Consider the following 60948-nt stretch of genomic DNA (forward strand, 5'->3'; position numbering starts at 1 on the left):
GAGGGACAACATCTAATGTATGATATGAAAGAAAATTGATGGTGTAAAATGTGCTTTACAGATGAGTAGAAACCCTATGAGTTTCCTGATCATCCTGACTGGAAGGAAAGTTCTGACTAGCGTGTACTCTACATTACTCCTTGTCTAGTTCCTTTAGAATATGGAACCCAAAATCATGTAAGATATTAAGGAAATATTCAATACGGTTAGTATTGAAAATAGAATTACTTGTTATGTTCTTAAGGCCTCAAACAGCATCTCAACTGATTGAACTGAAAGCAATGAATGAAGTAAACTATTACATCGTTAATGGTATCAACTTTTACGTGTTTATTTGTTTATCCTCTCTTTTTAAAGAAGAGATTCTTTTAAACCATAATGATAAATCATGTGGCACATTTTTGGAGTGAGAGTTTGAACTGTGACTAGATAAGTTGAGGAATGGACAAGAACCCAAGAGAGCAGGAATCTGTTCAAATCAGTGCTTGGGATAATTCAGATGGATTGCATCAAGGTTTCTAGTCCAACTGTTAAAAAAAAACGAAAACAAAAAACTACTCTCTCTTTTTCTTCTTTGAAATTTTACCAAACTTCCCGTAACAAAACAGGCAACATTTAGTGACCAGGAATATAATAGTTGCCACACAAGCTAGCAGGAAGCCAATCACATCCAAAGAGTGGTGCTGGTACCAGGTGAGGTCGTGGAAGGCTGGTCGAAGGTGTTTGGCTCCTTTGTGACGCATGACAAACTCAATCCAGAAGACTGCTCGTTTCAGGGGCTTCACCGGTGTATCATGGTGAATTCTTGATAACTCCATAGCATTCTTTTTATAGCTAAGGATTGAATATATAGACAGACACTTGAAAATTTTGTTAAGGACATGATATACCTAAAATTGTTATATACTACTAAAAGTATATTACATAATTATGAATATATTATGTCATAAATGATATCACCAAGAGCACAGAATATACATGAAAGATTTTTTCCCTCTTGAGATATTTCTAGATATGGTAGTTTATTAACTGAAATTTGTTGGCTATTTCACAGTCTCTATAATAGTTGGAGGTAGGGGAGAACTTCTAACTGGAAGTAGAATTTTAAAGATTCAGAAAGAAGAATGTAGAATATGTAACTTGAGAATACAGAATTTTGATCTCTTTTGCTGAATGTGGTGCTGGGAACATAATAGTGACAGAGCAGCATTTGAGAGGCAGAGCTATGAGAAAATAACTCTTCCTGTACTCTTCTTCCCTCTCCCTGGTTCAGTTTGGGTTATTAGTGCTAAAAGAAGCTAGTTTTCAACAGCAGCAGGAAGGATTTCAGTCTGAGATTTTCATGGCTCTGACATTCCAGATGAAAACAAGAAGCTTGATGTGATCCTCTGTGCAAGAAACAGGGGCTGACAGTAAGTCTCTGCTATGTCAAAGCTACTCTTCTCAGTTTGTCCCAACCTCTTCTTCCCCAGCTCTGTCCCCAATACCATCCTCTCTACATCTGTGTCTCTATTCCTCCCCTGTAAACAAGTTCATCAGTACCACTTTTCTAGATTCTGTGTATATGAGTTAATACATTTGTTTTTCTCTTTCTGAGTTCCTTCTCTCTGTAAAATAGGCTCAAGGTTAGGGTTTTTAATGGCTCACTTAGAGGAAGTATTCCTTTGGGTTTGTGAAGGAGATGGAGGAGGAAGGTTATTCTCCCATACTGAAGTACTATTATCATTGATAGAGAGTACAGAACATTGAATTGTAGAAAAATAATGAAATATATGTAGAAAGTTCTGAGAAACAGAATTGTGAGCCAAAGTAAAAAAAATATGCAAAACCCTGTCACCATTTGTTAAAAAAAAAAAGGTCTTTCTTAATATATAAGAATTTGATCAGCTTTCTTCACCGTCCAACTCTCACATCCATACATGACCACGGGAAAAACCATAGCCTTGACTAGACGGACCTTGGTTGGCAAAGTAATGTCTCTGCTTTTTAATATACTATCTAGGTTGGTCATAACTTTCCTTCCAAGGAGTAAGCGTCTTTTAATTTCCTGGCTGCAATCAGCATCTGCAGTGATTTTGGAGCCCAAAAAAATAAAGTCTGACACTGTTTCCACTGTTTTTCCATCTATTTCCCATGAAGTGATGGGACCAGATGCCATGATCTTTGTTTTCTGAATGTTGAGCCTCAAGCCAACCTTTTCATCTCCTCTTTCACTTTCATCAAGAGGCTTTTTAGTTCCTCTTCACTTTCTGCCATAAGGGTAGTGTCATCTGCATATCTGAGATTATTGATATTTATCCCAGCAATCTTGATTCCAGCTTGTGCTAGAATTGATGCTTTTGAACTGTGGTGTCGGAGAAGACTCGAGAATCCCTTGTACTGCAAGGAGATCCAACCAGTCCATTCTAAAGGAGATCAATCCTGGGTGTTCATTGGAAGGACTGATGCTGAAGCTGAAACTGCAATACTTTGGCCACCTCATGCGATGAGTTGACTCACTTGAAAAGACTCTGATTCTGGGAAAGGTTGGGGGTGGGAGGAGAAGGGGACGACAGAGAATGAGATGGCTGGATGGCATCACCGACTCTGTGGACATGAGTTTGAGTGAACTCCGGGAGTTGGTGATGGGCAGGGAGGCCTGACGTGCTGTAATTCATGGGGTCACAAAGAGTCGGACACGACTGAGCGACTGACCTGAACTGAACTGTACCTCTAGATATATCTCAGGAAAACAAGGGAAAAACAATAGCTCTGAGACACACACACAAAAAATTGTCAGATAAAAAATTAATAAAAACAAATCATTCAGGAATAGATATACCAAGCATGCTGTGCAAAGTCGCTTGTGTCTAACTCTTGCAACCCCATGGACTGTAGGTCTCCAGGCTCCTCTGTCCATGGAATTCTCTAGGTAAGAATACTGGAGTAGGTGACCATTTTCTTCTCCAGGAGATCTTCCTGACCTAGGGATCGAACCTCTCCTGTATTGCAGGCAGATTCTTTACCATCTGAGCCACCAGGAAAGTCCCAAAATGTAGCCTGGTCCCATTTTTATACATTTTTTTCTTTTCTATTTATAAATTAGCACAAAGAAATATCTGAAGTAATATTTTTATACTGGTAATAGGTTATAGATACCTGAAGAGAGCTAAGTGATTTTTTCAACTTTATTTCTCTGTATTTCTGTCACATTGCCTAAATTCTTTATAGTAGTAATAATAAATGGTTTCCCAGGTGGCTCAGTGGTAAAGAATCTGCCTGCCAATGCAGGAGATGTGGGTTGGATCCCTGGATCAGGAAGATCCCCTGGATTATATAGGTTTTTATATATAAAAAACTTGAATTTCCCCTGGAGAAGGAAATGGCAACTCACTCCAGTATTCTTGCCTGTAGAACCCACAGACAGAGGAGACTGGTGGACTAAAGTCAATGAGGTTACAAAAGAGTCTACATGACTTAGCACTGAGCATGCACATGAACAAAAAATAGTATTAGCAAAAATATGTGTGACTCTTTAAAAATAGTTTAGCTGATTTAATAAATTTAGCATTTCTTTGAGGATGAAATCTACTCTTCAGTAACAATAGGTAAATATTTTCATAGAATTTGAGAAGTATATGACAATAATTTGTTTGATGTTAGATATGTCTTGGTGATTATATTGAATTGAATTAAATTAATTGTATTGAATTAAACTGAATGAAACAATTACTCCTTTTAAAATACCAATGTTTCTCAGAAAACCGTATACTTTATACTCACATAGGGTTGTTAATAACTGCCTTCAAAGCGTTAAGCAGATCGGAACTCGTCATTCTCTGCAAGTCTAATTCAACAGCTGCTCCTTTGGCTTTAACACGAGCAATATTACCATATTGATCACCAAACAGGGGGATTCCCACCATAGGGACCCCATGGTAGATAGCTTCATAGATCCCATTGGTTCCACAGTGAGTGATAAAAGCTCTGGTTTGGGGATGACCTAAAAAAAAAATCAGTATTCTAAATTGAAAGAGTTTTAGAAACAGAAAGCCATAACATCTTTATAAACAATTAATTCAGTTAGGTAGCATCTTCTATATGATTGTGTGCAATGAAGCCATATATAGATTCCTATAGGTGCTAAAGAAAGTAACAATTGATTATTCCAGGCTAAGCAGCAATTAGTGATTCCAGCAAGTGAGTCATTCCATAAACCTCTGAAAAATGTGTGCAGAGTTAAATGATGGAGAGTACTTGCCATTGGACAAGTAATCAGGATGAGGATGCTTTAATAAACAGGGTCGAGGGATTTAAGAAAAAATGCTTCTGTGACTGGGACGTCGGAGGAGAGATATGTAGGGTTTCAATGTGAAAATGTTGGCAGCACAGGATAGAAAGATAGACCAAGGAAAGTTCATTAAGTGCCTGTTTAAGAAAACTGAATTGTGTGTGTAATTTTATAGTAATCTGGAGCCATTTGTAATATGCTAGATGATGAAATGGTTTACCAGATTTTTTTTTCCCCAAATAGTTACTGCAGGGAAAGTGCAGAGAGATGGATGGATACAGAGGAGAAAATGGATACAGAGAGTCAGGAAGGTGTTGCCACATTCTATACGAAAAGTAATGAGAGCCTTATCTAAAGGTACTTTCCTTTACCCTGATTCTGAAGAGGCAGAGATTATATCATAAGTGGAAGAATTATAAAATCCATTTTAACCTTAGAGCTTGAAAAAGATTCTATCCTTGACCAAAGTCTAGTCAGGCTCCTCTGAACTCTCTTCTCAACTAGGTACTGGTTTGGGGGTTTCTTTTTTATCTCTGCATTACCTAATTTTAGCAAGCATCCTATGAAGTCAGTTTCCCTAGACTCTTGAAACCTTGATATTTGATCACCTCTCTGATTGTTGATTCATCCTTTACCATCCCCCTATTTGATACCTGATCACTCTGGCCTGCCTTCAGCAAGAATCTGATTCAGTTGTTTTTGCCAGAATCCCCCCTTTGTCTGTGATTATTACTCTTATTAATTTTTCAACTAATGACCATCCACTCTGTACTTTATCTATAAATTTTCCACTTTTCCTTTTTGACTCAGAGTTGAGTCCAATCTCTGATTTGCTGTGAAAGTCTATTGCAGTAGTATTCATCCTGATGGTCTTGGATAAAGTGTTCTTTACAGTCTTTGGGGACTTTTTGATAGCTCAGGATTCTTGGTAAAGAATCTACCTACAATGTAGGAGACCCTAGTTCAATCCCTGGGTTGGGAAGATCCCCTGGAGAAGGGAAAGGCTACCCACTCCAGTATGCTGGCCTGGAGAATTCCATGAACTATATAGTCCATGGGGTAGTAAAGAGTTGGATACGACTGAGCAACTTTCACTGCACTTCACTTCACTTTACAGTCTTTAAGTGTCATGGATAATTTTTTCTTGAACAAACTCCAGAAGAAATGTGAAGAAGCCATCAAGGTTTTTATTTCTTATTTTGAATACAAATTTTTTGGATTTATTTGTTATTCAGATTATCCCTTATTTATTTTGTTTGATTTTCTTCTCTTTGGTCTTACCCAGAAGATCATTCTGTGGAATCCATTCATATATCCGGGTATTGGCTCCTAAATTTTCTGGTTTCTTTCCTTCATATTTCCACAGAACCTGTTAAGGGAAGTGTTTTTACTTCATTTGAAGATTTTTAGAACCATATCCTGTCAGAAGGAGGCAGTTAACTTAGAATTAATCAGGTTTAATGCCTCCAGGTATTACACAAGCAATGAGGCCCTAATGATTAAGTAATTAATATTTTTAAACCATTGACACTACAATCATATTTTCAAATGCTTACAATAATCCTAATCTATATACCAACAGGTTAATTCTCACTTAGAAGATGAAGAAAAAAAGGACAATCTTTACCTGAAACAATCATGTATTGGCATTACTAGGTTATTCTGGCAAAGGGGATTTACCAACAACATTTTCAGAGGTAAAGGGGATGGATGTTATTTATCTAAGAGCTTGTTAGCACTCTGACCTTTGTTATATACTTTGTAGTGATATAGAATCGAGTATTGTCTTTATTATAATAAAATATACATAATGATATTTATCATTTAAGGTATTGTATGATTAGAACTTACATTAGACATTACAATCCACAATGTTGTGAAACCATCAGCACTATCAATATCCCAAATGTCTTCATCATCCCTACATAACTCTGTATCATTCAGCAGTAACTCCCTATTCCCTTCACTTCATAACCCCTTGTGACCTCTATTCTATTTTCTGTCTCTACAGATATAATTACTCTGGTAATCTAAGTGGAATCATACAGTACTTTCTGACTGAACATTATTTCTCTTAATGTTATGTCTCAAAGTTCATGCATATTGTAACATATCAGGATTTCCTTCTTTTCAAAGGTAAATAATATTTCTTTGTGTGTATATGACACATTTTCTTTATCCAGTCATTTCATGATTGTGAATAATGTTTCTGTGACCACTGGTGTACAAGTATCTGTTTGAGCCCATGATTTCAATTCTTGTGGATATATAGCCAGAATTAGGATGACTGGTTCGTATGGCATATCCATGTTTAACTTTATGAGAAAACACAAAATGTTTTCCACAGCCCATGGGCTTCCCTGGTGGCTCAAATGGTAAAGAATTTGCCTGCAATGTGGGAAACCCAGGATAGATCCCTGGATTGGGAAGATCCCCTGGAGAAGGGAATGACAACTCACTCCAGGATTCTTGCCTGGAGAATTCCATGGAAAGAGGAGCCTGGTGGGTTACAGTCCCTGAGGCCACAAAGAGTCAAACAAGACACATTCCCTTTTGCATGCATCATTTTGGGCTTCTCCAGTGGCTCAACTGTTAAATAATCCACCTGCAGTGCAGGGATGCAGATTCGTTCCCTGGGTCAGGAAGATCCCCTGGAGGAGGAAATAGGAACCCATTCCAGTATTCTTCCGATATCAGTGGGCTTCCCTGATAGCTCAGCTGGTAAAAAATCCACCTGCAATGCGGGAGACCTGGGTTCGATACCTGGTTGGGAAGATCCTTGGAGAAGGGAAAGGCTACCCACACAAGTGTTCTGCCCTGGAGAATTCCATGGACTGATAGTCCATTTGGTCACAAAGAGTGGGGCACTACAGAGCAAGTCACTTTCTAGTATCCCTGCTTGAAAAATCCCATGGGCAGAGGAACCTGTGGGGCTACAGTCCCTGTGGTAGCAAAGAGTCAGACATGACTGAAGTGATTGAGCAGTACAGGATGCATCATTTTGCACTCCTACCACCTATGTAGGAGGTCATATTTCTCTATATTCTAACCAATAATTGTTATTTTGTTTCTTTTTTTTTTTGCAATAGTTATTCTCATATGTGAAGTGGTATGTTTTTGTGCTTTTCATTGTATTTTCCCAAAGATTGATGGTCTTGAATACTTTTTCATGTACTTATTGACCATTTTTATACCTTTGGATCAATGTCTGTGTATGTAATTTCCCATTTTTCAGTTGGGTTTTAGTTTTTCTTGAGTTGTAAGAGTTCTTTATGTATTGTGCACATTAATTCCTTGCCAGACACATGATTTTACATGTTACTTTATGATAGTATCTATGTTATACAAAATTTCTTTGATGAAGTCTGATTTTCTTTTCTTTTATTACTTATTCTTTTTGCCTCATACTGATGTGGCTTTTGTATCAGGGTGAATCTTGTCTCATATAATTATTTAGTGTTCCCTTAAAATTTTTTGAAAATTTGGAAATGATTAGTTTATTTTATTGTTTAAAAGTCTGGTAGACTTTACTAGTGATGTGATCTCTCCTGGATTTTTCCTCTAGGAGAGATTTTTTATTATAATTGATAATTCAATCTATTAATTTGTTATGTCTGTTGAAATAATTTATTTCCTTTCTTTGTTTTTTATCAGACTCACAGATATAGAGAAGAAACTAGTGGCTACCAGTGGGGAAGGGAGGAAGGGTAATATAAGCCTAGAGGAGTAGGAAGCACAAAATATTGAGTATTAGATAAGCTCAAGGATATATTGTACAACATGGGGAACACAGCCAACATTTTGTGATAACTATAAAAAGAAAGTAACCCTTAAAATCTGCATAATTTTTTAAAAATTAATTAATTTAGTGATTCTTGGGTCATAGACATGCAATTATAGATGACTGGAAATGTGTGATTTTTATACAACACATTTTTCAGAAAGTGCAAAAGAAAGTTAAAGAGTTAAATAACACTCAATAAGAATGGAAGAGATATTTTTTAATTCTTATAATAAAAATTTTGCTAAAGTCCTTTAAAAAAAGTGTATAATTTGACATTTATAGATTTTTATGGTGCAAATTTGCATAACACATCTCACTGGGAATATGTCAGGTGTATTTCAGGTGTAATTGTCACATTCTGATTCAACCATTTTGTCAGATTTCTACTAAGACAGTAAAAGCAGATGTGGTAATAATAAACAAAATATTGAGAGTTAGTACTATTATGTAAATGAATAATCAAAGAAATTCAATATTTGCTGTAAAAATAAATTATTAAAAATAAGAGGAAAAAATCACCTTAAGTAAATTGAGTTTTTCAAGATACTTATCCATGACCTCTAGTTTGTCTAATTTTGTTATGCAATTTTTATATCACTTTTTTCCTCAAGTTTTGTTGTGATATAATTGACATAACGGCACTGTGTAAGCTTAAGTTGTACAGCATAATGATTCAAGTTACATATATTAGGAAATGACTGTCACAATAAACTTAGTGAACATCTATCAGCTTATATATGTATAACATTAAATAGAAAAAAATCCTGAGATGAGAAATCAGGAAGTTACTCTCCTGACAATTTCTGTATATAACATACAGCAGCGTTAATTAAATTTATGATGTATATTGCATCCTGATATTTATCTTATAACTGGAAGTTTGAACCTACTAACTACCTTCCTCCTATTGCCCCTTCCCCAATCCCATGCCTCTGGTAACCAAAACTCTGATCTGTTTTTCTATGAATTTCTGTAATTTTTTTTGTTATGACATATAATTGACCTACAACACTATGCTAGTTTCTGTTAGACCACATAGTGATTTGATATTTCTATACATTTCAAAATGATCATCATGATAGATGTAGTTACAACATGTAAAGATTACATAGTCATTGCCTATATTCCCCACACTGTACTTGGTAAAATACATACACATATATGTAAAATATATGATTATCTTAAGTTGCTGATCTCTTAAGTGCAAATGCATTTTAAGAACCTTGCGATTTTACTCCTCCCACCACACTTAGTGTTTTTGATATCATATGTTAAGTCTTCTTGTTTTGTGTATCCCTTAACTACTTATTGTGAGTATACTTGATTGTACTACTTTTGTCTTTAACCTCCCTTCTAGCCTTATACCTTGCTGATTTACTCTTCACCGATGAAATTTTTCCTTTTGTAATTTTCATGTTTCCAGTTTTGACCTTTTCTTTTTCACTTAGAGAAGTTCCCTTAACATTTCTGTAAACCTGGTTTGGTGGCTCCAATCTCCCTTAGCTTCTGCTTGCTTGCAAAATTTTTAATCTCACCATCAAATTTGAATGAGAACCTTTCTATATGGAGTATTCTTGGTAGTACGTTTTTCCTTTCATCATTTTAAATATGTCAAGTTACTCCATTCTGGCCTTTATAGTTTCTTCTGAAAAATCAGCTGTTGTCTTAAGGGAGTTTCCTTGTACATAACTTGTTTCTTTTCCCTTGCTGCTTTAAAAAAAAATTCTTTATCTTTATTTTTTTCCATTTTAAATTGCATTGTGTCTTAATGTGGTCCTTTTTGAATTGGTCCTGTTTGAAATTGTCTCTGCCTCCTACAATTGGATGCTTGTTTCCTTTTGCAGGTTAGTTATTATATCTTCAAATATGTTATTTGCCCCTTTTTCCCTCTTTTTCTGGTCCCCTATAATACTAATGTACTGTGCTTGATGCTGTCATGCAGGTCTCTTAAGCTGCCCTCATTTCTTTTTATTCTTTTTTATTTCTTTTCAGCTTCAGTTTTTTCTAGTACTTTATCTTTTTGCTCACTGACCTGTTTCTCTCATTATCTGATATACTGTTTTTTCCTTCTACTGTATTTTTCATGTCAGTTTTTATATTCTTCATCTCTGTTTGGTGGTGATTCATATTTTCTCTTTGTTAAAAATGTCTAACTTCTCACTCTGTTCATCCAATCTTCCCCCAAGTTCTTTGAAAATCTTTACAGCCAGAATATTGTACTCTCCATCAGGTAGATTGCCTGCTTCCATTTCACTTAGTTTTTTTTTTCTGGAGTTTTATATTGTTGTTCCACTTGACCATATTCTTCTATCACGTTATGACACCTTACTTTCTGTTTTATTTTATGTATCTTATAGTTTGGTTACATTGATTGATCCTGGAGAAGAGACCTTTTGTGGGAGACATCCTATGCATCCAAGCAGTGTATCCTCCTCTGGTTACCTCTTCATTTTTACAAAGCAGACAAGCCAGGGTCTTGTCATTAGCTACTGGGATACCTCTATTTGGGCTGCATGCATCCTTCTGCTGTGGGTTTGAGGCAGCAGAGAGATGGGCCCTGGGCTGAGCAGTTGAAGTCTGTCCCCTGTGGACCCATAATCCAAGGTAAAGATGATACAGGGGCAGAGAGGAGCTGAGTTCTGCTCAGATAAAGAGACCACATATTTTTCGTTCTTGAGGTCAAGGAGACCTTTTCAATTACACATGTGCAGAAAGTCTTCTTAGGGGTCAAAAAGGGAGGGACTGCCACACCATAATAGGTAATATAAACCTTCCCACAGGCCCCTGAGATGGAATCCATCCTAGCTAAGTGATGCATGCATACACAGGGGAAGACTCTGAGTTATACCAATAAAGACTCAGAGCCAGGCAAAGCAATATCAACCAGACAAAATTTGGAAAGAAATGATCCACAGAGTGATTTAAGCTACCACGAATCACAACTCTCTCTGAACCTGCCCATGTGTGTCTGTTCACATGTACTCTTCTTTTTTCTCCCAATAAACACTTCACTTATTTCACTAATTTCTGTCTCTTTGTTGAAATTCATTTTTACAAAGCTAACAAGCCAGGGCCTTTTCACTTGCTACTGGCCCTCGCAGTCTAATGGCCTGAGATCAGATTGACTACTATGAGACATTGGCTCTTCTGAAAGTAAAACCTGCTGGCCTTCAAAGTCAGTGCTCTGAGGGATTGACTTCTGAGCACAGAATACCTGGGCTAGGTCCAGGATTGGCCTCAAACCTTTCAGTCTTTGGGAACCACCCCTGCTAATTAGCTTACTTGGGGATACGAGTCTTGACTGTATTCCTTTTCCATCCTTTCTATCTACCTAATTGTGGTTCCTTCTTTATATCTTTAGGTGTAGAAGATCTTTACAGGCTGTCTTCTGTTTGTTCTCATCAATAATTGCTCTGTAAATAGGATCTATTTTAGTGTGCTTAAGGATAAAGGTGAGCTAGGGGTCTTTCTACTCTTCCGTTTGAGCCACACTGCCATTATATTCTCTTATAATCTTTTTATCTCTATAAATCCATTGGTAATCCCCCTAGTATCATTTCTAATTTTAATTTTTTGCATCAATTCTCTTTTTTCTCTTTTCAAGTTTAGCTAAATGTTTGATTATTTTGCTGACTTTTTTTTTTTTTTAAAGAACTGGCTTTTTATTTTATTGATTTTCCCTGTTTTATTTTTAACCTATTTTTGTTTGTTTATCTCTGATCTAATAATCATGACTTCTTTGCTTTGGCTACATGTTGGTTCAGCTAGCCTTCTTTTTATAGTTCTTTAAAGTATAATCTCAGATTGCTTGTTTTAGATCTTTCCTCTGTTTCAGTGTAGTCACATAAAGCTATAAGGGCCTCCCTAATGGCTCAATGGTAAAGAATCTGCCTGTCAATGCAGTAGACATGGGTTTAATCCTTGGGTTCGGAAGATCCCCTGGAGTAGGAAACAACAACCCACTGCAATATTCTTGCCTGAAAAATCCCATGAACAGAGGAGCTTAGTGGGCTATAGTCCATGGGGTTGCGAGAGTCGGACACTATTTAACTACTAAACAAATTCAAATTCAATAATTAAAATTTTTTCTACAGCCCTGTTTTCTCACCATATATTTTTTGTCTCTTGTATTTTCATTCACTTAAAAAGATATTTTCTAATTACTTTCATGCCTATTCCTTAACCTATTGATCTAATAGCAGAAAATAACCTGGCTTCTTTATAGATTCATCCTCTTTCTTTTATTGTTGTCATAGTTTATATATTTATGCATTGTGTTCCTAATTACATAATTGTTCTTAAGCATTTATATACTAAATTTTTGAGATTTTTAAAAGTTAGATATACAGCAAAAACTACAAAAATACCAACTTTTATAATTGAATTGACTGCAGTTTCACATCACTGCAGATCTTTATTTCTTCATATAGTTTTGTATTACAGTTTAGCAGACTTTTATTACAACCAGAAAGTGTTCCTTTTGCATTTTTTAAAATCTAATGTTAACGATGTTTCTCAGCTTTTGCTTTTCTGGGAATGTCTTAATTTGTACTTCAGTTCTGAGAACATTTTCCTCATATAAAATTTTGTTAACAATTTTGTCTTTCAACACTTTGAATTTATCAACTTACTGTCTTTCCAAGGTTTCTGATGAGAAATTGACTGATCACTGTATTAAAGATACCATGTATGTAATGAATTCTTTCTTCCTAGCTACTTTCAATATTTACTCATTATCTTTGGCTTTCAAGAAGTTGATTATAATATGTCTTCATGTAGGTTGCTTTGAGTATATCCTACTGGAAATTCATTAAGCTTCTTGGCGGTATGGATTCATTCATGCTAAGCTGATTCAGTAATGTCCAAATCTTTGCTACCCAATAGACTATAGCCTGGTAAGCTCTTCTGTCCACGGGATTCTCTAGGCAAGAATACTGGACTGGGTTTTGCACCCTCTTCCAGCGGACCTTCCTGATCCAGGGATTGAGCTCACAACTCTTAAGTCTCCTACATTGGCAGGCAGGTTCTTTACCACTAGCGCCATTCATACCTTTATTCATACCTTTATTAAATTGGGGCTATGGGGTCGCGGAGAGTCGGACATGACTGAGCGACTGATCTGATCTGATCTGATTTTAAACCATTATTTATTTTAATATGCTATCGGCCAATTTCTCTCTTTCTGGGACTCCCACAGTATATATGCTAATTCCAGGATGGATCCCCACAACTTTTAGGCTTTGTTCATTTTCTTCTTTTTTTCTTTTTCTGTTCTTCAAACTTGATAGTTTCAATTATTCTTTATTAACATTTGTCACCTCTTCTTAACATCTTCTACTTCTGTTAGGTCCATACCATTTCTGTCCTTTATTGAGCCCATCTTTGCATGAAATGTTCCCTTGGTATCTCTAATTTTCTTGAAGAGATCTCTAGTCTTTCCCATTCTATTGTTTTCCTCTATTTCTTTGCATTGATCACTGAGAAAGGCTTTCTTACCTCTCCTTGTTATTCTTTGGAACTCTGCATTCAAATGGGTATATCTCTCCTTTTCTCAGCTTCTCTTCTTTTCACAGCTATTTATAAGGCCTCCTCAGACAGCCATTTTGCTTTTGTGCATTTCTTTCTCTTGGGGATGACCTTGCTCCCTGTCTCCTGTACAATGTCACGAACCTCCGTTCATTTTTCATCTGTCTATCAGACCTAGTCCCTTAAAACTATTTTGCACTTCCACTGTATAATCATCATGAATTTGATTTAGGTCATACTTGAATGGTGTACTGGTTTTCCCTACTTTCTTCAATTTAAGTCTGAATTTGGCAATAACGAGTTCATGATCTGAGCCACAGTTAGCTCCCAGGCTTGTTTTTGCTTACTGTATAGAGCTTCTCCATCTTTGGCTGCAAAGAATATAATCAATCTGATTTCAGTGTTGACCATCTGGTGATGTCCATGTGTAGAGTCTTCTCTTGTATTGTTGGACGAGGCTGTTTACTATGACCAGTGCATTCTCTTGGCAGATCTCTATTACTCTTTGCCCTGCTTCATTCTGTACTCCAAGGCCAAATTTGCCTGTTACTCCAGGTGTTTCTTGTCTTCCTACTTTTGTATTCCAGTCCCCAGTTAACATGTGCATTCCAGACATCCTGGAATGTGAAGTCAAGTGGGCCTTAGGAAGCATCACTATGAACAAAGCTAGTGGAGGTGATGAAATTCCAGTTGAGCTATTTCAAATCCTAAAAGATGATGCTGTGAAAATGCTGCACTCAATATGCCAGCAAATTTGGAAAACTCACCAGTGGCCACGGGACTGGTAAAAGACAGTTTTTGTTCCAATCCATAAGAAAGGTAATGCCAAAGAATGCTCAAACTACTGCACAATTGCACTCATCCCACACGCTAGTAAAGTAATGTTCAAAATTCTCCAAGCCATGTTTCAGCAATATGTGAACCGTGAACTTCCAGATGTTCAAGCTGGTTTTAGAAAAGGCAGAGGAACCAGAGGTCAAATTGCCAACATTCACTGGATCATGGAAAAAGCAAGAGAGTTCCAGAAAAACATCTATTTCTGCTTCATTGACTATGCAAAAGCCTCTGACTGTGTGGATTACAATAAACTGTGGAAAATTCTGAAAGAGATGGAATACCAGACCACTTGACCTGCCTCTTGAGAAATCTGTATGCACGTCAGGAAGCAACAGTTAGAACTGGACATGGAACAACAGACTGGTTCCAAATAGGAAAAGGAGCATATCAAGTCTGTATATTGTCACCCTGCTTATTTAACTTATACGCAGAGTACATCATGAGAAATGCTGGGCTGGATGAAGCACAAGCTGGAATCAAGATTTCTGGGAGAAATATAAATAACTTCAGATAGGCAGATGACACCACCCTTATGGCAAAAAATGAAGAAGAACTAAAGAGCTTGATGAAAGTGAAAAAGGAGAGTGAAAAAGTTGGCTTAAAGCTCAATATTCAGAAAACTAAGATCTTAGCATCCGGTCCCATCACTTCATGGGAAATAGATGGAGAAACAGTGGAAACAGTGTCAGACTTTATTTTGGGGGGCTCCAAAATCACTGCAGGTGGTGACTGCAGCCATGAAATTAAGATGCTTACTCCTTGGAACGAAAGTTATGACCAACCTTGATAGTATATTAAAAAGCAGAGACATTACTTTGCCAACAAAGGTCCGTCTAGTCAAGGCAATGGTTTTTCCCGTGGTCATGTATGGATACTAGAGTTGGACTATAAAGAAAGTTGAGTGCCAAAGAATTGATGTTTTTGAACTGTGGTTTTGGAGAAGACTCTTGAGTGTCCCTTGGACAGCAAGGAGTTCCAACCAGTTCATGCTAAAGGAGATCAGTCCTGGGTGTTCATTGGAAAGACTGATGCTGAAGCTGAAACTCCAATACTTTGGCCACCTCATGCGAAGAGTTGACTCAGTGGAAAAGACTCTGATGCTGGGAGGGATTGAGGGCAGGAGGAGAAGGGGATGACAGAAGATGAGATGTCTGGATGGCATCACCGACTTGATGGACATGAGTTTGAGTAAACTCCGGGAGTTGGTGATGAACAGGGAGACCTGGTGTGTGACAGTCCATGGGGTCATAAAGATTAGGACAGAACTGAGCAACTGAACTGAACTCAGTTGAACATTTGCTGATGCTTTTGCCTCATGTCTAATTTAGAACCCTTGCAGGGAATTTTTCACTTTAGTTATTGTAACTGTTAACTCTACAATTTCTTTTTGATTCTTTAAAAATTAATTTCTTTCTCATTGCCAGTATTTCCTTTTGTCCCTGTATCATTTTCTTCTCTTTATCATTGTCTTCCTTTGTTTCTTTGTCCATCTTTAAGACAGAGTTTTTAAAGGATTTGTTTCTAGTAATTCCAAAATCTAAGGTCCCTCAGAAATTGTTTTTCTTAATTTATTTTATTCCTTTTATTTCCCCCTTCATTCCTTTGATGGGCTATACTTTCATCTAACTTTCTATGTCTTATGATATTGGTTGAGATGTGTACATTGTATTTTTAAACAAGATTCTAACTCTGGAAATCTGATTTGCTTCTTTGATAGGGTTTGCTTTGTATATTTGTTTTTTGACTGTTCAAGCATTTTTCTTTGCCAGGAAACAGGCTGAGATTAAAGCTGTAGGCCTTCTAGATATTTTATGAACCATTGTCTTTTCATGGACCTGCACATAGCTTTCTAAATTCCACTGTGTGAGGTTGTTTTTTGATGGCCTAATTCAATTACTTGCTCCCAAGTGGACAAAAACAGGAAATTTAAAAAATAGGCTTGGGGTCTGAATGGCCCAAGGGCAATCTGAGGGTGCTAATGGGAGATAGTGAAGCAGACCGTGCAGCTAAAAGGCAAAAAGCCTGCGAAAAGGCAAAAAGCCCCAACCTAAGACTCTGCCAGCCCACAGAACAAAGGACTGAGCAGAACAAGCTGGCTGCGGTCAGCCCATCCCCCATCTCCCACCGGGACAAGCAGGGGAGGGCAGCCAGCGCCGGAAGGGGGAACCACGGACCCAGAGAGGTTTCCCATACCTAGCTGCAGGCAGGCTTCCTTGCTAACCAAGACTTCTTGGGATTGGGCTGGTCAACATTCTCCTGAGAAGGTGCAGAGGTTGTACGCACAGAAAACTGAGCGGCAGGGACCGGGGAGGTGATAAGTCGCAGTGACCACACTGGCCAAATGCCTGGTCACCTAAGCTGCTCAGACTGGGGAAGGCACAAAATGCAGGCCCAACCGAGTCTGTGCCTTTGTGAAGGACCCAAGGACCTGAACCTGAGCCGCTCAGACCTGGGAAGTGCATGCAACCCAGCGCCGGCTGTGGACAGTTCCCGACAGAGCAACCTAGAGCCTGAGCAGCATAAACAGGGGAAGCACACACGCTGCAAGCGGGGGCAATCCCAGTGTAGCCGAGACACTGCGCGCACTCCCCACAAACACCAGGGATATTTGCTAGCAGCGTCCCTCCCTCCCCACAGCACGTCTGAACAGGTGAATCTATAAAAATGTCCACCACTGCCCCCTTGTATCAGGGCGGGAATTAGACATGGAAGAGACCAGCAAACAGAAGAGCTTGAACAGAAAGAACTACCTTGGATGTGACAGATGGAGAAGTCTTGAGCCTACTGCAAGAATAAGACCAAAAACCAGAGGCAGAGGCATAACTCCAAATCCTGAGAAGACCAGGGATCTCCTGTTCCAGAGAACATTAACTGATAGGAGCTCATCAAATGCCTCCATACATACACTGAAACCAGGCACCACCCAAGGGTCAACAAGTTTCAGAGAAAGACATACCATGCAAATTCACCAGCAACACAGGAGAATAGCCCTGAACTTCAATATACACGCTGCCCAAAGCCACTCCAAACCCATTGACATCTCAAACCCATTACTGGATACTTTATTGCACTCTAGAGAGAAGAAATCCAGCTCCACCCACCAGAACATTGACACAAGCTTCCCTAGCCAGGGAACCTTGACAAGCCACCCATCCAACCCCACACACAGCGAGGAAACTACATAATTAAGAGAACTCCGCCAACTGTCAGAAGAAGGAAAGGCCATACCAAGCACAGCAATATAAGCAAGATGAAGAGGCAGAGAAATACCCAGCAAGTAAAGGAACAGGATAAATGCCCACCAACACAAACAAAAGAGGAAGATATACGGAATCTACCCGATAAAGAATTTCTAATTTTAATAGTGAAGATGATTCAAAATCTGGAAAGCAAAATGGAGTTGCAGATAAATAAAGTGGAGAAAAGAATTGAGAAGATGCAAGAAAGTTTTAATAAGGATCTATAGGAAATAAAAAAGAGTCAATATATAATGAATAATGCAATAGATGAGATCAGAAACACTCTGGAGGGAATAAACAGTAGAATAATGGAGGCAGAAGATAGGATAAGAGAGCTAGAAGATAGAATTGTAGAAATAAATAAACAGAGAAGGAAAAAGAAAAACTAATTAAAAGAAATGAGGACAATATTAGAGACCTCTGGGACAATGTTAAAAGCCACAACATTCGAATCATACGAATCCCAGAAGAAGAAGACAAAAAGAAAGACCATGAGAGAATACTTGAGGAGATAATAGTTGAAAACTTCCCTAAAATGGGGAAGGAAATAATCACCCAAGTCCAAGAAACCCAGAGAGTCCCTAACAGGATAAACCAAAGGCGAAATACTCCAAGACAAATATTAATCAAATTAACAAAGATCAAACACAAAGAACAAATATTAAAAGCAGCAAGGGAAAAGCAACAAATAACACACAAGGGGATTTCCATAAGGATAACAGCTGATCTTTCAACAGAAACTCTTCAAGCCAGGAGGGAATGGCAAGACATACTTAAAGTGATGAAAGAAAGTAACCTACATCCCAGACTACTAAACCCAACAAGGATCTCATTCAAATATGAAGGAGAAATCAAAAGCTTTACAGACAAGCAAAAGCTGAGAGAATTCAGCATCACCAAACCAGCTCTCCAACAAATACTAAAGGATCTTCTCTAGACAGGAAACACAGATAGGATGTATTAACTCGAACCCAAAGAAATAAAGAAAATGGCAACAGGATCATACTTATCAATAATCACCTTAAATGTAAATGGGTTGAATGCCCCAACCAAAAGACAAAGGCTGGCTCAATGGATACAAAAACAAGACCCCCATATGTGTTGTCTACAAGAGACCCACCTCAAAACGAGGGACACATACAGGCTGAAAGTGAAGGGCTGGAAAAAGATATCCCACGCAAACAGAGACCAAAAGAAAGCAGGAGTAGCAATACTCATATCAGATAAAATAGACTTTAAAACAAAGGCTGTGAAAAGAGACAAAGAAGGAAACTACATAATGATCAAAGGCTCAATCCAAGAAGAAGATATAACAATTATAAATATTTATGCACCCAACATAGGAGCACTGCAATATGTAAGATAATTACTAACAAGTATGAAAGGGGAAATTAGCAACAATACAATAATAGTGGGAGACTTTAATACCCCACTCACACCTATGGATAGATCAACTAAACAGAAAATTAACAAGGAAACACAAACTTTAAATGATACAATAGACCAGTTAGACCTAGTAGATCTCTGTAGGACCTGTCACCCCAAAACAATAAATTTCACCTTTTTCTCAAGCGCACACGGAACCTTTTCCAGGATAGATCACATCCTGGGCCATAAATCTAGTCTTGGTAAATTCAAAAAAATTGAAATCATTCCAAGTATCTTTTCTGACCACAATGCAGTAAGATTAGATCTCAATTACAGGAGAAAAACTATTAAAAATGCCAACATATGGAGGCTGAACAACACTCTGCTGAATAACGAACAAATCATAGAAGAAATCAAAAGAGAAATCAAATTATGCATAGAAATGAATGAAAATGAAAACACAACAACCCAAAACCTCTGGGACACTGTAAAAGCAGTGCTAAGGGGAAGGTTCATAGCAATACAGGCACACCTCAAGAAACAAGAAAAAAGTCAACTAAATAACCTAACTCTAAATCTGAAGAAACTAGAAAAGGAAGAAATGAAGAATCGCAGGGTAAGTAGAAAGAAAGAAATCGTAAAAATTAGGGCAGAGATAAATGCAAAAGAAACAAAAGAGACCATAGCAAAATCAACAAAGCCAAAAGCTGGTTCTTTGAGAAGGTAAATAAAATTGACAAACCACTAGCCAGACTCATCAAGAAACAAAGGGAGAAGAACCAAATCAATAAAATTAGAAATGAAAATGGAGAGATCACAACTGACAACACAGAAATATAGAGGATTATTAGAGAATACTATCAACAATTATATGGCAATAAAATGGATAACTTGGAAGAAACAGACATATTCTTAGAAAACTACAACTTGCCAAAACTGAACCAGGAAGAAATAGAAAATCTTAATAGACCCATCACAAGCACCGAAATAGAAGCTGTAATCAGAAATCTTCCAGCAAACAAAATCCCAGGTCCAGATGGCTTCACGGCTGAATTCTGCCAAAAATTTAGAGTAGAGCTAACATCTATTCTACTCAAACTCTTCCAGAAAATTGCAGAGGAAGGGAAACTTCCTAACTCATTCTATGAGGCCACCATCACCCTAATCCCCAAACCTGGTAAAGATCCCACAAAAAAAGAAAACTACAGGCCAATATCACGGATGAACATAGATGCAAAAATCCTTAACAAAATTCTAGCAATCAGAATCCAACAACACATTAAGAAGATCATACATCATGACCAAGTGGGCTTTATCCCAGGGATGCAAGGATTCTTCAATATCCGCAAATCAATCAATGTAATACACCACATTAACTGAAAAATAAAAATCATATGATTATCTCAATAGATGCAGAGAAAGCCTTCAACAACATTGAACATTCATTTATGATAAAAACCCTCCAGAAAGTGGGAATAGAAGGGACATATCTCAACATAATAAAAGCCATATATGACAAACCCACAGCAAACATTATCCTCAATGGTGAAAAACTGAAAGCATTTCCCCTAAAGTCAGGAACAAGACAAGGGTGTCCACTCTCACCACTATTGTTCAACATAGTTCTGGAATTTTGGCCACAGCAATCAGAGCAGAAAAAGACATAAAAGGAATCCAAATTGGAAAAGAAGAAGTAAAACTTTCACTGTTTGCTGATGCCATGATCCTCTACACAGAAAACCCTAAAGACTCTACCAGAAAACCACTAGAGCTAATCAATGAATACAGTAAAGTTGCAGGATATAAAATCAACACACAGAAATCCCTTGCATTCCTATACACTAATAATGAGAAAATAGAAAGAGAAATTAAGGAAACTATTCCATTCACTGTTGCAACGAAAAGAATTAAATACTTAGGAATATATCTACCTAAGGAAACAAAAGACTTGTACATAGAAAACCATAAAACACTAGTGAAAGTAATCAAAGAGGACATTAATAGATGGAGAATTATACCGTGTTCGTGGATTGGAAGAATAAATATTGTGAAAATGAGTATACTACCCAAAGTAATTTATACATTCAATGCAATCCCTATCAAGCTACCAACGATATTTTTCACAGAACTAGAACAAATAATCTCACAATTTGTATGGAAATACAAAAAACCTCGAATAGCCAAAGCAATCTTGAGGAAGAAGAATGGAACTGGGGGAATCAACCTTCCAGACTTCAGGCTCTACTACAAAGCCACAGTCATCAAGACAGTATGGTACTGGCATAAAGACAGAAATATAGATCAATGGAACAAAATAGAAAGCCCAGAGATAAACCTACGCACCTATGGACACCTTATCTTTGACAAAGGAGGCAAGAAGATAAAATGGAGAAAAGACAGTCTCTTTAACAAGTGGTGCTGGGAAAACTGGTTAGCCACTTGTAAAAGAATGAAACTAGAACAGTTCCTAACACCACACACAAACTCAAAATGTATTAAAGATCTAAATGTAAGACCAGAAACTATAAAACTCCTAGAGGAGAACATAGGCAAAACACTCTCTGACATAAATCACAGCAGGATCCTCCATGACTCACCTCCCAGAATATTGGAAATAGAAGCAAAAATAAACAAATGGGACCTAATTAAAATTAAAAACTTCTGCACAGCAAAGGAAACTATAAGCAAGGTGAAAAGACAGCCTTCAGAAAGGGAGAAAATAATAGCAAATGAAACAACTGACAAAGAATTAATCTCCAAAATATACAAGCAGCTCCTGCAGCTCAATTACAGAAAAATAAACGACCCAGTCAAAAAATGGGCCAAAGAATGACATTTCTCCAAAGAAGACATACAGATGGTTAACAAACACATGAAAAGATGCTCAACATCCCTCATAATCAGAGAAATGCAAATCAAAACCACAATGAGATACCATTTCACACCAGCCAGAACGGCTGCTATCCAAAAGTCTACATACAATAAATGCTGGAGAGGGTGTGGAGAAAAGGGAACCCTGTTACACTGTTGGTGGGAATGCAAACTAGTACAGCCACTGTGGAGAACAGTGTGGAGATTCCTTAAAAAACTGGGAATAGAACTGCCATATGATTCAGCAATCACACTCCTGGGCATACACACCGAGGAAACCAGAATTGAAAGAAGCACATGTACTCCAGTGTTCACTGTAGCACTGTTTATAATAGCCAGGACATGGAAGCAACCTAGACGTCCATCTGCAGACGAATGGATAAGAAAGCTTTGGTACATATACACAATGGAGTATTATTCAGCCATTAAAAAGAATACATTTGAATCAGTTATAATGAGGTGGATGAAACTGGAGCCCATTATACAGAGTGAAGTAAGCCAGAAAGAAAAACACCAATACAGCATACTAACGCATATATATGGAATGTAGAAAGATGATAATGATAACTCTGTGTACAAGACAGTAAAATAGACACAGATGTATAGAACAGTCTTTTGGACTCTGTGGGAGAGGGCGAGGGTGGGATGATTTGGGAGAAGGGCATTGAAACATGTATATTATCATATGTGAAACGAATCGCCAGTCCAGGTTCGATGCATGATACAGGATGCTTGGGGCTGGTGTACTGGGATGAACCTGAGGGATGGGATGGGGAGGGAGGTGGGAGGGGGGTTCAAGATGGGAAACATATCTACACCCGGGGAAGATTCATGTCAATGTACGGCAAAACCAACCAATATAATATTCTTAAATAATTAGCCTCCAATAAAAAGAAATATTTAAAAAGAATGTATATATGTATATATATATATATATATATATATAGTGAATCACTTTTCTGTACAACAGAAATTAACACTGCAAATCAACTAAATTTCAATAAAATAGTATTAAAACTGAAAAATAAAGTAAAATATATCCCAATTCTTTGATACTCCTTCCTTCAGAATGTGAATATGAAGCCTAGGACCCATTCCCCTTGTATAAAAAATAATAATAATAATAATAAATATCCTTATCCTTTAAAGTTCCTGGAAATTGCATCTTCTAATGAAGGTTAAAATGACTGTGGTCAACTTTTGTGCCTCACTTCAATTATCACAGGCAGTAGTCAGAAATTAGACACACAGTATTTGGAGGTTAAAGTCTCTATTGCCTCTCATGGTGCCACAAATCACATACAGGCATGTAGGCTACTGTGAGGCTGGAGACTTTCAAGTTGCTGATATTCTAAAGACCTGAAATTGACTGAAATAAACCACAATTTCCACCCAGCCTTTCCACTGTGAGTTGCAAGTATTCAGAGTCCAGAGATCAAATATCATTACTTCAGATAGCTTTTGCTGGAACAATTTTGTTTATGCAGAGACAGATGTCTTGGTGCTTCAGATTCTGCCCTGGTTTAACCCCTAAGCATTATATATTTTAATACAGTTTTATATTCTTAAGAAGATACTTTCTCACATTAAATATTTAAAAGGTACTGCTTCCACAAAACAAGTTTTGAAAGTAATTTGGCTATGAATACAATAATTATTGTGAACATTTGTAACTTAACATTACAGGTAATTCTCTGTTTTAACTAAAGTTAGGGGGAAAAATGTCTTCGGGAGTTTAAGAAGAATATTATTTATAACCTAGAATAGTATCAATAAAAATTATAATTTAGGGTAACATCAAGAGTGAACTACATACATCTTTATTGTATTAATATTATTAAAGTTTTCAATTATTTAAATAGAAGAATCATTGTTTAAGAGTATTCCAAGAATCTACGCTGTTACTTCAAGGCTCAACCTGGGCCTGATTGATCCAAATCCATTAATTATAAGGAAATATAGTCCCTAGGCATCCTGTGAATCAAGACTATAATTTAAAATATTATAGTCTTTAAAATATCTAAAATAAATATTCAAAAATATTTAAAATAAGTATTCTTTTATTCTCAATCATGGCAGTTGTAACTTGTGTATGTGCCTCATATTAAAACAAAACAACACAACCAACAAAACAATGTTAGATTACATGGAAGGTTTAAAATCTAGGCACAAAGCTTACTGATTAACAGTAGTGAATGATTCAGTATTAGCTCACTGTTTAAAGAAAAGTCTGCAATATGTGTTCCTGTTAGCAATGACAGGATATCAATTACATATGTTGTTTTCACAGTTAATACTTTTTTATATCTCGGTTAAGTAGACAATAACAGTACCAATAACTTCTATATTTTAAAGCACACTTTTTAATTAAAGAGTTTTTCCTAGATTCTAAAATAGCTGCCCCTCCCTCAAGAAAATATAAATATCTGACCTTCTGTGGAATCTGGGCAAGGGCTGAGGCAATCATTTTAGACTTTTCTTCTGTGAGGTTTTTGACCATTGATCCCAGAGTAAACACCACGACTCCATTTTTTCCAGAACTTTGAACAAACTCTTCAAACTCCTGTGAAGAAAACAATCTTTGTTATGTGAGAGTTTAGTTATGAGTCACACACTTTTCTCAATGTGCCTGAACTAAGAATGATTCTATTTTTTCACGCTAACCATTTCAGAGTACAGAATATGACCAGAAATCATTGGTTAATAGGTAAGTTAAAAATGATTTAAATTGGAGGCTCCCTTTTAGCACATTAGAGATGTGTGTGTGTATGTCTTTACAAATTATTGACTATATGTATCTTTTGCCATTGCTGAGGTCTTTACTTGTATCATTTGACTCTGATACATGGTAACTAAAGTAATATGTATATATTTGCAGTTGAGAAAGCTATCTCAGAAAGGTTAAGTAATTTTCCCAAGGCTATGGAGCTTCCCTGGTAGTTCAGCTGGTAAAGAATCCACCTCTATTGCAGGAGACCCCAATTCCACTCGTAGGTGGGAAGATATACTGGAGAAGGGATAGGCTACCCACTCCTGTATTCTTGGGCTTCCCTGGTGGCTCAGACTGTAAAGAATCTGCCTGCAATGAGGGAGGGCTGGGTTTGTTCCCTGGGTTGGTAAGATCCTCTGGAGAAGGTAACAGTTACTTACTACAGTATTCTGGCCTGGAGAATTCCATGGACAGAGGAGTTTGGCAGGCTACAGTCTGCGGGGTCCCAAAGAGACACAACTGAGTGACTTTCACTTTCACACAGCTGTAGGTGTTACAGCCAAATTTCTAAGTTACTTCAGCACGATTAAATTTGCCATTTTACTTTGAATATGATGCTATATGTGTCTATTATATTACTGTCATTCTCAGAGTATGCATTATAAGAACTTCTGCACTACTTGTCCAGTCAGGAAGTTATATAGCTACCTCATTTCTAAATGTGCTGTGGAACCTTCTGCCAAGAGAAAAAATAGGCAATATAAAACAAAACTGAAATTTAGAAAACAGAACAAAGTAACTGTACCAAAAGTATGTCATTATATTGACTGTGCTTCAGTAGAAAATGAAAGATAAATCTTATAACATCCATGGCTAAATATGAGGTGAAGCACCAGAACTACTTAAGAATCAAGTGTTATTCATTTGGAGCATTGTGGAGAGGGTGCTAAAAGGTAATAAAGAGAACTGAATATAGTCATTGGCCTACTCATCATTTACCACTGTACATGCACTAACTCTGAAACAGCCCACAAAAGTTGTTGCTGTTCATGAAAAGGTTCAAGTTTCACCAGCTTTTCCATCATATTCCTTTCTATTAGAGCCTCAAACCTCATGATTACTTTACTCTTCACCCTCTTTATGCCTTACTTTGCACATTTGCATAGACTCTTGTAGCTGTATATAACATCTTGATTTAGCATCTGTCGTTGTCTAATTTTTGTAATTAGGGATGTTACTGAACCAACATTCAGTTCAGTTCAGTCGCTCAGTTATGTCCGACTCTTTGCAACCCCATGAATCACAGCACGCCAGGCCTCCCTGTCCATCACCAACTCCCGGAGTTCACTCAAACTCATGTCCATCAAGTCGGTGATGCCATCCAGCCATCTCATTCTCGGTCGTCCCTGTCTCCTCCCACCCCCAATCTCTCCTAGCATCAGACTCTTTTCCAGTGAGTCAACTCGTCACATGAGGGAACCAACATTAGCAATACAAATTATTCAAATAATTCAATGTTATGAAAATGCTTGCTACATTGAAGAATCCTACTGACATCATAGGTTTAGGAATTTTTTTTTTTCATATGTGTGGAGAGTGTGTCATTATGTGACTGCAGAGACGTGATTGTGCTTTTGTAGTGTCCCCAGGGCCCTAGTGTTTGCTGGTGAGTGGAGATGGGGAGATAAGATTCACTGGAAAATCTACAAAGCTCTTACGCTTTCTGGACACCCAGCAAAAAATAACAGATTGATCCTTGATACCACATTGTTGATAAATAGTTAAATACACACGTTACACATACATATACATACACATTAAACATAACACATACATATAAGAACTGTACAAAAAAGATCTTCACGACCAAGATAGTCACGATAACGTGATCACTGACCTAGAGCCAGACATCTTGGAATGTGAAGTCAAGTGGGCCTTAGAAAGCATCACTACGAACAAAGCTAGTGGAGGTGATGGAATTCCAGTTGAGCTATTTCAAGTCTTGAAAGATGATGCTGTGAAAGTGCTGCACTCAATATGCCAGCAGATTTGGAAAACTCAGCAGTGGCCACAGGACTGGAAGAGGTCAGTCTTCATTCCAATCCCAAAGAAAGGCAATGCCAAAGAATGCTCAAACTACCGCACAATTGCACTCATCTCACACGCTAGTAAAGTCATGCTCAAAATTCTCCAAGCCAGGCTTCAGCAGTATGTAAACCGTGAACTCCCAGATGTTCAAGCAGGTTTTAGAAAAGGCAGAGGCACCAGAGATCAAATTGCCAACATCCGCTGGATCATGGAGAAAGCAAGAGAGTTTCAGAAAAACATCTATTTCTGCTTTATTGACTATGCCAAAGCCTTTGACTGTGTCGATCACAATAAACTGTGGAACATTCTGAAAGAGATGGGAATCCCAGACCACCTGACCTGCCTCTTGAGAAACCTGTATGCAGGTCAGGAAGCAACTGTTAGAACTGGACATGGAACAACGGACTGGTTCCAAATAGGAAAAGGTGTACGTCAAGGTTGTATATTGTCACCTTGCTTATTTAACTTATATGCAGAGTACATCATGAGGAACGCTGGGCTGGAAGAAGCACAAGCTGGAATCAAGATTGCCGGGAGAAATATCAATAACCTCAGATATGCAGATGACACTACCCTTATGGCAGAAAGTGAAGAGGAACTCAAAAGCCTCTTGATGAAAGTGAAAGAGGAGAGTGAAAAGGTTTGCTTGAAGCTCAACATTCAGAAAACTAAGATCATGGCATCTGGTCCCATCACTTCATGGGAAATAGATGGAAAAACAGTGGAAACAGTGTCAGACTTTGTTTTTTTGGGCTCCAAAATCACTGCAGATGTTGATTGCAGCCATGAAATTAAAAGACGCTTGCTCCTTGGAAGGAAAGTTATGACCAACCTTGATAGTATATTAAAAAGCAGAGACATTACTTTGCCAACCAAGGTCCGTCTAGTCAAGGCAATGGTTTTTCCCGTGGTCATGTATGGATGTGAGAGTTGGACTGTGAAGAAGGCTGACCGCCGAAGAATCGATGCTTTTGAACTGTGGTGTTGGAGAAGACTCTTGAGAGTCCCTTATACTGCAAGGAGATCCAACCAGTCCATTCTAGAGGAGATCAATCCTGGATGTTCATTGGAGGGACTGATGCTAAAGCTGAAACTGCAATACTTTGGCCACCTCATGCGAAGAGTTGACTCACTGGAAAAGACTCTGATGCTGGGAAAGGTTGGGGGCGGGAGGAGAAGGGGACGACGGAGAATGAGATGGCTGGATGGCATCACCGACTCTGTGGACATGAGTTTGAGTGAACTCCGGGAGTTGGTGATGGACAGGGAGGCCTGGCGTGCTGTGATTCATGGGGTCGCGGAGAGTCGGACACGACTGAGCGACTGAACTGAACTGAACTGAACTGAAGAGAAGACTTCATATTTTTGAGCTATTAAATATATCTAATATGTTTATAAGCAAGCCTCACACTATTCCAACATTTGATTTCTAGAATTTTAGAACTGAATATTTACAAGGCATAGATCTTTTATTAAAAATTATGGGAAGAAAAACAACTCAGAATACTTGAAGGATTACTTTCTGAGCTGGAAAAATGGCTTATGACAATGTAGAATGGATATCCAACATCATCTATCTTTTCAAAATATTGAACATTTTGCTTTAAGATTTTGCTGTGAATGTAAATGTCTCTAAAAATAGTTTATTAATGTAAAAAATTTCATAAATACTTGTCTCCTGTGATTAAAACAGTGTGTTTAATAGCTGCTTGCTAGATTCTGCATTGTACCTCATTCAGCATATACAAACATGAATTGACTGTTTTCCCTCAAAATTGCTCCTTTCTCCTTCAATTAATAAATGACAATATTCTTTACTAAATTTCCATACAAAATAGTAAATATAAAGGTATAACATATACAAGAAATAAAAACCTAAAGATTAATTCTGAAACTGTCACTCTTAACTGCCACCTCTAGCCTATCTGAAAATTTTACTGACTTTCTTTGTAAATATTCACCAGATCTTTCCACTTATGCTCAAAATTATTATCATATTGCAGTTTGGATTTCTATAAAGTCTTTCTGAAACTATTGTGCCTATTTCTTAGCCCATTCCATCTCAGCTCATTTAAATCATATCCATTCCAAATAATTCAATAACCAAAATATATGAAGTGGTAAGCTGTATGACATTATTCCTTAAAACTTATACATTGATCTGTCATTGATATTAAATTTGAGGTGAAGAGTACTTGTACTGTGCTTAGCTGCTAAGTCATGTCTGATTCTTTGCGACCCCATGAACTGTAGCCCACCAGGCTCCTCTAATCCATGGGGATTTTCCAGGCAAGAATACTGGGATGGGTTGCCATGCCCTCCTCCAGGGGATCTTCCCTACCCAGGGATCGAACCCAGGTCTCCTCCAATCCAGGTGGGTTCTTTACCTTCTGAGCCACCAGGGATGATGAAGACTGCTTTCCAAGGCAGGGGACACCTGTGCAATCTTTGTCAGAGAACTAAGATCCCACATGCTGCAGCAGCATGGCCAAAAATAAATATGTAAATAAAAGGCTCAAGAATCTTAGTGTTTTAAAGCAACAGCTTCTTTCTTTTGCCATATATCCATCTATTATTCCACGTATTTTTAATCAGGATTCAGATTGACACATGCCATTCACATCACAAAGGGAAAGAGAACTCTGGAGTAAGTGCATCTGACAATTCAGCTCATACTCATTGCCCGGAGAACACTGGACAATTTCACTAAATTCAGGGGCTGGGAATTTTATTTTAGCTAAACATCTGGCCTATTTGATTAGCATCAGTAATGATTACTATGATAATGTAGAAAATATGGTAGCTTAAAAATCTAATGTGGAGCAGTTCAGTTCAGTTCAGTCGCTCAGTCGTGTCCGACTCTTTGTGACTCCATGAATCACAGCACGCCAGGCCTCCCTATCCATCACCAACTCCTGGAGTTCACTCAAACTCATGTCCATCGAGTCAGTGATGCCATTCAGCCATCTCATTCTCTGCCGTCCCCTTCTCCTCCTGCCCCCAATCCCTCCCAGCATCAGAGTCTTTTCCAGTGAGTCAACTAATGTGGATAAGTCCCGTTAATTCTTGTGTCTAGGTTTTCAGTTTGAATATAAAATATTAGAAATAATAAACTACAAACCATTCTGGGAGGTAAATACTGAGAGAGGCAAAAAAAAACACATTTTATTACCTTAGGCAAGGGTTTTGCAGGCTTGCAGTGCAGTCCTCCAACAAATTCAAAGTTAGGTAAATAAGGGTGAGGAAAGTCAAAATCCCAGTTAGTTCGAATCAACCACATTTCAGCTTTTCCCATAATCTCACATAATTTGGTAGATTTTCCTGAACAAAATCGAAAGATGATAGAGGAAAAATCATTTGATATGCTAGGTGGGACATGTTTTACCATCAAATTTCCTATGAAAAATCTTTAAAGAACCAATATTAGTTCTATGCAACACAAGAGAAATCAATAGGCATTTTTCCCCTCCATGAGTACAAAATACTGAGACTGTGAAGAAACAAACACAGAATTAAGTATGGAATAACTGAAGACCTTCTGCTTTATCTCTACCAACAGAATCTTTCAGCTTGAGCTACACCTGAGCCCTACTCCAAGCTCAGAATCAGCAGGTGCTCTCAGCAATGAACAAGAAACTCAGCCAGTGATCCTCAGCCTACTGTGGTACAGTCTCCTCCTCTTCTGGAGTTCCAATTCATCTCATCCTTATTGCTCCAAAAGCCTCTGATAGCTTTTAAAATAAGCAGCTTTTAAAACTGAACCATTGTTTTCTTTTCTGGTATTGGAAATGTCCTTTTACTACTAAGTACATCCTATCCAGAACGGAAATCTTATAATAAAAATCCTAAAGTGATTATCTCCTTTGCCACACAAAATTAGTTCACAAAACTTTGTCCTCTTTGGTGAAGATAGAGCACTGAATCATGATCTGGTGGCAAAATATTCGCTATTTTGACCTACTTGCTGACAAACGTGTCCCCTTTCAAAAGAAATGGAAAGCATGTGAATATTAACATAATAGCAGCTCAAATTAGTGACTCTCAATTATATCACGTTCCTTAGTTTGGAGCAAGTGTTTCATTTCTGAACTTATATAATTACTGTGGTATAAGGAACCTTTTTCAGAGTGTCAATGTTATTTTGAAAAATGTACTCCACATTACCAATAAAAAGAAACTATAGCTATCTGGACTCTCACCACATGATTTTTTTAAAAATATTTTCCTTGATATTCTAAGAGTGCTGAAGTTTTGATTAGAAAATACGAGGGATTTTTCAATTGCCAGGGAAACCTATCTGCTTGAGATCACAAGCAAATCTCAGTAATTTAGGGGTCTGATTCTGGTAACGTCCAAGGTATTTAAATTTAAGTTTCAGACCTAGTATAAGGAAATGGCAACCCACTCCAGTACTCTTGCCTGGAAAATCCCATGGACGGAGGAACCTGGTAGGCTCCAGCCCATGGGGTCGCAATGAGTTGGACACGACTGAGTGACTTCACTTTCACTTTTCACTTTCATGCATTGGAGAAGGAAATGGAAACCCACTCCAGTATTGTTGCCTGGAGAATCCCAGGGACAGGGGAGCCTGGTGGGCTGTCGTCTAAGTGGTCGCACAGAGTCGAACATGACAGAAGTGAGTTAGCGGCATAGACCTCATATTAGAGCCTTAGCTGTCAACTATGGGTATAATCTTATTTTCTTTCTGAAATGCTTTACTCCTCTGCTCTTTTAATGACAATTTTATTGACATACAATTTACACCATACAATTCTTCCTTTTAAATACACCATGTGGTCTTTTATGCTACCTTCTTTTATTTATCAAGTTTTCAAGATTGATTCCTAAGGTCATATGTATCAGTACTTCAAGATATTTTTATTTCTGAATAATACTTTAGTACAGATATACTTCATTTTTTTATCCATTCAGTAATTGTTGAATATTCGTGTTGTTTTCATATTTGGCTCTATGAATAATGTGGTTATGAGCATTAAGGTATGTGGTTTGTGTGGATAAATGCATTCATTTTTCTTTGTTATAAGCCTATGAGTAGAATTATGGGGTCATATCATTGATTCGCCTTCTTTTGTTATCCAAATAATATCTTTTTTAGTTAAAATCTGCACTCTTTTGTTATTAATCTAATGTGCTTCAAGCATCTTATTGAAAGGAAGACAATATTGTACAAAAACTATAATCTATCTGAATAAAGATTGTGAGCCAATATCTCAAATTTGGAAAACCATTTCCCAAAGTTCCAAAGCAATACCACCTTTTGTATTATGATGTTGCATTTGTTGGATACTTGGCAATTCAAAGATTATTTATATCTTTTGAAAAATGTATCTATGTTCTATATTGGTATTTGTCAGTGATTTACTGCAGATTTTTGTTTTAGATACTGTGAAGTTAAATGTTAACTTGCATATATCTATTTAGTAGAAAAAGTCATCTCCTAAATTATGATTTTATTGCCTTATTAGACATTGACTATTTTTGTATCTAACCTAATAGTATTATTTTAACATTCTTTTTCCTCCAAAACTGTTTCTAGTTCCTCAAAATATTTTGAAGCAAATGTCATCTTACCTGTTTCCTCATCAATTATTAGAACATATTTGTACATAATAAAGTTAATAATTATATAAATTATGTTATATTTTTAATTTGAAAAATATACTTGGAATTCATTATATAATAGAGATTATAAATTGATCCTGAATGGCACTCTATAGCGAATAGTGTTTTTAAATGTATAAGTAAAAGAAATGTTTTCCTTCTATTTTATGACTTTATTCTTTTTTTTTTTTTATATTATTGATATATTCCCCAAAGAATATTTCAGGTGCCAAGAGCTAGGAAAGAATCAGAGACAAGAGTTATGTCCTATCACTAACTTCACACTAAAATATGTTCCTAAACTGAATATCCAGAGAAGGCAATGGCAAGCCACTCCAGTACTCTTGCCTAGAAAATCCCATGGATGGCGGATTCTGGTAGGCTGCAGTCTGTGGGGTCGCTAAGGGTCGGACACAACTGAGCGACTTCACTTCACTTTCATGCATTGGAGAAGGAAATGGCAACCCACTCCAGTGTTCTTGCCTGGAGAATCCCAGTGATGGGGGAGCCTGGTGGGCTTCTGTCCATGGGGTCACACAGAGTAGGACACGACTGAAGTGACTTAGCAGCAGCAGCAGCAAGCTGAGTATCAAACTGCTGGAACTAGGAGTAAACAAAAATCTTAGATCCAACAGTAGGTCAGTCACCTCTTAAACCATGGTTCAGAAAATGTCACCAGGATGAACTACCAATGACCTTTTCTCAGTTTTGCCTTTTGTACCTTGTACTTTGGATATAGGTGAGTGATGGGTGCAACAGTTTCTGCCTATTTTTAGGGTCAAGTCTAGAGAAATAAACACCTGTTTCTGTCACAAAATGCCTAGAAACTGTCTCAGTGTTACATGTCCACCTGGATTAGGTCTTATGCCTTGTTGAACACACAGCATATTCCTGGACAGCATACTTCATTAGAAACACTCATATTGTTTCTGAATTGTTGAAGAAATGACTTCTTATAGTAAATGTAGAATGTGCTGAAAATAAGGAAAATAAAAAGATCTATGTAAAACAAAAGATTACAACTATAAAGGAAAATTTTTAAATTTAGTAATAAACTAATCTTTTAGTAATGACACATTATTAGAGATATTTCTGTCCAAAATAGTAAAAAAAAAAAAAAAGCAACTTTAAAATGTATATAAAACTAAAACTGACTCTTAAAAGCCAAAGCAACCTGCATCATAGCATTTCTGATTTAGGCAATATTGTAAGCTATAGTGATCACAGCCATATGGTATAGGCATAAAAACAGGCACACGAACCAGTGAAACAGAATCAAAAGCCACAGAATAAACCCATACATATATGATCAACTAATATTTCACAAGGGAGCCAAAAATATTCAATGAGAAAAGATCATCTTTTAAATAATCCTTACTGGAAAAAAAAGAAAAAGGATATCCAAATGAAAAGAATGAAACTAAACTCCAATCTTACTCCACTACAAAATTAACTGGAAATGGACTAAAGATTTCAGTGTAAGATCTGAAACCATGGAGTTCCTAGAAGAAAACATGGCAGAAACTTTTCTTGATATGAGTCTTGGCAGTGAATTTTTAAACATGATATCAAAAGCATAAGCAACAAAATTAAAAATAAACAAATGGGACTACTTCAAACTAGAAAGACTATGAACAGAAAAATAAATGATCAGCAAAATGGAAAGGCAACCTGTCAAGTTAAGGACAATATTTTCAAACCATATATCTGATACAGGATTGCCATTCAAAATGTCTGAAGAACTCATACAACTCAGTACAAAAATAAAAAACAAATAATTTAATGTAAAAATGAGCATGCGTGCATTCATGCTAAGTCACTTCAGTCGTTTCTGACTCTTTGTGATCCCATGGACTGTAGCCCACCAGGTTGCTCTGTCCATGGGATTCTCTAGGCAAGAATACTGGAGTGGGTTGCCATGCCCTTCTCCAGTAAAAATGAGCAAAGGACCTGAACAGACATTTTTCCAAAGAAGATATTCAAATGGCTAACAAGTACATAAATGGGTGCTCCCCATTGCTAATCAGGGAAATGCAAATTAAAGCCACAATGAGATATCACCTCGTGCCTGTTAATATGGCTATCATGAAAAGACAGAAGATAACAAACGCTGGTGAGGATATGGAGAGAAAGGAGCCCTGGTGCACTGTTGATAGGAACATAAACTGGTGCAAAACTCTGGAAAACAGTATGCAGGTCCATCAAAAAATAAAATGATAAAACTACTACCACCTCCCATGTTCACTGCAGTGCTGTAACATTGTTTACGGTAGCCAAAATATGGAAACATTCTAAATGTTTTTCAATGGGTGAATGGATAAAGAAAATATGATTATATATACCATGAAATAGTATTAAGGCATGAGAAAAAAAAGACAACCTGTCATTTGCCTCAATATGGATGGAACTTGAGGATATCATGGTAAGAGAAGTCAGAGAGGTAAAGACAAAAACTATGTGAAATCACTTAAATGTGGAATATTAAAAAAAAACAAAAAACACAAAACAAAAAAGAAAATGAACTCATAGAAGCTGAGAACAGATTGATGGTTGCCAAATGCCAGGATTGGAAAGTGGGTACAATAGGTAGGTGAAGGTGGTGAAAGGGTGCAAGCTTTCACTTATAAAATAAGTAAGTCCAGGGGATATGATGTACAGCATGTTGACTGTATTTAGCAATACTGTATTGTATATATGATATGAGTTAAGGGAGTAGATCTTAAAAGTTCTCATCTCAAAATTGGAAAGTTGTAACTATGTGAGGTGATGACCATTAACTAGAGGTCTTGTGGTGATCACTTCACAATATGTATAAATACAAAATTATTACATTGTATGCCTGTGACTTAAAAAAATGAATTTAAAGCAGGGCAAAAAAAAAAGCAACAAAAAATTTTCTCTGCCATTTGAGCCACTCACCACCCTCCTCTTTAGCGTATATTGCATATCTATATTCCACATTAACTAGGTCTCCTTAGAGGACACAGAAATACCAACTCATCAAACTAATGAACAAAACAATTTGCTTTTGGTGCTAGCAAGGTAACTCTTTAGGAGAAAACATTCCTTCCTTAATCCTATAAGGTGTCGCAATGACCCAGCACTCGCTTTGGCCTATGTAAGTTGCCAGCATTACTCTGATACATAAACTTTTGATGTATAACCCTTTATCTCAAAAACTCATATAACTGTGCTTTGACTTCTAATGGGAGGACTTTTCTCAGAAGTTTCTAAAAAACTGTCTCCCAGGTTATAATCTTAAGGTTGGATCAATTACAATTTTCAATTTTTTCTACAGATTGACAATATCTGGTTGATACCTAAAATTAATACAAAGCAACATGTCAATTATATCTTAAAAAATCTAACTGACTAATGCAAGCAGAACATAGCTGATAGGGGTCTCATTGATAAGATGGCTCGTTATTTGTGGTATAGCTATTAAACCATCAACCCTCATAACAGAGATCTGAGAGACCTCAGTTTTTCCAGAGTAGGCAGGCATAGAAGAATAAGTGGCCCCTGTGTAAATGAGAAAGGAGATCGGCTTACCTGCCACTGTAAGAGTTACCCTGGGCTCCGCAGAGGTCATGAGATTTGGGGCCTAGGGCCCTGGGCACCTTCAGACTTCAGTGGCAAGTCTGAGGAGGTTGGGCAGAGCTGGGTCAGAGGACTCCTGATTGGGACCAAGAGGGGATGTCCTGATCCCTGGACGGGTATTTGGGCAGTCGACCTTCCAATGTCCCTTTAAGCCACAGTTGGGACATGGACCTGGAGGGGGCCTTGGCTTTAGGCATAAGCTGGCCCAGTGGTCTTCTTTGCCACATTTGAAGCAGGGACCAATTGGCTTCCTTTCTTTGTTGGTTGATGGAGGCTTGGAGCCATGTACGGCAGTGGCTAACAGGTGGTATTTGGCCTGATCTGGTTGGGCCTTCTCTAGCTTTGCCTGTTCTTCCCGATTATTGAAAGGCTAAATTTAAAAGGTCTCATTGAGCGGTTTGAGGGCCTTCTTCTGTCTTTTTTAGTTTCTTTCGGATATCTGGGGACGACTGGGAGATAAAATGGGTGTTAAGGACATGGTGCCCTCTGCTGAAGTGGGGTTGGATTTTGTATATTTTTGTAGGGCTTCCGTTAACCTGGATAGAAACTGTGCCAGGTTTTCATCTAGTCTTTGAGTTATTTCCCACAGCTTATCAAATTTGATGACTTTATGACCTGCCTTTTGAAGGCCCACAGTGAGGCAAACAGTCATATGATTATGGTCTGCTCACCCAGGTCTCCCAATCCCAGTTGGGATCATCTCAGGGGCGACAGCCCTTACCTCTACGGGCACCTGAGAGCCTTGCCATACTCCATACCCGTTCCTTCTCTTCTGGAAGAAGAGTGGAGGAAAGTATGATGTAAATATCATGCTAGGTTATGTCGTAAGACTGGGTAAGATCCTTGCATTCTTTTCGTAATTATCCGGGTCTGAGGAGAATGAGCCAAGACACTTTTCAATCTAAGATAGATAGGTGAGGGAGAATGGGAACTGAACCTGAACAATGCCTTCTGCTCCAGCTACTTCAGGTAAAGGGAGGAGTAGAGCAGGGGAAGGAGCAGGGTCCTGTGGTGAAGTTTCCTGTTTCAAAGTTGTTCAGAGAGGGGATCTAAGGAGGTCAGGGTAAAGCCTTGGAACCCTCAGGACAGAGGGTGGGGCTGAGGTCTCAGAGCTAATCTGAGGCACAAGCAGGGGAGGGGAGTTGGGAGCCGCGATGGCCGCGGCCTGCACTTGAGAAGGAGGAAGGGAGGAGGCGACCTCAGGTGAAGGTTGTGGAACTGGATCTGGAGCGGCTACAAGGGGATTGGGAGCGATAGGGGGTGGGCTGTGATCGGAAAGGTGGAAGGAAGAAGAAAAGTCTGAACAAGGATCAGGAGACATTGTATTAGGAGGATGTGGCCCAGAGTGGGCTAAGAGTATTTGAGAAGTAGAAGGAGATTCACAGAGGGTCGAGAGCGAAGAGCAGAGAAAGCGGGAACATAAGGGATTTCTAACCACTTGCCATTGCGGCAGCAGAAATTATGGAGCTCCTGTAGAGTATTATAATCCAGGGTTCCGTTTTCTGGCCACTGGGACCTGTTATCAAGTCGGTTTTGCGGTCAGACAGTGTTAGAATAGTAAGTAAGTCTTTTTGGTCTTATCTCCCCTTGGAAGCCCAAAGCTTTTAGGTTTCGGAGAAGGCATCCCAGAGGAGTAGATTTTGAGGGCTGGGACTGAGAATTTCCCATTGCTGGCAAATAGGGAAGTTAAACAAGGGCGAGAGAAAGCGAGGAGAAAGGTCCGAGAGACCCCGTTCTCTCAGACCTGAGAGCGACCCGGTTCTCAGGACTTTCTCGGAGAGTAATAATAGTCTGATTTGAAATGGGCTTCCCCTATTTCCAAGCCAGACGGGGCACAAGGCCGAGGGGCTGAGGGCCGTGGGGATCCTCCCGCCTATCGCTAGGACTTGGAAACGAGGCGAGAGAGAGAGGATCCAAGGGATTGGGATTTCACTCACCCTTGTAAGCGATGGATGAAATGTGGGCTGGTGTGTGGATGTCAGTAGGGCAAGGTGAGAGGAGAGTCCCGTCCCAGAGCTCATCTTTTTCTCAGCAAGGTCCAAGGGAGGGGACCACCGGAGGGGGGCTTGTGAGAGGAGCCCACCCAGTTGCGGTGGATCTTCCCTCCCGGGGTTTCGGCACCAAAACGTAAGGCAAGTGCAGAGCAAAAGAGGGCAAGCCAGGCAGTCAGACAAGAAATGGGAAACTTATTAGAGTGAAAAGAGAGGGTGACTGGCTCTTAAGGAGAACCAGCATTCTCCCTTTGGGATGGAATCCTTCTTACACCCCACCAAAGAAAAATTCTCTGAAGGGATGGTCAGGTACCTGGAGGTCTGGAATCTGGTGGTCTCACAGCTTTGAGAAGACAGGCGCCAGTGAGATAACAGGATGTCATTTGGGCAATTTGGTCAGTCTCACAGATCACTGTGCTTTATTCTTTGTTTGTGAGGTCGACATAACGAGCCATCTTATCAGTGAGACCCCATGTGGGCCCTATCAACGGCTTTCTCAAATATCTTCTGCAAAATCCTCCTTAACACAATTATATAAAACTTTTTTAAAAAAAATACGCTTATCAGTTATGCAAAAGGAAAAATGAAAGCATAAAAGGACTTGCTGAAGTGGATAAAATGTTTGAGCTCAGGATCAAAGCTCAATAGTTCACTTCTAATCCAATTATGAATGGAACAGCAACAATAAGGCAACAATAAAATACGTTTCAAAGTCTTGTTAGAGAAAAACATTTCTTGTTTCTTTCTCTTTGGGAAGGCAAAGAGCAGATGAAACCCATGTATGTTTATTTATTTTCCAGTTTCTTATTTATCACGTTACAAGCCTGGGAATTAGCAAACCAAGCCTTCAGAGGATGCAAAACAGAAGGCCTGAGAAACAGCAGATTAATCAGAAAGAAAACGGAAGGTATAATGCCCTATTCTAGGGGATCTTCCTGACCCAGGAATCATCAAACCCGTCTCTTATGCTTTCTGCATTGGCAGACAGGTTCTTTACTGCTCGCACCACCTGGGAAGCCTGCATGTAAAAGAAGAAGTAAGCAAGAAAGAAGTAGCCCAAGGTTATGGAACTTAAACACTGTCAGATTTGGGTTTTGTAGATATTCTGAAAAAAAAAAAAATTAGCAGCATTGAATAGGATTTATGGATAATTATAGGGAATATTTGTTCTCTGATAAATTTTTAGTACTCAATAATCCAAAACAAAAAAGGAAAAGTTTAAGAAAGGAATAAAGAAAGATAAAGAATTGTTATTATTGTTGTTACTCAAAACAGTTAAGAAACATGAGCTTGGGTATCACTCAAAGAAAAGCTTTTTTAAGTTTTCATACAGACAGATAAACAATTACATTTTCCATATGAAATAAGAATCATTATTACATGCAAATGTCTCTTACCTAAAACCTTGCTATAATATTCATCCCAATCTGGAAATACAAAATATGAATACATCAGGCCATTCACTGTATATGATAACCAGTTCTCCAACCTCTGTATAAAAGTCATGCTGTCTGTCAGTCCTGATATGGTGCCAGGAACATATGAAGAAGGCATAGGAAGCCCACCACACGATCTCTCAATGACATTGCCATAGGAAAACCGAAAGGAGTATATAAATGGAATATTGAGAAGCTCAGCCACTAATTCCCCACAGAAGCTTAAAGGGTCAGCAATACAGATATCAAACTTAGCTGCCTGAAGCCTGCTGAGCATCTCCTTGTTTGTGACAACACTGTCACAAATGCTTCTGGTTGTTGCTAAAAACATTTTCAACATTTTTGTCAGTTGTACTTGCCTCTCCCACCATGAAACTTTCGGCAGTTCAAAAGTAAGTGTGTAGAGATTCGCAGTGAATTCTTCCATGAAACTTTCTTTACTTATTGGAATTTGAAGGATCTCCACATTAAAGGGAATCTGAGTATGATCAAGCAGAGAACTGGTTGAAGGTACGAGGACAGTTATCTCATGCCCACCAAGATGGAGTTCATCCAGAATAACCTTTAAATTAATCCAGTGACTAAAATCCATGGGCCATACAAGTATCTTTCCGGTTCTTCCAGAGTCAAAAAACCATAGATGCAGCATGAAAAGGACATAGAAGCCTTTCACAGTCTTCATAATCAACTCTTAGTGAAACTAAATCTGGGCTTGGACCAAGTGCATGAAACTCAAAATCCAAACATCTCTCCTTGACTCTCCCAATCAATTTATACTAGGCAGGACTGAACTTTGATTTATGTACTTTGTATTAAAGATTAAAACAAAATGAAATTGCCTTGAGGAAAAAAAAAGAAACAGTCGATAATGTCAATAAAATAATTAAGGGAAAAAGAGAAACACCTCAGAATGAGTTTCCACACTTCTATGAGCTTCCCTGGTGGATCATACGGTAGAGAATCTGCACTCAATGCAGAAGACCTGGATTCAATCCCAGGGTCAGGAAAAAATAGCTACAGAAAAAACAAAACAAAAAACTTCAGAATGAGATTTTCAAAACTTCTTTTCATGGATATTAAAAACAGGGGACATGAAATTAGACATCAATTCATAGTAATTTCTAAATAATGTTAAGAAAGTTCATCATCATCTGATGAATATTCAATTAAGACTAGATTTTTTAGATCTTTTTCTCTGATTTGATTTGAATGTTCATTGAACAGAATGGTCTCTCTAATATTTCTTTTACTGATGGCAGATTCTTTATCCACTGAGCCACTGATATTTGTCTATAATTTTGAACCCACTCACATTTTGATTGTCTGGGAACTAATTATCTCTTTTTATTTAAGAAGGAATTCATTTTCAAGTAAAATATTTTAAGTCACATATTTTGTCTTTCAGAACTTTGAATATACCAAACAAATCTGTCCCGGCCTGCCAAGTCTCTACTGTTGGACACTCAGATGTGTCCAACTCTTTGCCACCCCATGGACTACAGCACACCAGGCTTCACCATCCTTCACCATATCCCAGAGCTTGCTCAAACTCATGTCCAGAGAGTCGGTGATGCCATCCAACCATCTGATCCTCTGTCGTCCCCTTCTCCTCCTGCCCTCAATCTTTCCCAGATTCACAATTTTTTCAAATGAGTCAGCTCTTCGCATCAGGTGGCCAAAGTATTGGAGTTTCAGCTTCAACATCAGTCCTTCCAATGAACATATAGAATTGATTTCCTTTAGGATGAACTGGTTGGATCTCCTTGCAGTCCGAGAGACTCTCAGGAGTCTTCTATGACACCACAGTTCAAAAGCATCAATTCCAGGGCTCAGCTTTCTTTATAGTCCAACTCTAACATCCACACATGACTACTGGAAAAACTATAGCCTTGACTATATGGACCTTTGTTAGCAAGGTAATGTCTCTGCTTTTTAATATGCTGTCTAGGTTGGTCATAACTTTCCTTCCAAGGAGCAAGTGTCTTTTAATTCCATGGCTGCAATCACCATCTGCAGTGATATTGGAGCCGCCCAAAATAAAGTCTGCTACTGTTTCCACTGTTTCCCAATCTATTTGCCATGAAATGACGGGACCGGATGCCATGATCTTTCTGAATGCTGAGCTTTAAGACAACTTTTTCATTCTCCTGGTATCACTTTCATCAAAAGGCTCTTTAGTTCTTCTTCACTTTTTGCCATAAGGTTGGTGTCATCTGTTGCTGCTGCTGCTAAGTCGCTTCAGTCGTGTCCGACTCTGTGCGACCCCGTAGATGGCAGCCCACCAGGCTCCGCCATCCCTGGGATTCTCCAGGCAAGAACACTGGAGTGTGTTGCCATTTCCTTCTCCAATGCATGAAAGTGAGAAGTGAAAGTGAAGTCTCTCAGTCATGTCAGACTCTTTGCGACCCTATGGACTGTAGCCTACCAGGCTCCTCCATCCATGGGATTTTCCAGTCAAGGGTGCTGGTTTGCCATTACCTTCTCTGCTGCATATCTGGGGTTATTGATATTTCTTCCAGCAATCTTGATTCCAGCTTGGGCTTCTTAAAGCCCAGCATTTCTCATGATGTACTCTGCGTATAAGTTAAATAAGCAGGGTGACAATATACAGCCTTGATGTGCTCCTTTTCCTATTTGGAATCAGTCTGTTGTTCCATGTCCAGTTCTAACTGTTGCTTCCTGACGTGCATACAGGTTTCTCAAGAGGCAGGTCAGGTGGTCTGGTATTCCATCTCTTTCAGAATTTTCCACAGTTTATTGTGATCCACACAGTCAGAGGCTTTGGCATAGTCAATAAAGCATAAATAGATGTTTTTCTGGAACTCTCTTGCTTTTCTGATGATCCAACAGATGTTGGCAATTTAATCTCTGGTTCCTCTGCCTTTTCTAAAACCAGTTTGAACATCTGGAACTTCATGGTTCACATACTATTGAAGCCTGGCTTCAAGAATTTTGAGCATTACTTTGCTAGTGTATGAAATGAGTGCAATTGTGCAGTAGTTTGAATATTCTTTGGCATTGCTTTTCTTTGGAATTGGAATGAAAACTGACCTTGTCCAGTCCTGTGGGCACTGCTGACTTTTCCAAATTTGCTGGCATATTGAGTGAAGCACTTTCACAGCATCATCTTTTAGGATTTGAAATAGCTCAACTGGAATTCCATCACCCCACTAATTTTGTTCATAGTAATGTTTCCTAAGGCCCACTTGACCTCTCATTCCAGAATGTCTGTCTCTAGGTGAATGATCACACCATCGTGTTTTCTGGGTCATGAAGATCTTTTTTGGTATTGTTTCTGTGTATTATTGCCACCTCTTCTTAATATCTTCTGCTTCTGTTAGGTCCATACCATTTCTGTCCTTTACTGTGCCCATTTTGCATGAAATGTTCCCTTGATGACGTAACATAAGGGTCCAAATTTCATTTTCCTTCATATGATTATCCAGTTTCCTCAGTACTATTCATGGAAGAGAATACCATTTTCCTATTAAGTACTTTTGGGTTTTTTGTCAAATATTATTCAATTTTATAGGTGAGGGTTTATTTCAGGGCTATTAATCCTATTCATTCATCTATGTGTTTTTTTTAATGACAATACCATATTTTAAATATTTCTATAGTTTTGTAATAGAATTTAAAATAAGAGATGGGATGGCTCCAGCTTCATTCTTATTTTCAGGACTTCTGTGGCTATTTCAGTTCTTTGTGACTTCATAAATATTTAGGATTTTTTTTTTCAATTTCTGTGTCCCAAAAGGCCTTAGAAGCTGGTCATTCAACTCATTCTTCCAAGCTAGGTTCCTAGAGGAACTCTTTCTAGCTGTGAAGTTCTCTTTTGGAGCTAAGCAATGCTGGCTTGAGAATATGATGATGCAGCCATGAACAAGCTGTCATCTTCATTCTGAACTGTGTGACTATTCTCAGATTGTTCATTTGGTTTTTTTTCTCTCACAGTGTCGCTGAAATATCAAAAGTGGACTTTGGATCTCTCAAACATGTTTTTGTTCATGGGTAGTAACTAATTGTTGACCTTAGGGAATAGTGAGGCTGGGTTATTCTATGTCTCCATTTGTATCTCTCCATTTTACTTCATGAACTTTCTCTTTCTTTAATTTAAATGTGTCAATATAGAATATTTAAATAATTATTAAGTAGCATTATCCCATTTTTATAATTATTTTCTTTTTCTTTTCTATTTATAAATTAACACAAAAACATCTAAATTAATATTTTTATACTGGTAATTGGTTATAACTACATGAGGTGAGTTGTGACTTTTTTTTCATTTTTATTTTTCTATATTTTTGTCATATTACCTAAATTCTTTACAGTGATAATATCTTTTAAAAAATAAATATTAACAATGAAAAAATGTCTCTTTAAAAATAGCTTAGTTTCTTTAAATAAATTTCTTTGAGGTTGGAATCTAATATCCAGTAGCAGTAGTGAATCTAAATGCTTTCATAGAAGTTGAGACGTGCAAGACAATTCCATTTGATTTTAACTATTTCCTGGAGATTATGTAAAAGTACTAAATTTAATTGAATAAAATGAATTACTCCTTTTAAAATACTGATGCTTCTCAGAAAAGCATACATCCTATACTCACATAAGTTTGTTAATAAATTCATTCAAAGCATTAAGCAGATCAGAACTCATCATTCTATGCAAGTCTAATTCAACAGCTGCCCCTTTGGCTTTTACTCAAGCAACATTATCAAGCTGATCACCCAACAAGGGAATTCCCACCATAGGGACCCATGGTAAACAGCTTCATAGATCCCATTGGTTCCACAGTGAGTAATAAAAGCTCTGGTTTAGGGATGGACTAAAAAGAAATATATATATATATAATATATATTATATATATATAATGTTTAAATGGTAATAGTTACACAAACAGAAAATCATGGCACCCATATAAATCATTAATTCAATTAGGTAACATCTTCTAATAACTCTGTGCCCTGAGGCCATATATAAATTCCTATAAGTGCCAAAGAAGGCAGTAATTGATTAGCTAAGCATCAATTAGTAATTCCAGAAGTTAAGTAATTCCACAAAGCTCTGAAAGTTTTGTGTAGAGTTAAATGTGAAGAGTACTTGCCTCTGGACAGGTTGTTGGGGTGAGGATACTTTAATAAACAGGAATGGAGGAATTTAAGTAAACAAATGCTTGTGTGGATGGGAAATTGAAGGTGAGATATGCAGGGTTTCAGTTAGAGAATTTTGGTATCACAGGCTAGAAAGAGCAACTAGTTCAAGTTCATGAAATATATGTTTAAGAAAACAGGATTTTGTATTTGAATTTATAGCAATCTGATCACTCGGTCATGTCTGACTCTGTGACCCCATGGACTATACAATCCATGGAATTCACCAGGCCAGAATACTGGAGTGGGTAGCCATGCCCTCCTTCAGGAAATCTTCCCCACCCAGGGATTGAACCCAGTCTCCCACATTGTAAGTGGATCCTTTACCAACTGAGCCACCAGGGAAGCCCATAGGAATCTGGAAACATGTATAATATGATAGATGATAAAATGGTGTGTCAGATTTTCTTTTTTTTTCCAGATACTTACTGTGGGGAGAGTGCAGAGAGGTGGGAGAGAATGGATACAGAGAGTCAGAAGAGTGCTGCAGTATTCTGTATAAAAGTTAATGAGAGCCTGATTAAAATGTAGTTTCCTTTACCCTGATGCTGAAGTGGGAGAATTTGCATCATAAATGGGAAAATTATAAATTTCATATTTATGTTAAAGCTTGATAAAGATTCTGTCCTTGACCAAAGTCTAGTCAGGCTCTTCTGAACTCTCTCCTCAACCAGGTCCTGATTTGGAAGCTTGATTGTTAATCCCTGCATTACTCAAATTTGGCAAACATCCTACTGAGTCAGTTTAGCTAGACTCCTCCAACTTTGATATCTGATCACCTTTTTCGTTTTGATTCATCCTTCACCATCCTCCATGCGATGCCTGATCACCCTGGCCTCCATTAAGCATGGATCGGATCAGGTTGGTTTTTGCCAGAGTCCCCTTCTCTGCGCCAGTCAGTCAATCAGTACAACTGTTAGCAACCCCTTGGACTGTAGCCCCATCAGGCTCCTCTGTCCATGGAATTTTTCAGACAAGAATGCTGGAGTGGGTTGCCATTCCCTTCTCCAGCAGATCTTCCCAACCCAAGGATTGAACCCAGGTCTCCTACATTACAAGCAGATTCTTTACCATATGAGCCACCAGAGAAGGGAGTAAACTTTGAGCAAACTCCAAGAGATGGTGAAAGACATCATGGTCGAGGAAGCCTGGCATGCTGCAGTCCATGTGGTCACAAAGAGTCAGACATGACTGAGCAACTGAATAACCCATATCTCTGATGTTTCCTCTTAGTAATTTTCTATCCGGTGACTCTCCACTCTGTACTTTGACCACTTTTCCTTTTTGTATTCAGTTGAATCCAATCTCCGACTTACTGTAGTAGTAACTACATTTATCATGATGGTCTTGAATAAAGTGTGCCTTACAGTCTTTAGCAAGTGTCATAAATATTTTTTTCTCTAGAAGAAATGTGAAGATGATTTTAAAAAATTATTTTTTGCTTATTTTGAATGCAAATTTGTTTGGAAGATCATTCTGTAGAATCCATTCATATAGCTGGGAATTGGCTCCTAATATTTCTGGTTTCTTTCCTGTGTATCTCCACAGAACCTATTAAGATAAATGTCTTTACATTATTCGAAGATTTTTAGATTTTTCACATCCTATCAGAGGAAAGCAGTTAACCTAGAATTAATTTGGTTCAATAACTCCAGGTAATACACAAGCAAACTGAGGCCCTAGCTAAGCAATGAATGTTTTTAAACTATTGACCTTATAGACATATTTTCAAGTGCTTGAAAAAATCTTAATCATTAGGCTGTCATCATCAGATTAATTCTCATTTAGGAGATAAAGAATAAAAAGGCAATCTGTACAGGCGGGAGATCTGTACCTTTTTCTGGCTTTTGTATCAGGGTGAATCTGATCTCATGGAATTATTTAGTAAATGTTTCTCTTAAATTTTTTTGAAGATTTGAAAAGGCTTTGATTATTTAATTTTTTAATAGTTTAATCAAACTTATCAGTTACATTATCTCTCTAGGATTTTTCCTTTTTGGGAGACTTTTGCTTATTTAGTCAATCTCTTAATTTGACATAAATCTGTTGAAATAAATGATTTTTTTACTCAGACTCACAGATACAGAGAACTAATGATTGTCAGCAAGATAGGGGGTAGGAGTGATATATGAGTAGGGGGAAGTGGGAGGCACAAACTGTTGTGTAAAAGACAGACTCAAAGATCTATTGTTCAACCCAGGGAATATAGCCAATATTTTGTAATAACTGTAAATTAAAAGAAACCTTTAAATTTGGACAAATTTTTCAAAAGTTAATTAATTTGAGGATTTTTGGGTTGGTAGACATGTAATTACATAATTATTATGCAACCATTTTGCTTGATTTCTACCAATATAGAAAAAACACATATAGTAATAATAAATATAATACTGGGATCTAATACTATTATGTAGATGAATGATCAAAGCAATTCAATAGTTGCTATACAAATAAATTGTTATAAATAAGCAAAAACTTAAGTAGGGTGAGTTTTTCAAGGTATTTATCCATAACCTCTAGCTTGTCTAATTTTATTGCACAGTTTTTATAATATCCTTTTTTCTCTTCTAGTTGTATTAATATATAGCAGACATACATGCATGCTAAGTCGCGGAGTCGTGTCCAACCTTTTGTGACCCTATGAACTATAGCCCACCATGTTCCTCTGTCCATGGGATTCTCCAGGCAAGAATACTGGAATGGGTTGTCATTCCTTTCTCCAGAGGATCTTTCTGACCCAGGGATTGAATCCACATCTCTTATGTCTCCCACATTGCAGGCAAATTCTTTACTAGCTGAGCTACCTAGGAAGCCCCATCTGTCATGTTATATAGACACAAATTTGAAGAAATAATTTTTTTTCCCTTGAGATGAGAACTCACTCTCCTAACAATTTCTGTGTTTAACATACAACAGTGTTCATTAAATTTATGATGTATATTGTATCTTTGATATTTATTTGGTTTTGGAAGTTTGAACCTTTTAGCCACCTTCTTCCAGTTGACCCTTCCCCAATCTTCTGCCTCTGAGGGCAAAAAATCTGATCTATTTTTCTTTGAGTTTGTTTAATTCTTTCTTGTTTTGAAGTATGATCGCTCAGTTGGTAAAGAATCCACCTGCAATGCAGGAGACCCCGGTTCGATTCCTGGGTCTGGAATATTGGAAGATCCCCTAAGAAGGGATAGGCTGCCCACTCCATTATTCTTGGGCTTCACTTGTGGCTCAGCTGGTAAAGAATTTGCCTGCAATGCAAGAGACCTGGTTTCGATTCTTGGGTTGAGAAGATCCCCTGGAGTAGGGAAAGGCTACCCATTCCAGTATTCTGGCCTAAAGTTGAACATGACTGAGTGCCTTTCACTTTCTTTTACAGCAGTATGTTAGTTTCTGGCAGACAACATAGTGATTTGGTATCTCTGTATATTTCAAAATGATCACAACAATAAACCTAGTTACAATATATAACAATATTACATAGTTACTGTGTATACTCCCCTCACTCTGCTTGGCAAAAATATACATATATATGCAAAAGATATGATTATTTCAAGTTGTTGGTCTTTTAAGTTCAAGTGCATTTTAAGAACCTTGCATTTTTACTCCCTATCACACTTAGTGTTTTTGAAATTGCATTTTAAAATCTTACTGCTTTGTGTATCCCTTAACTATTTGTTGAAGTATACATGATTGTACTACTTTTGTTTTTTAACCTTCCTTCTAGCTTTATGCTGGCTGATTCACTAACACTATGGTATATTTCTCTTCACCATGAGATGTTTGCTTTGTAATTTTCATGATTCTAGCTGTGGTCTTTTCTTTCTCACTTAGAGAAGTCCCATTAACATTTCTTGTACACCTGGTTTGGTGGTACTGAATTGTTTTAACTGAATTCAGTTAAATTGGTTATGAATAGAATAATTATTGTGAGCATTCATAGCTTAAAATTACATGTAATTCTCTATTTTAAGTAAGGGTAGGGGAAAACATGTCCCCAGTTGTTTAAGAACATCACTTAGTTATAACATAAAGTGGTATCAATAAGACTTTTAATTTGTCAGAACATCGTAGAGTGAACTGCAGAACTCTTTACTGTGTATTAAAGTTTTCAATTGTTTATATACAAGAAGAGCTATTTAGGTGTATTCTAGGAGTCTAAATTTTCAGTTTCAGGTTCAACCAGGGTCTGGTCCAAATTCATTAATTAAAAGTAAATACAGTGCCAAGGTATTCTGTGAACTAAGATTATATTTTTAAATATTTATTCCTTAATTATCCATCATGGCAGCTGTAACTTGTGTATAGGTCTCACGTTTGAAAAAACAAATAAGAACAACAAAACAACATTAGATTACACAGAAACCTTAAAACCTCAGCACAAAGCTTACTGATTAACAGTAGTGAATGATAAGCTTTCATTCATTATTTAAAGAAACCTCTGCAATATGCTTCTTATTCGTAATGCCAGGTTTAAAGTCGGATACCAATTAAATATCCTGTTTTAACATTTAATACTTTTTCTTTACAGTTTAATTAAATTGACATTGTATGTATGTGCTGAATCTTTCAGTGGTGTCTGACTCTTTGTGACCCTACGGACTGTAGCCCATCAGGCTCCTCTGTCCATGGGAATTCTCCAGGCAAGAATACCTGAGTAGGTTGTCATGCCCTCCTCCTGGGATTGAATCCAGGTATCCCACTTTGCAGGCAGATTCTTTACCATCTGAGCCACTAGGGACAATGCCAATAACTTTTCCAACATTTTAATCTCAGTTTTAAGCAGATCTTCATGGATATTAAAATAACTGCCCCTCAGAAGATAAGATTATCTGACCTTTTGTGGAATCTGGGCAAGGGTTGATGCAATCATATTAGACTTTCTTCTGTGAGGTTTTGGACCACTGACCCCAGAGTAAACACCATGACTCCATCTTTTCCAGAGTTTTGCACAAACTCTTCTAACTCCTGTAAAGAAACCAGTCTATGAAGTATGAAAGTTTATAAGTTATAAGAATAAGATGAGTCACACGCTGTTCACAATGTGTCTGAATTATTAGAATAACCATTTAGGAATTTAAAATATGACCTGAAATCATTGGTTTTTAGGGAAATTATAATAATTTAAATTGAAGGTTCCTTCTCAGCTCTTTAGAGGTGTGTCTATGTGTACATATGTGTTTGTGCTAACAAATTATTGACTACATGTATCTTTTGCCATTGCTGAGCTCTTTAGTTGTATCATTTAACTTAGATATATTATAATCTTCAGAGATATGTAAATATTTGCAGACGAGAAAGCTGAGGATAGTGAATGCAGCCAAGAAATTAAAAGATGTGTGCTCACTTGAAGGAAAACTATGCTAAACCTAGACAGAGTATTAAAAACCAAAGACATCACTTTGCTGGCAAAGGTCCTTATACTCAAAGCTATGGTTTTTCCACTATATATATATATGGATATAAGAGTTGGACCATAAAGAAGGATAGTTCAGTTGCTAAGTCGTGTCCAATTCTTGCGATCCCATGGACTGTAGCCTGCCAGGCTTCTCTGTCCATGGGATTCTCCAGGTAAGAATACTGGAGTGGGTTGCCATTTCCTTCTCCATGAGACTTCTTGACCCAGTAATCAAACCCAGGTCTCCTGAATTGCAGGCAGATTCTTTACCAACTGAGCTATGAGGGAACCTCAAATAAGAATGAGCACTGAAGCACTGATGCTTTTGGACTGTCATGTTGGAGAAGACTTGAGAGTCTCTTGGACTGCAAGGACATCAAACCAGTCAATCCTAAAGGAAATTAATCCTGAAAGTTCATTGACAGGAGTGATGCTGAAGCTGAAGCTCCAATACTTCGGCCACCTGATGGAAAGAGCTGATTCACTGGAAAAGAGTTTGATGCTTGGAAAGACTGAAGGAGCAGGGGCTGGAAGATGATGAGTTGGTAAATAACATCATCAACTCAATGGACAACAATTCGAGCAAACCCTGGAAAATAGTTTGAGGAGCTTGGCATGGTACATTCCACAGGGTTGCAAAGAGATTGACAGGACTTAGCAACTGAACAACAACAGGTCGACAGAGTAGCTACGTTGGGACACATCCTGTTGACATCACAAAGGAAAAAACTCTGGAGTATCTGGCAAGCTAAGTCGCTTCAGTCGTGTCCGATTCTTTGCGACCGTATGGACTGTAGCCTGCCATGGGATTCTCCAGGCAAGAGTACTGGAGTGGGTTGCCATGCCCTCCTCCAGAAGATCTTCCCGACCCAGGAATAGAACCCAAGTCTCCTGTAGCTCCTGCGTTGTTGGCCGATTCTTTACCCCTGAGCCACCGGGGAAGCCCCTGGAGTATCTGAACCTAACAATCATGTGTTGGACCTGGAAGTGATACATGCCACTTCAGCTCATTTTCATTGGTCAGAGAGTTTTGGACAATTGTACTAAACTCAAGGACTAGGGGCATTATTGTTGTCAAATATCTGGCATCTTTGTTGAGCATCATGAATGATTACCACAATAATATGGTAAATACTTCTGGTAGCATAACTATCTAAGATAGATACTTCCCATTAATTCCTGTGCCCAGGTTTTCAGTTTGAGTGTCAAATACTAAAATAATAAACTGGAAATCATTCCAGGAGGTAAATACTCAGAGAATTAAAAAGAAGCATGTTTAATTACCTTAGGCAGGGGCTTTGCAGACTTGTATTGCAGTCCTCCAACAAATTCAATGTTGTGAAAGTAAGGGTACGATAATTCAAAATTCTGTTCAAATCATCCACATTTCAGCTTTTCCCATAATCTCACATAATGTGGTAGGTTTTCCTGAGCAAAAATGAAAGATGATAGAGGGAAAACAATCTGATGTGTTAAGTGGTACATGTATTGGCATCACATTTTCTGAGTAAAGTCTTTAAAGAACCAATATTAGTTTTGGGCAACCCATGAAAATCAATAGTTCTTTCCCCACCAAGAGTACACAACACTGAGATTATGAAAAAACAAACACTGATTTGCTCATGGAACAAACCAAAAGCCTACTGCTTTCTCTCTGTTTGAGCTAAATCCAAGCCCCGCTCCATGCTCAGAATCAGCACGTGCTTCTAGCAATGAACAAGAAACTCAGCCAGTGATCCTCAGCCCACTCTGGTAGTCTCCTTCTCTTCTGGAATTCCAGTTTATCTCATCCTCATCACTCCAAAAGCCTCTGATAGCTTTAATAATGACTTTTGTAATTGACTCTTTTTTTTTCTTTCCTGGTGTTTGGGAGTGTGCTGCCACAACTAATTACATCCTAGCCAGAAAGGAAATCTTACAATAAAAATTTTAAAGTGATTCTTTCATTTTATACAAAATGAAAGTTTCTGTTTGCTAAGGCTTTGTCCCCTTTTGTGAAAATAGAGCATTGCATCATAATCTGGTGATTAATATTTGCTCTTTTGACATATTTGCTGACAAATAGTACAAAAGAGTTCCAAACAAAGTGGAAAGCAAGTGAATATTAACAGAATAGGAATTCAAGTAAGTGACTCTGAATTAAATCACTTTGCTTAGTTTGGAGCCTGAGCTTCATTTCTGAATTCTGTATAACTACTGTGGTGTAAGGAACCTTACTCAGAGTTGGTGTCCTTTTGAAATATGCATTCTGTGTCACTGAGAGGAGGAAACTGTGACTCTCTGGTTTCTCACCATAAGTCTTTTTGAATATTTTCTTTGGTGTTCCAAGTGTGCTAAAATTTTAATTAGAAAATGTGAGGATTTTGATCTGTCAAGAAACTCTATATTCATAAGAGATCACAAGCAAAACTCTGTAGTTTAGTGTTTGATTCTGGTAATGTCAAAATTCAAAATCCAATTTCAGACTCTATATACCGCGTTTTGGACTTACTGGTGTCAGCCAAGGGTATAATTTATTCTCTTTGTGAAATGTTTTACTCCCATGCCCTTAAGCCCATAACAGTTTTATTAGGATATAATTTAAATACCATGCAATTATTCCTTTTATCTAAACAGCTATATAGCTTTTGTATATTTATAATACTGTAAAACCACCACAAGCATTACATTTTAGAAAATTTCATTACTCCCCAAAGAAATCCTGTATCTGTTAATGGCCATTCTCCATTCCTTCCTCTTCCCAGCCCCTGAAAACCACTATTCTATTTTCTCTCTCTCTTTTCCTATTTCAGAAAAAACTTGTTTCACTTAATATAAACGAAAGCATACACTATGTGATATTTTGTGCCACTTTCACTTGGCATAACACTTTGAAGGTTCATAGTGTGGCCAGATAGATCAATATTTCATTACTTTTTGTTCCTGAATGCTATTTTTGCAAGGATATTGTGAATTTTTTTTCATCCACTCGTCAGTTGATAAAGATTTGGGTTGTTTTCTTATTTGGCTACTAAGAATAAGGCAGCTATGAGCGTTCATGTATGTGTTTTGTGTGGGAAAATGGGTTCATTTTTCTTGGTTATAGACCTAGGAGTAGAATTGTGGGATCATGTCACTGATTTGCTTTATTTCATAACAAGATACATTTTTTTTTTGTTTGTTAAATATCTACTCCTTAGTAATCCACTGTGCTTCAAGTATCTTATTGAAATGAAGACAATACAGTAAGAAAACTAAAAACTATTGATAATTGATCTGGATAAAGAAACGATGAGAAAATATTTCAAATTAGGAAATACATTTCCCCCATTTCCAAAAGTATCCACTTTTGATACTATGCTTGGGCATTTGTTGAAGAATGAATGATTGAAAGATATTTTACATCTATGGAAAAGTGCACCTATGTTTTATTTTGTATTTATTATTGATTTCATGCAGATTTTTGTGTTTAGACACTGTGAAGTTAAATGTTAACTTGCATATTTCTGTCTGGTAGAAAAAAAAAAATCATCCCTTAAATTCTGATTTCTTGCCCTATTAGACATTGACTCTCTGATGCTAGGAGGGATTGGGGGTGGGAGGAGACGGGGATGACAGAGAATGAGATAGCTGGATGGCATCACCGACTTGATGGACATGAGTTTGAGTGAACTCCGGGAGTTGGTGATGGACAGGGAGGCCTGGAGTGCTGTGATTCATGGGGTCGCAAAGAGTCGGACATGACTGAGCGACTGAACTGAACTGATTTTTGTGTAGACCCTAAAAATATTGTTTTTACACTCTTTTTTTTTCCAAGATGCTTATAGTTCGTGAAAATATTTTTTGAACCAGATGTCATCTTACTTGTTTCTTCCTCAATTATTAGAACATATTGGTACATATTTTAATAATTATATAAATTATAATTTATATCTTTAGAAAAGATATACTTGGCATACATTATATAATGAAGATTCTAAAGTGATCCTGAGTGACAATCTATATCTAATAGCATTTTTAAATTTATAAGAGTAAAATAAATGTTTTTCTTCTATTTTACAAGACTTTGTTCTTCTTTCTCACATTAATGATATATTCCTCAAAGACTATTTTAGGGGAGAATAGAGAGAAAGAGCTAGGAGAGAATCAGAATCTTATCTCATCATTAATGCTTCACTATAAAAGAGGTTCCAAAACTGAGTACCAAACTGCTGGAGCCAGAAGTAAACAACTTAGATCCAGCTATAGATCAGTCACTGGTTAGTTCATGACTCAGAAAATGTCACTAGGATGAGATTTTAAGTTACCTGTTTTCACTTTTGCCTCTTGTATCTTGGACTCTAAACATGAGTGAGCAATGTATGCAGCAGTTTTTCCCCATATTTTTTAGGGCAAAGACTAGAGAAACAGCGCCTATTTCTGTCACAAAATGTCAGGAAAATATCTCAATGCAACAAGTCAACCTTGATTAGGTCATATGCCTTTTGAAATTATTTCATATTTCTTGGCAGCATACTTCATTAAAAGCTTTCATGTTGTTTGTGGGTCACTGAAGAAATAATTCTTTACAGGAAATTTGGAACAGATACTCAAAAAATGGAAAAGAGAAATGACTATAAAACAAGACATTGCAACTATCAAGGAAAATTTTAATTTTTGAGAAATGAGCTTTTTTTTTAAGTAATGATATATTATTAGAGATAGTTTTGTCAAAAATAGCAATAAATAAAACAATGTTGAAATTCATATGATATTGAAAAAGACCCCAATAGACAAAGCTATCCTGACAAAAAAAAGAGTAACCCACAGGCATCACACTTTCTGATTTGAAGTAATAGTATAAAACTATACTAATCAAGGTCATACTGTACAGTTATAAAAACAGACACATGAACCAACAGAACACAATCAGAATCCCAAAAATGAACTCATGTATATATAGTGAACTAATATATCACAATGGAGCCAAAAATACTCAATGGAAAAAGATAGTCTTTTAAAAAATTCTTCCTGAAGGAATGAATATTCTCATGCATAAGAATAAAAATAGACCCTAATCTTATTCCACTACAAAAATTAACTTGGAATGGATTAAAGACTTTAATGTATGACCTGAAACCATAAATTTCCTAGAACAAAACATGGTAGAAATTTTCTTAATACGGATCCTGGAAATGATTTTTTTTTAATTAACACCATAAGCATAAGCAACAAAATTAAAAATAAACAAGTGGGACTAATTCAAATGAAAAAGACCATACATAGAAAAAGAAATGATCAGCACAATGAGAAGGCAACTCATAGATGAGAGATAATACTTGTAAACCATATATCTGATTCAGAGTTATGATCCAAAATGTCTCAGGACCCCAAATACAATTCAGTACAAAAAGTCAATTTTATAAAATTAACAAAGGATCTGAATATAGATTTTTTTTTCCAAAGAAGATATTCAAATGGCTAACAAGTACATAAAAATATGCTCACCATTGCTAATCAGGGAAATGCAAATTAAAACCACAGTGAGATATTAGGTTGGTGGAAAGATAATTTCAGTCTTTCATTGTTGAACTTTGACATTTGCTATTGGAATACATTCTTAAATAAATGTGGTTATGACATACATCATTTTAATATGTATTTCCTGCTTTATTTGTGTGCTAATGAATTATTACTTGCTATTTATGTCTGTTTTAGACTATGGAAATAATGTTAGACAAAAAGCAAATTCTAGTGATTTTCTTATTTGAATTCAAAATAGCTCATAAAGCAGTGGAGACAACTCACAACATCAACAATGCATTTGGCCCAGGAACTACTAATGAACATAGAGTGTAGAGGAGGTTCAAGAAGTTTTGCAAAGGAGGCTAGAGCCTTGAAGATGAGCACCACAGTAACTGACCTTCGGAAGTTGATAATGACCAACAGACAGGACCATGAAGCTGATCATCTTACAACGACACGAGAAGTTGCCTAAGAACTCCGAGTCGACCATTCCACAGTTGTTCTGCATTTGAAGCACATTGGAAAGGTTAAAAAGCTCAATAAGTGGGTGCCTCATGAGCTGACTGCAAGTCAAAAAAAATCATCATTTTAAAATGTCATCTTCTTTTATTCTATGCAGCAAAAAAGAACCATTTCTTTATTAAATTGTGACATGCAACAAAAAGTGAATTTTATGCAATGATCAGCTCAGTGGCTGGACTGAGAAGAAGCTCCAAGGAAGTTTCCAAAGCCAGACTTGCACCAAAAATGAGTCCTTGTCACTGTTTGGTGGTCTGCTGCCCATCTACAGCCTTCTGAATCCTGGTGAAACCATTATATCTGAGAAGTATGCTCAGAAAATCAATGAGATGCACTGAAAACTGCAACACTTGCAGCCAGTATTGGTCAACAGAAAGAGTCCAATTTTTCTTCACAACAATGCCTAACCACATGTTGCATAGTTCAGTTAAGTTCAGTTCAGTTCAGTCGCTCAGTAGTTTCCAACTCTTTGCGACCCCATGAATCACAGCACGCCAGGCCTCCCTGTCCATCACCAACTCCTGGAGTTCACTCAAACTCATGTCCACAGAGTCGGTGATGCCATCCAGCCATCTCATTCTCTGTCGTCCCCTTCTCCTCCCGCCCCCAACCTTTCCCAGCATCAGAATCTTTTCCAGTGAGTCAACTTGTCGCATGAGGTGGCCAAAGTATTGCAGTCCCTCCAATGAACACCCAGGATTGATCTTCTCTAGAATGGACTGGTTGGATCTCCTCGCAGTCCAAGGGACTCTCAAGAGTCTTCTCCAACACCACAGTTCAAAAGCATCAATTCTTCAGCGATCAGCTTTCTTCACAGTCCAACTCTCACATCCATACATGACCATGGGAAAAACCATAGCCTTGACTAGATGGACCTTTGTTGCACAACCAATGCTTTAAAAGTTGAACCAATTGGCTACAAGGTTTTGCCTCATTTGCCATATTCATCTGACCTTTTGCCAACTGACTACCACTTCTTCAAGCATCTCTACAACTTTTGGCAGGAAAAATTCTTCCACAAACAGCAGGATGCAGAAAATGCTTTACAAGATTTTTATGCTACAGGAATAAACTTACTTTTCATTGGCAAAAAATGTGTTGATTTTAACTTTGTGCAATGATGAGTATTCTTGTGGTGTTCATTTCACAATGTTGTTGTTTGCATTCTAAGCCACTTCAGTCACGTCCAACTCTCTACGACCCATGGACTGTAGCCTGCCAGGTTCCTCTGTCCATGTGATTCTCCAGGCAAGAATATTGAAGTGAGTGTTGTTGTTTAGCTGCTAAGTTGTGTCCAACTCTTTTGTGACCCCTTGGACTGTAGCCTGTCAGTCTCCTCTGTCCATGGGATTTCCCAGGCAAGAATACTGAGGTGGGTTGTCAGTGCTTTCTCCAAGGGACTTTCCCAACCCAGGGACTGAACCCATGTCTTTTGCATCGCAGGCTAATTCTTTATCACTGAGACAGCTGGGAAGCCTTCATTTCACAATAGCACACATACAAAATCATTATGTCATATATCTGTGATAAAGGAAAATGATTTTAAGGCAGGACAAGAAAAATTTAATACAAAATTTCCTCTGTCATTTGTGATACTACTTCATCCCCTCCTTCAGTTTATCTGCATTATACCTTAACTAGATCCTCTTAGAAGATACAGAAATGCCTACTCACCAAAAAACAAAACAAAAAACTTCCTCCTGCTGCAAGAAAGGTAACGCCACAGGAGATAATACTCCTTCCTTAATCCTGTAAAGGGTCACAGTGATACACCACTTGCCTTGTTGGCCTATGTGAACTGTCAATATCACTCTGGTGTATAACCCTTTATATCATAAACCTATACAACTGTGTTTTTTACTTCTAATGGGCAGAAATTTCCTCAGTGTTTTCTGAAAGACTATCTTCTGGGTTATAATCCTAAATTTGACTTGATTAAGATTTTAAATCCATTTTGTATACTGGCTATTGATTAATTTTTCACTGACACCTGAAACTAATGCAATGTTTTATGTTAAACATACCTTTAAAACATCAAACTGAATATTAGCGGGGAACTGCTTCCTCAAAGATATTTTAGGCAAAATCATCCCTAACACAATTATATATAAAAGATCAATTATGCAAAAGGAAAAACGAAAGGATAAACAAATGTGCTAAAATAGAGGAAAACATTGTGCTCAGGGTCACAGCTCACTAGTGGACCTCTAATGCAATTATGAATAGAACATGACCAACAAGAAAAAGGGGCTTCCCTGGTGGTTCAGACAGTAAAGAATCTGCCTACAATGTGGGAGCCCTGGGTTCAATCCTTGGGTTGGTAAGATCCCCTGGAGGAGGGCGTGGCAACCCACTCCAGTATTCTTGCCTGGAGAATCCCGTGGACAGAGGAGCCTCGTGGGCTACAGTCCATGGATTCACAAAGAGTCAGACATGAATGAACAACTAAGCAGGAGCAGGAGAAATAAAAAATGCAATTAGATGAAAAGTGTATAAACATAGTCCTTTACAGAAAAATCATAATTTTCTTTTCACTTTTCTAAGAGAAGAACAGATGAAAACAAGATATATTTATTTTTTACTTTCATGCTCACCACACGTCAAGTCCTACAACCAGCCAACCAAGTCTAGATAGGATGCAAAAAAAAAAAAAACTGAAAAATAGATTAATCAGAAAGAAAGCAGGCTGTAAAAAAGGAGACATAAACAAGAAAGAAGTAAACCAAGGTTATAGAACGTAAGCACACCGTAAGGTTTGGGTTTTTCCAGATTTTTTTTTTTTAAATTTAGCAGCATCAAGCAGGTTTTACTCATAAATAGAGAGAATATTCCTTCTCTGATATGTGTTCAGTACTCAATCATATAAAACAAACACAAAAAGAAAAAGAAAAACATTGCATTTTCTTCACTCAAAACAACTTAGCAACAGGATCATGTGAGATTTTACTTAAAAATTTTTCTAAATTTTCATACAATCAAATATTTACATTATACGTATGAAATAAGAATCATTCTTACATGTAAATTTCTCTTGCCTAAAACCTTGCTGTAATACTCATCCCATTGTGGAAATACATAAGATGAATAAGTCATGTCACTCATTGTATACAATACCCAATTCACCACTCTCTGTACGAAAGTTGTCTTTCAGTCTTGATGCACTGAGAGGAATGTATGAAAATGTCATAGCAAGTCCAGCACACAATCACTCAATGACATTCCCAAAGGAAACCCAAAAATATTTATACAAAGGGAATGTTGAGAAGCTCAGCTACCAACTCCCCACAAAAATTTAAAGGGTCAGCAATACAGATATCAAACTTAGCTGCCAGGTAGGTAACTCCTTATTTGTGATAGCACTGTCACATACTCTTTTGACTTTTGCTAATAATCTATTCATCAGTTTTTTCAGGTTTACTTGCATTTTTTTCAAGTCCCACAATGAGAGTTTGGGCTATTCAAAAGAAACTGTTTTCCATGAAAGTTTGTTTAGTTACTGGCTGTTGGATAAGTGAAGAAAAGGAAGTCGCACAGTCATGTCCTACTCTTTGCCACCCTGTGGACTGTAGCCTACAAGGCTTCTCCTTCCATGGGATTCTCCAGGCAAGAATACTGGAGTGGGTTACCATTTCCTTCTCCAGGGGATCTTCCCGACCCAGGGATTGAACCCGGGTCTCTTGCTTTGGAGGCAGACGCTTTAACCTCTGAGCCACCAGGATAATCTCTACATTAAAAGGAATCTTGGTATGATTCATCAGAAGGCTTGGTGAAGGTACAAGAAAGGTTATCTCCTGTCCACGAAGGTGGAGTTCTTCCAGAATAACTTTTAAATTAATCCAAGCAACTAAAATCCTCAGGCCTTCCAGTACTTTCCCCATCCTTCCAGGGTCAAAGCGAAAAGTGAAAGTAACTCAGTCCTGTCTGACTCTTTGTGACCCCATGGAATATACAGTCCATGGAATTCTCTAGGCCAGAATATTAAAGTGGGTAGCCTTTCCCTTCTCCAGGGGATCTTCCCAACCCAGGGGTCAAACCCAGGTCTCCCGCATTGCAGGCAGATTCTTTATGAGCTGAACCACAAAGGAAGCCTAAGAATACTGGAGTGCATAGCCTTTCCCTGCTCCAACAGATCTTCCTAACCCAGGAATTGAACCGGGGTCTTCTGCACTGCAGACGGATTCTTTATCAACTGAGCTAGGAAGGAAGCCCTCCAGGGTCAAAGAGACATTGAATCAGCATGAAAAGGACACAGAAGTCTTTCACAGTCTTTATAACTAACTCTTGCTCAAACTAAATTTGGGCTTAAGCCAAATGTGTGAAACTCACAATTCAAAGATCTCTTCCTTAACCCTCCCAATGTTTATAGTAGGTTGGGCTGAACTTTGAATTGTGTACTTTGCAATAAAGACTGAAATGAAGTGCAGCTGTTATTGACTGGAAAAATGTTGATTAAAGTCAATAAAAAATAAATAAGGGAAAAAAACTCAGAAGAGTTTATAAGTTTCTTTCAGAGACTATCAAAAGAAAGGGCTTAAAGTTAAACATAAACCCATAATAACTTTTAAATAATGTCAAGAAAATTCATCATCAGGTATGCATATTTAATTAAGACTGGATGTTTGGGATCTTTTTCTCTGGCTTTATTTAAATGTTCATTTGATCAGAATTGTATAAATCTCTCTAGTACTTCTCTTAGTGATAATTATGCTAGATATTCCACATAGGAAAGAGAACATCACTTACTGCCATAAGGAAAGAATATGCCTACTTTAAGAGGTGTTAAGGCAGAGACACTTTCAAATAAATATTTTGATGTTAAATAAAGTGCTCTTTTCACTAAATCACATCTTTATGAAAAGAGATAAATATATATTTTTACTATTGCTGTAAATATGAATTAAATTTCAGATTCTAGGTCTGATTCACATTATGTTCTGAAGAGATATCTCACAGTGGAAAGTTATGTCATAAAGATATCTTGATAATTTTATCCTTCATTCCAGGATATCTGCTTCTATTTCCTTTTACTTTCTGTTTGAAGATATTCCTTATAATGTAGAA

At 37.6% G+C, this 60948-nt stretch overlaps 1 protein-coding gene and 1 pseudogene across 1 annotated transcript; both read right to left on the minus strand.

Moving 5' to 3' along the window:
• Positions 1-528: 528 nt before the first annotated feature.
• Positions 529-40024, minus strand: LOC129561600 (UDP-glucuronosyltransferase 2C1-like). Its single transcript, XM_055434334.2, has 6 exons — positions 39304-40024; positions 29866-30014; positions 24327-24458; positions 5552-5639; positions 3763-3982; positions 529-834 (listed from the first exon to the last, which is right to left on the minus strand). The coding sequence occupies exons 1-6, from the start codon at positions 40022-40024 to the stop codon at positions 555-557; spliced, it is 1590 nt and encodes a 529-aa protein (XP_055290309.2). The 3' UTR covers positions 529-554.
• A 3159-nt stretch (positions 40025-43183) lies between these two features.
• LOC129561646 (UDP-glucuronosyltransferase 2C1-like) lies at positions 43184-59765 on the minus strand (annotated as a pseudogene).
• Positions 59766-60948: the final 1183 nt, after the last annotated feature.

Source organism: Moschus berezovskii, chromosome 5 (assembly GCF_049115385.1).
Source record: "Moschus berezovskii isolate FMDL1 chromosome 5, NW_MosBer_1.0, whole genome shotgun sequence".
NCBI classification, from domain to species: Eukaryota; Metazoa; Chordata; class Mammalia; order Artiodactyla; family Moschidae; genus Moschus; species Moschus berezovskii.

Excerpts from the sequence above, each read along its gene's own strand:
- LOC129561600 (XM_055434334.2), bottom strand. The coding sequence starts at position 40,024 with ATGAAGACTGTGAAAGGCTTCTATGTCCTTTTCATGCTGCATCTATGG. Across the intron at positions 30,015-39,303 it reads ATATTATAGCAAGGTTTTAG|GAAAATCTACCAAATTATGT; the intron begins GTAAGAGACATT and ends GATTTTGTTCAG. Across the intron at positions 24,459-29,865 it reads CTGCAAAACCCTTGCCTAAG|GAGTTTGAAGAGTTTGTTCA; the intron begins GTAATAAAATGT and ends TTTTCTTCACAG.